Here is a 72,089-nt window from a genome sequence, read left to right as displayed (position 1 = left end):
TGACAACCTCTATTCTTAGACTCTTGATTCAAATGAGGAAAACTTCCTCTCTTGCAAATAACCCAGCACACACTTTTTTCTTTTCCCCCCAAGCTTTCAGCACTGAATATTCCTAAGTCCATGATTTTAAAAAATGAAACACTGTTTCATAAAAAATAATATACGTAAACACATAACAATTTGATAACATACATTTTTGAACTAATGTGCTAATTCTTGACAACCAGTAGTTAATGAAGAGTGTTTCCTGACACAAAGAGCTAATAGGCAACTGAAGCAGTTAGCCGAGAGCTGAATCAATATGACAGAAATATGTAGCGGTCAGACTCAATAAGTCTATTTATTTAACTGAAAATGTCTAACTTATTTTTTAAACTAAGCCAGTCTTACCACAAAACTCTTCTCTACATGATTTGCCATGGCTGATGGGCAAAGCAAGAAAATGGCAGGATGAACACATGTGAACACACTAACAAAAAGTGTTGAAGAAAGCAATGAAAAGATGATGGGAATCACAGGGTGCATAAAAATAAAACAAGACCATCAGAATGAAAGGAAAGAAGAAAGCTGATAAGCCATACTGGTAATGATAGAAGTAGAACGGGAATGAAATGAAGATTTGAGACAGGAAGAGAAACAAATGGCCTCGAGGAATGTTAAGAAGGGTGCGAGAAGATAGAGGAGATGGGTAAGGCCAGAGAAAAGCCTGGAGGGGTAATGAATGGAGGCTCAGGGTGAAGTGAAGCATAATGGAAGGAAGGAAGGAGGGAAGGAAGGAGGTGAATGGAAAATTAACAAAGTTAGAAGACACAAGAAATTAAAAAGTCACAAAGAGAATGCTGTGTAGAATGCGTAAGGAAAGCATGTAGGGTGGAGTGAAGGGGAGGTGGTGTAAGGCGAGAGCAGAGAGGTTTAAGAGTGCTGCTGCAGCCGCAGAGCTGGAGTAAGGGAACATGCGAACATGCTGGCTGTTCTGCCTGGCTGCCCCTGCTCTGTCTTCAGGGAGAGCAGCTGAGGAGGAGGGAAAGAAGGGGATGAGGAAGAGAGGGACGAGGGTAAGCGATTGCTTTGAGACTGAATATAGAGAAAGATAAATAGGTTGCGGAAAGTGTTGATTTTTTTTGAGGGGGTAACAGGTGAAGAAATGGGAGATGAAGATGATGAAATGGCAGTCATGCTGTTCAAACAAAAGTGGCCTTCTGAGAGTCAACAGGGAGAGTGAGTGAAGTGAGAGGGGCTTTAGGGGAAATCAGTACTATGGTAAGATGGGAAGAAATGTAGAAAAGAGAAAAAGTTTTAAAAAAGGAGTGATGGGACCAGAGAATCAGGAGGCATTTAAACCAATGATGGACAGCGACGCAATGAGTAAGAAGGACAGTAGAGACAAGAGAAGAGGCATGAAGGAGGGTGGAAGAGGAAAAAGAAGAAGAAGAAAAAATAAGGAGAAGGAAAGGAATCATGTCAGAGTGATTGTGAGATGGCGAGGCAGTAGCTCTGGGCAGGGTGAGAGGAAGTGATGCGTATGCTAACAGGAAGGAGCAGATCTCGGCGGCATGCGCCAATCAAACACCAGTCCTCCCAGGCGCCCTCTCTGACCGCCAGCACAAACATATACTACCAACACGTGCACACACACAAACACACAAACAAATTACAAAGCATTGGAGCCGATCCTGGGACCACTTTGCTTATACCTACTTGAACAGACATCTAACATACATACACAAAAATTAGGACCGGCAGGAGCTTAATGAAGGGATCAAGCACGAATGCACACACAAGGTTCACCTGGCAAGCTCTCAGTGGCATGAGACAGTGTCCAGGCAACGTCTGACCATTTCATTAAGCACCAGCCAATGCATATTCTAACATGCTATGTATATGGAAAATACTGGAGCCATGACGTGAGATGTGCATCATACAGTAAGAAGCTTTAACTCAAGTGTACACCACACACTCACTCACTCACTCACACACACACACACACACACACACACACACACACACACACACACACACACACACACACACACATCTAATAATTCATTATGCAGGCCCATCAGACTGTGAAATCATGGAGCCCCCAAGCTCATTAAAGATGACTTTTTAAATAGTACTTATTTATATATTTATAATATTTAACACACATATAATTATTTTGTAGCTTAACTGGAGGTTTTCAAGTTTAACAAAACAGGGAAAGTTACAGAAAAACCCTCTAATTATTAACATATGAAAACCTGTGGTATCTTGAATACCCATCAGCTCTGCTAATCATGTTTTTATGCATACAGTTGCCATATAAATCTTTCGTAGTAACCTGAATAAAAATAACTTATGAGAACACTTACATAAAGCAGCATTTTCACTGGTATTAAAATGATAAAATTACAGTGGCATTATTACCCCCCTACAAATCTCAACTTACTTAGCATTTAGCAGGTAAAGCTAAGCTAACATAAAACTCAGTGGGTGCAATTAGCAACATTTTTTATGTTAACATAACAGCGCTAATGTATGTGGGACTAATAGTAAGAACAAAATTTCTCTCTTGATTTGCACTTTTAAAACAAACTAAAAAAAGGGAGAGGTGCTCCAAACACCAAGCTTGCACAGTAAGCTAGCAGGTAGTCCTGTTAGCAAAGTTAATTTAGCTCGTGTTTTAGGAGCAGTAACAGTAACTACAAGATGAACACAGCTGTAGCCATCAGGTTCATGTCAGCCCTTCACACTCACCATTAGAGTTAACATAGTAGCCCCATGGATACGTATCCCAATGTAGCATTGGGAAGCTATCCTGGAATCTGTGAATGTTTTAGATTAGAAGCATTGTTTAATACCAACCACAGACATACTATTCACATACTAGTCACCTAAAGCCAAGGTACACTTAACAGTTCTATTAATCCTTGATAATTTCATGTTGTGATGAATAATTGTCTTGGCCACTGCTGCTTTATTTAGTTTTTTTTCTTTTCAATTTATATAATTTATTTTATTACACTGTTTCCTGTTTATATTCAAACCACCAATGTGTGTTTTTATTAAAATTTGTAAAATTAACTTCAGGATCTTAAAGGTATGGTGTGTAAAATCTCACTATTAGATGTCAGTAGATTGCAGACTGCAGTCTGCTGAGTCATGTTTTCTTACCACTCCCAATTCAAGCACACTAGCTACAGTGACTGCTGTCGGACAAATAAGTGAGTTCCTCATTCATCTGTAGTGAGTGTAGGTCTGATATGAGTCAGTGAAGCTCTTTCCAACGAGGTTTTACTGCTGTTAAATGCTGTTAGCTGGCATTGGTGAAACTTTCTCTGTAGCTAATGTAACATTTAACACTTTAATAAAGTTGAATATGGTCTTTCAGTTATTTGTCAGTAATGTCAGTCAGGTTCTGCTTCCTGTAAACAGAGGCGAGGCTTCTGTGTACATGCACTGAGGCTGAGGTTACAAACCAGGTGAAGAAGATGGCTGGTTAGGAGAAGTTCAGCAAGAAACGACGCTTACTTAGGTGATATGGTTTGTTATGAGTACTGGCTGTCTCCACTGAATCTGGATTTCACCCCAGAAGGTCATTGCAAAGAAAAACTTGTTAAGTTTTTACCTCATCTTTACTCTGCACCTTGCAGAGCATTGCATTTCTAGTTGAAATGGTATCTGGTCTGGTAACACCTAGACTTCCACCTTTACCTTCTTTAAGCTATAGGGCTGACCTATGTTTTATTTGGCATGGGATTGGTTGGGATTGGTGTCACAAGTACATGAGCTGGTCCATGTGCTCTGTCTCTAGAATAACTTTGAGTAGTTCAGTTTGTGGTGGGAGCATTTTATTTTAGAGAAACTTTTCATCTTTCAGGTAATGACTGGAAATGTCTATACATACAGATGCCTGTATAGCTATATCTAGAGGGATATCTGTATATATCCCCCTTCCCCCAAGGCAATGGTAGTATGGTAACATACTTTATAACTTTTGGCTGCTCCCTTAATTAACAAAGGGTCCCCAAAACAGGTAGTTTTGTTTGATTTGGCTAAATTGTTACATTGGATGACCTTTGTATGCAACCCCATAGAGGATTTGTGTCTAATTTTATATTATATTTTAAATGACATTGTAGCCCCACATCCATTTTGGGGAATTTAATGAGGACTAAAAGTGAACGACTGAGGCTTAACTTTTAAGAACAATTCTTTAGGTGAAGACTACAGCTGCTGTATAATCCCAGTCCATGTGCTTGCATAGCAAGCAGTTACAATTTATAGTGTCAGCGCGACACTTTGCTTCAAATTGCTGATTGCTTTTAAATGGTTTGAAATGCATTCAGGTTTGTTTAACTCGTTGAGCAAAGTGGCATTTTGCACTATGAGTTACTCGATCACACATTAGGGGCTTAACTCACCACAGGGGCTCAAGAACCGGAGGAAATCAGAGCCTGTGAGATGGCAGAAAGGATGCCTTTTGTTTTTTTCAGGTTTGGATTTGGAATAGAGAGAAAGACAGAATGACAGTGGTTGTATTTGTACATTTTTACAGCAATTGCCTTTTCTTAATTTGGATTGTTTTTTTTGTTTTTTTTAAGGGCTTAGTGACTCCAGCTCCAGGAAAATGTAAGATGATTACAGCCTGTACAAGGAATAAAAATGATAAGGATAGACATGTGATGGTTCAGAGAAGAAGACCTAAATGCAGCTCGCCACAGGCAAATAAAATCAATTCATTGCACAATTTTGGGCCACGGGCACGGGGAACATAACATGACAATGGCTGAAAAACTGACAGGAAACCCAGACCCCAATAAGACTAAATAAAAATAAAGTTCAGAAAGCAAGCACAAATTATTTAAAATATGACAATATGGACCTGAAATCTGATTAAAAACATAAAAACTTAAAACTATCAGTTTTAACATTTGTGTGGTAAAACTACTTGCTTATTCAGAATGCTACATGTCATTGTGGCATTGGTTGTATTTTTTGTATACTTGGTGCTAAAATTAATATAGACCAGCAAAGCTGATGATGGCTTGCAGACTGGAGGGAATCAACATGTATAGCACATAAATTTACAGGTTATGTTCATTTTAAGCTGTAAATTATGGATGGTCTAATTTATTGACTATCTGCCTGACAGTTATTGCCTAGAGAATGACATGATGTATAACCGAAGCGTGAACAAAACCTTATAGGTGCACTCTAAATGATGGACCCTTAAATAAAACTCTCATCATCATGTTAGATTTTATGGGGTAGTGTGTTACCTCGTCTTTTAACAGTAAAGGTGAAATCTAATCTAGTGCATGTTTGATTTTTTTGTGAACATTTGCATTATTTTGATTAAAGCTTATTTTCTTCCTGTCATGTTGATGTATGTGGTACTTCCAAATGCAGACCAAATGCAGAAAAACTTGAAATGTACTGTTAATATTAATCTGGGGTTATAGTCCAAAAAAACCCTGCCAAAACAAAACAGGAAGTGAAATGGACTAAATGGAGGAACACAGACATGAATGAACCTAATGCAGGGAAACTGACACAAGAGGATGGAGCTAAACTCTACAGACAACCAAAACTAGAAGCAAGAATCAAGGAAAAAGAAAACATAAAGTAAATAACAAGACAAACTAAGAATCACCGGTAGATGTTCAAATAAAACAAAACTAGATGCTGTCAGATCTCTTGACATATCAAAACAAGAGAATCACAGGGGTAGCTAAGATTAATAAAGGCTGCACTTCATATTAAGTGAGCCATGATTTCTTTTTGTGTGAAACTAAGAGGAATTATTTTCTGGCAAGGGACTTTGCTACAGTGGTGAAATTTACTGTCTGCATTGTCCCATATAGATAATAACTAATGCAGCATATTCTCACAAGACTGTGGTATATTTAATCTGAGCATGTCTGGCACTATCGGTCAATCGTAAATAAAAACATCGTTATAGACTTGTGTGCATAGGGCATTTTGAATTCCTGGAACCAGTGAGAAAAAAAGAAAGAAAAAGGCAGCAGCTACGTTGTACTGTGTGATGCTGAATAACACCACACCCTCCCAGAGGTTAATAAGTGCATATCCACTGTGGGATTGTATTCATGTATACATAATAAAGTTGAGAATGGCATGCACAGTTACAAATATTTTATTATGGGGATGTGATAGCAAAGAATTTGTTGGAGAGTGAAGAATAAACTAAAGGAAGTTGTTGCTGGCAGTGACAAACTGTAATAACTTCCAGCAGAATAACAAATAGTCGGCCTGTTTGTCATGGAGCAGGAACCTCAATGTAAACAGAACAATGTGCCAGGAGCCATAAGCCCTTTCAAACAGTGTGAACGCCGCACACCGCTGTGCCCATGGCAACCACGTGACTTTAATAATTGATGCTATCATTCCAGTTTGTTTATTTAAATCTTCAACTTGTAAACTTTATAGCCTGTCACAACATTTACTTTGTATATGAAAGCTTGCATGCACTTGGGTATATTATTATTATCTCATGTGGGCCGGATGATGTCTCATATAGGCTTAACATAGCATGTTGTTATGCTTTGCACAGACATGGCATATTCAGTCTGACACGCCTTTTAAAGCAGCCTGGTTTGACAGTAGCCACTTACTAGCAAACACACTCTTCAAGTCAGGAACATCAAGAATTGCAGTGAGATACAGGTAAAAGAAAAAATTACAATGCTGCTTTGGAACAAAAGGTATTTGATCTATAATTCAGGTTAAAAAAAAGTGAAATTTGAATTTCCCTTGTCCTATGTCCCTGACTTACTTCATCCCTGAATATATCTATGAATTATTGAGCGTATCTTCCTATTGTTTTGGCTGTGATATTTCTACTTTTTAGTGGCTCAATACTCCTGGCGTCATTGAAAAAAATAAAACAGTTCTAATTCGCATTTAACATTAAAATCAGTCCCAAGATCCCATCATTGAAGTAATCATTAAAACCTTCTAATGGAGATTTAAAGCACACGACTAATACAAATTACAGCTTTAACTGCTACATTAAGAAAATCCTTTATAGTAGGCATTTCCACTGCCTTTGATCTCTTTTCTTCCTTCACTGTTGCCAGAGGAGCATTCCCCCAAAACTCACATCCTGTAACGTTACGCTGTGCTCCCAGTTTTATTTTAACTTTTAAAAATTCATACATCAAAAAATGAAAATCAGTGATAATATGGTACATGATATTTAGATATCCCAGTTTTGTTTCTGCAGTTGTTGAAATGACTGCACTGTGAAATGCTGCGTAGAGTCAAGGAGCATGTTTTATAGATGAGTGTTTCCAAATGCCCAGGAACAGGGACAGTGGAGATTAGACAGGAGCTCTTTACAGGACTGGACTGTGTCTGCTGAGCGCTTTCAGGGAAACAGCGTTAGGTCAACTTACACTGACAAACACAAATTTTCAATCAAACACACATACATATATACATACTCTACCAGCCTGCACGTGTTCGCAAACCACAGATATTCCCTATCCATCCATACAACACGCTTTCCTCATATAATCCTCATCACTATGGATCATTACACAGGCTTTGAAGCTCCAATCCGTCACTTTAACTGCATCCCGGACCTCTGACACTTTGTTTATGGTAAGCTGAGGGATGCAGAATATCTTGGAAGCTCTCATCAAGTTACACACATGATGTAGTTTTAGCCACCGTGGTGCAGAGACAGAACAGTGATGATGAAACCTGAAGGGTGATTTCTCATCACTTGACATTTTTAAAGGTAACATACAGATCTGTCTGTAAGAAGTTCTAAATGAGACTGACTGAGAATGAATGAAACCTAATCTTGGTTTGGCAAAATTTTGAAAAAGAACTGAAATTGTTTTTGTTGCATTTGCTGTTTGCAGTAGCTTTAATTATACCTGCACCTTCATTGGTTACCCACAAGATCCCTGTGTGTATCCTCATGCGCACATTTATTAAACAGTTAAGCTGTCACATGCAGAGCGTATAGGAGATTTAGTCCTCAAATTCATCAAAGCTGACAAAAAATATATTTCCTGTCACATTTTCACATTTTTTTCAGATTACATTTAAGTTTAAAGTCAGTGTTTGCAGGATTGAACCCTTTCACATTAATGCGCCCAGGTTTTTTTTTTTTACTATCACTAATGTGACTCTAATCAAAATATGGCCACAGGTAACACTGAAGACACATTTTATGGATTCATATGTCAGTTTGGTTGGAGAAATTATCATTATACATGGACTGAAATTTTAGTGTGTAGAAAATCATGAAAACACGAATGAGCAAATTTTATTTCCAGCGTGTATTATGGTGTTGGCTTCATAGAAGTGACACCTTTGCCCTCAAATACAAGGTGGCACTAAAACTGACTATGTTCTTGCTGGTTGACTGCGCTCATATAATATAAAGTAATGTAATGACAAACAAATATGCTTTCACAATCTGAAATAGCAAATTTTTCTGTCAAGTACCATCGTGCTCTATATAACATCTGCTGGTCTCTTGATGTGTGTCCAGAGGTGCATGACTGGCCGAAGCGAGACCAAAACGATGACATCAGTTTCATTACACGGGGGCACAGGTGCGATGGGGGGTGAGCAGTCAGCATAAAAGCGCACTTATCCTTTTATCTGTAAATTCTTTTTCTGAAAAAAACTGCTATTTTTAAATGAATGTGCAGATCTTTTAGATTTAGATTCTTGTAAATATGTTCCAGAGAACTGTTCCATGAACGTTTGAAACTACGCTGAAGTTTTACTCTCTGAAAATGTTTATGGATTACCAGGAACAAGTTTTATGTAGCTTTGCCACTTTGTAAAAGTATTTGCAGATCGTTTTGGCATCTTTTCAGATTCTTAACTTATATCTTTCACACCTTTTTATAAAATGATGCCTCTGATAAGAGCAAAGAAGGAAAGGGGAAAGGAACATATCTGTAAACCTTGTCATGGTGATCAAACTCATGTGGATATTTTTGATGGTGAAATGGAAACAAGGTCGCCATGCATGTCTCCATTTCTGTATACATTAGTGAATGAGTATACGTTCTATTGCCTGCTTCCTCGTTACCACTTCGAATGCTGTTGCCGTAACTTCTTTTGCTAAAGCAAATGTTAACGTCCTGCTATTGGAACTCAAATTATCTCACCAACTTGACCACATTTGGAACCAGAAACTGGTTCCAAATAAATGCAAAACTTAATTTTCTCCCCACAGATGATAAAACAACAACAATGATAAAACACACCAGATGCACATGCTTATGGACCCATATGATATGTTTAAACCCACAAGCAATATATTTCCCTGCTGAAGTTTTGGAGAGAGGAGATGGGAAATGGATTTAATCGCAGTAGATCTAAAAACTGCAAGAACTCACAAGAAAAACAAAAAGAACTTCTGCAGCTGGGAAACGGCTGCGATTGCCAGACAACCAGTGATGATAACAAAGAAAGAAGCCCACCTTGCACTAGTACTGTGTGCAAGAAATCAATTATCCCCAGTGCCGAGGATCTGCCGCTACAGATCAGTTCTTGTAAAGGAAGGTGCCAAGGTTATTTTAAGACAAGCTGAGATGTCTTCCTGAACAATTTTGTCCACCTCCACGGTTGTTAAAAAGAAGACTTCCAGCCTTGGCTTTATTGCTTGTGGTAAAACTGTTCTACCTGGTGATTCAGAAATTAGAGCTCTCAGCATTCAGAGGATATTGTGTAGGGGGCTGACAGCAAAGGCAATGCAATGCATTGCCTGCGAACATATGAAGAAGTGCACAGTAAACTCTTTTCTTCCTGACAACGCCAGGAAATGTTGCTTGCAGGATGGATGTGGAGCACTGAAACCAAATGACTTGAACTGCATATTTTTTTCTGGAATTAAAGAGCGTAGTTGGCCCATAGCATAAAAGCCATTATGTGATATAATTGCTGTTTTTGAAACTACTGCAACATGGTTTTAGAGACTGCGTAAAACCAACAGGAAGAAGGCTCCACAGCAAAAACTCCAACATAATTTATACCAAATTCATAAATGTTGTATTGTTGAGGCTGCTGAAAACATATGAGAGATGGTTTTAATGGGGCATGGAAATGGCAAATGCATGACAGCAGAGAACAACAGTATTGCATCATTTACTTCTCAAGGACCTCTAAAGTAAATCCATTTGAAGCAGACCGTGTTTTAGAAAGCCTTTGTTTTTTATTCAGTAGCCTATAAGTATTTTCAAGGGCAATGTTATTTTTGAAACAGCCCTTCTTGTACAAATGTTAGACAAGATTTAACACACAGAGGAAATCGATACCTTAAAAACGCTGAGGTTCTCGCCAATCAGATGACTTCTACATAGACTGCTTTTAGTGCTGCATACACATTACATTCTGACAGACTGAAAACTAATCACAGGAGCCTGCTAATGTAACAGATGCAGCTGCTGCAACATTTCAGGATGTAAACATTAGGACAGCATGTCCTTAATATAAAGTTAAATGAAACTTTCTCAAAATAAATTGTGTCTACAATTTGGATTTCACCTTTAGCTGTGTAGCCGTGTTTGAGTTGTCTCCTCCTTTTGGTTGTCTAAAACATAATTGATCCTGTCTGTACTAAATTGGCCACTTTTTTTTTGGGGGGGGGGGGGGGGGGGGGTGTAATCCCTGTTCAACTGTATGTTGCAGCTGATCATGTTGCAGCTATCTGACACATTTAGGGGCATAATCAAGTCGACCTGTTGAATTTCAAACTGGAAATCAGAAGCTGATGATCTGCTGGGATTTTAACACACAACGTCTCTAGTGTTTGTAGAGAGAGAAAAATATCCAGTGAGCAGAAGTTAGCTGGATCTTGTTGATCTTATAGGTCAGAGAAGAATGGCCAGACTGCTTTGAGCTGATAGGAATGCAACAGTAAATCAAATAGCCACACATTACAACTAACAAATGCAGAAGAGCATCTCTGACTGCACACGTCGAACCTTGAAGCAGATGGGCCACAGCAGCAGAAGACCACAGCAGGTTCCACTCATTAAATGACTGTGATAACTGCAGACAGATGCAGGATTCAGGAAACAACGGTAAGCTCAAAAATCAGCTGTTAACTCAAAGGAATACAAAAGTTTGAGTATTTGCAGAGCAAGAAATACAAAAACAAAGATTCTTTAGGAAACCACGGGACAGGAAAGCTCACAATCAAGAGAGACAGCACGACAATGGACAAGAGGAGACTCAGACAGTATAAAAACACACACACAGGATAATAATGGGATTGGTAACAGGGGGGAAACACACACATAAAGGAATTTAAACTAAACACAGAGATTAACAATCACCAAAATAAAACAGCAAGAGATTAGATTAGATTAGATTAGATAGAACTTTATTAATCCCTCGGGTGGGTTCCTCTGGGAAATTCGATTTCCAAAAAAAGCACAGCACCGACAGAAGTTACAGAGTTACAGAATATTATATATATATATATATAATACACACACACACACACACACACATATATATATATATATATAAATACAGAGACAATATAAATAAAATATACGAAGGGGATAAATAGAATAAATAGGAATAAAAATAAAAATACAAGTGAATTGCACATTTCAAGTATTGAGTCTATTGCACCGTTGACTATTTACAAAAGTATTGCACAAAAGGTATTGCACAGTGAGGTGAAGAGGCACTACAGCTTAGTTGTTCCCCCCTCCTTTGTCCTCCTGTTTCCCCTCCCTCTCCCCTCCAGGGAGGAGTTAAACAGTCTGATGGCGTGTGGGACAAAGGAGTTTTTAAGTCTGTTAGTTCTTGTCTTTGGGAGAAGCAACCTGTCACTGAACAGACTCTTCTGGTTGTTTATGGCCGTGTGCAGAGGATGTCTGGCATTGTCCATAATGTCCATCAGTTTCTTTAATGTCCTTTTCTCTGCCACTGTCACCAGAGTGTCCAGCTTCATGCCGACCACAGAGCTAGCCCTCCTGATCAGTTTCTCCAGCCTGGATGAGTCCTTCTTTGCTGTGCTGCTCCCCCAGCACACCACAGCATAGAAAAGTACTCCAGCAACCACCGACTGGTAAAACATCCTCAGGAGCTTCCTGCAGATGTTAAAAGACCTCAGCCTCCTGAGGAAGTACAGTCGGCTTTGGGCTTTTTTATACAGGTGCTCTGTGTTGCATGACCAGTCCAGTTTATTGTCCACCCACAGCCCGAGGTACTTGTACTTGTTGACCACCTCCACCTCCTCCCCCTCTATCTGAACCGGCAGTGGACCTGCTCTAGACCTCCCGAAGTCCACAACCAGTTCCTTAGTCTTTGAGGTGTTGAGTTGCAGGTGGTTTGTGTGACTCCATGCGACAAAGTTCCTCACCAGACTTCTGTACTCCTCTTCCTGATCATCCCAGATACACCCCATGATGGCTGTGTCGTCTGCAAACTTCTGAATGTAGAGGACTGAACTGAATGGGTTCACTGTACTAATATGGCCCCCACAGGCAGTAGATCTCAATCTAATAGATGCTAAAGCTCTTCATGTGATTTCACATCACTGTTACCTACTTCTTTGCTTCTCATGCGCCTTAAATGCCTTGTAAAAAATAAATCGATAAATACAAAATATGTGTGTAGTACTATTTTGAAAACTCTTGTGCTGGTACCTCTGTCCTGATCAGCGCTGTTGTGCAAGTAAATTATGGTGGTTGAGAAAGTGTTATGATCTTCATCCATGTATAATAATTCACTGTACGTAGACGGACCAATCCAGCTCCATGAATTTTTGTATAGCCACATTTTTGTGTAGGTATATTTGTTTCTTCATGTTGAGCGCAAAACAGTTATTACAAAATTATTTCAAACTGAGTTTTGTCTTATGTAGTTATGTCAGAGATTTGCAGAGTTGCGTCAGCCAGATCTAACATTGCTAGTAATTACTTGTAAGATTCTGAGCTGTCACTTCCCCTTTCTGTAATTTCGTAGTAGGTCTGTCAGCATCAGCAGTTAGTCATCTGACTTTGGATGTAGCTATAAGCCAGAGTGCCATCAATAATTCTTCCCCTTTAGGCTGTTAGATGTCGGAAAGGCACGCAGATGGACAGATGAGTCAGCTGCCTCTTCAACAGGAAAAAAGCTGAATGTCAGGAAGAACTGGCAGAACTACTAATTAGATTTGGATGGAGTTGACCTAAACTCTGAGGTGAAGGTGAAAAGAGTCCATCTAAGTCAGTCATTATGACCTCTGTGTAAATTGCACATTCATACTGGTTCGTTTCCCAATGTGTGTTAATCTCTGAAGCAAAAGAAGAGTGGCTCAAAATGTACTGTAGTTATATTACACTAAAACTCTCTCTCTATAGGAGAAATGTGTTAATAGACAGACATGTAGCAATATTAAATGACTACCATATTGCAGTCTGCTCCAGTATATGGAAGCCTCCACACCTCTTCTGAATCATCCTGAATAACTGTGGCCTGTTAGCAGGAGCACTGAAGCTCCACAGTGTGACTAGTCTGTCAGTCGCTGGTGCACAACTCTGGCCTGGCTATGCTCATTGAGCTGGTGGTGTGTGTGGGTGGTGAATGGCTGGAGATGTAGGTTTGCATGCGTGGATGCCTATAACAATATGAGCTGTCGGTATGTATGTGTGCCATGTTTTCTCCTTATTATTATATTATGAGTTTGTCATTAATATTTTAGACATTTACATTCGATTTTAACTTCAACTTTTTCCCCTCATCATGCATTATTAATACAACTCATATTGTTAAAATCCAACCGGGTTCATTTTTAAGCCATAGTATATGTGTTCAAAATGAATATGCAAATGAGTATTTACAAAGTATGTACAAATATATACAAATAAATGAGGTCTATGAAACAGCGTTAACGGTGAACAAGTGGCACCGACTGCTTTGGTATAAGTTTTTCTAATGTTCAGACTGGGTGAACATCTACTAATATTACACTGACAACAGAAAAAGACAATACAATACACACTATCTGCCATCAGAATGTTGAGGAAGATTAAATATTTTTCCATAATTGCATGATCTAGTATGATCAAGGTGGCGGCATCTCCGAAATGGAGTATAGGAACAGTTACAAGTTACAAAGCAGAAAGATCAATAAACAAAAACAGACCCTTAGTAGGGTGATAATGTGCCAAATGAAGGTCCAAAATTTGAGTTTATTATTACAGACTGCAGAAAAGTCTGTATTTTGCTCCGCCTCTGAAAGGAATACAAACAGGATAAATAATAAATCAGTTGACTCTAAACACTTATACAACCCATTATACTGTGTGATCCACTGTGGTTAGAGGAGAGGAAAAATGAAAATACTGGTGGCCACCAGTGTTACCCCTCAGCCTTGTAGCCTTGTGGTATAAATTTGAAAATCCTAGGTGATTTTCAGAAAAGTTGGCCTTTGACCTTGTGATCAAGGTGCAAAAGATTTTTGGTAATTTAATTTATGGGAGGAATTTGAAAATCTCACTTTTCATCGTTCTCAAGACGTTGTGTTCCAAATTCTTTATATTATTTTATTTATTTATAATATTTTCAGAAAACTTGATCTCTAGCCGTGACGTTGAGGTCAAGATCACTGAAATTCGCTGACATCCCAGATTTTTAATGGATGGACCTATTGGATAAATGTTAAAATCCACCTCGTTCTCATGTTATCGCCTGGCTTGGTGACGACAATACCAAAGGAGGTGGTTGGTAAAAGTGATTGTGAAAAAAACCTCTGGCATTATGTGTGGCAAACTGAAACAAAGATATTATTATACTTTCAGAGTGACCATATTGGTCCAGTTTTATTGGAAATACAGGATTTGCAATCAGTAATCGTAATCAGTGTAAGGTTTTCCTGACTTTCAAAGTTGACCCATGACCAACAATGGTCTTCAAAAGGCCAATGATGACATCAGGTAGACCGACTATCCATTCATCCATTTTCTACCACGTATCCAAGCTCATCCAGGGACACCAAGTTGTTCTTAACCCAGCCAAGAGACATAATCTCTCCTGCGAGGGTCTCCCTTGGTCCCTCTCCTAGTAGTATATAACTGAAACACCTGGCCTAGGAGGCATCCAGGAGGCATCCTAATCAGATGCCCAAGCCACCTCAACTAGCTTTTTTCTATGTGGAAGAGCAGCGGCTCTACTCCGAGTCCCTCTTCAATGATGGAGCTCCTCCTCACCCTATCCCTATAACCACCCTTACAAGGAAACTAATTTCTGCTGCTTTCGGTCACTACCCACTACAGTAAGGTCAGATCCCCAGTGGCAACAGTCTAAAGAAATGTACTGCAGACATTCCTCCACAACATTTTCCAGATGTAAAAACTCAAATGGCTCTCTAAAGGAAACTCCAATCTAGTTCAAGCTCCTGTGGGTTAACCCAACACCACCTGATGGAGAAAACACATTTTGGCACTTCTTTTTGTAATCTCAATCTTTCTTTCAATACTTGACGTTCTTGCCAAAAGGTGAAGGCTCGAGCAGAAATCAAATGGCAAACATAATGCTCTGCATTCCTCTTACCCTCACCACACTGTTACAGTACAGTTTTTTGGTTTTGTTTCTTACTGTAGAAACCCTTTCTCCTCTTTCTTCTTACAGTTTAATGTTGATCCTAACAAGATTCAGAAACTTGAACTCTTGATGTAGAAGTAATTCTAAACCTTGATGGAGAAAACCACCATTTTACAGGAATGGACCAAGACGTGGGTGTACCCAGCCACACACATAATGCTGCAAACCACTGCAATGCAGGTTCAATATCATGATTTGATGGCACCAGCAAAACAACCCCTGTTGCACATTTTCTGTCATTTTTATTTTCAAATGTGTTTGTTTTTCACGCTCATCCAGCTCAAATAACTGAGTTTCATCAAAACTCAGTTACTTCTTCAATTTATGGAAATCAGCACCAGCAGGGAAAAGATGCACAGAACTAATTCTACTTTATGAGACAGGCAAGTAAGGAAAGATAGACGGAAGATTATACGACACAGTAGATGAAGATGAGACAGATGAAAAGAGAGGCTGATTGCTGCACTATGTGCTTCCTCTGCTGTCCAGCTCCCGGCTGGTGCTCGCATGACATGACAATCTTGGCTGAGCACGTATTAAGCACGAGCCCCATTAATTAGCTTTCAACCTTCAACGCGATAAAGGACTGTTGGCATGCATGGGTGGAGCAAGGGTGGGATTATGATGATAATGACAGAGGGGGAGAGCGGGAGCGCTGTGCAAAGAGAAAGTGAAGCTGATGAGTGATTTTGAATTCACAAGCGCAGGCCAATTTCTGTCGAAAAATTTTACTTCTTACTACAGCTCATACAGTTGCAGAATTTCGAATGAATCCAGCATCAGTGGTACAAAAGCATGAGAGAGCATGTGTGATGGAGAGACAGGGTGAAGCAGATGATCAAGGCTGAGCTGCATGGATGGATGAGTGCACAGATGGGTGAAGGGTGAGAGATGAAACTGAAGAGATATTGTGGGTACGTCAGAGGAAATAAATGAACGGAGGAAGAAGGAGGAAAGGGCAATGATGAAGCTATGAGGGACAAAGACAGATGAATGGATAATGATGCTGGGGTGTAGGAGATGAAAGTGCGCTGTAGATTATGATTAACTTTGTCGGCACTGTACATGTACATGTCCTACATCATACTGAGTAATGCTGTAATGCATAGTTCGTGGACTGCGCCCATGAAGAACTTGACAGATCTTATGTGCCAATGCCAAACAGCTCATTCTGCAACTGACTCCAGTTTTGAGCACGAACTCTGGATGGACCCTGCTACAGCAGTACATTGGTGCGTGCTCCAAGCATGCCATATTTGACTGATCTGGATGGGGCCCATGCCATAGGGATGATATGGCTGAGATCATAATGCAGGGAATAACGTTCTTGTATTGTGAACTAAAAAAGTGATTATTTTTTTAATGAAATGTTAAAATATTGATGACCAGGATACCATAAGGGCAGGCTCATGGTACATCTTGGCTTTATGGCCAGTGATCTGGTGTTATGATTTACAATTACATCTCACATTTTTCCAGTGTGCAATCCCTGCCCACTCCACTCTGAATGATTCCTTGGATATTATACTGAACTGTTACCCTTAAACATGCATTAGTGTGTAAGTATCATAGATAGGTTTGCTTTAATACAGCATCAATACCAGTAAAAAAATTGATTGGTCAAAAACTCGAGCTGTTTGACTATTAACGTGCTCGACACTTACAGATCCAGACTCCGTGTGCCGAAGGAAAGAAAACACTCAAACTCTCCAACAACTGCAGATAAGTACTACTGAAGTGTTATTTATAAACCTCAAATCACAGGTCTGTCCCACAGCTGCTTTTAATGATGTCACTTCCAGTCTTTTACCAAAGATGTCACTGCTTTTTACAGTTTAGGTATTTTCTAGGGAGCTGATGTGGCACTTCCAGTATGAGTGACAGAAAGATGTGAAGGGCTGCTATGCCCCATGTGGACATCAAACAAGTACAAAATGGTGACTGTTAGACTAACAGCGTTATTGAGCTATGGCTGTACAACAACACAGCTGGTCTTTTATCACATTTTATCACATGTGCATCAACGCTAGCTTTATTTACCTCAAGTGATTAACTGGGTCATGACATATGTCTTATAAAATAAAGACAATATGTAGTTTCTCTTCACAGATTTTTGAGAATTTAGGCAGTAAATACTAATTTCAAGAATGGTGAAAGAAAGCTATCACCTCATTCTGTTCTGATCTTTAGGAATATCGACACATTAAAATGATATCTGGAAAACCCGCAAGCAGAATAATCTTTACTCTGACTTCTGCAGAATCAAGCAGTATTTTAGACGGGGGTCTGGCTCCGCTTCATGAGACCTCCCGCTGCGCCTGTCTGTGACAGGAGGCTGTCATCTTGGTAATCAGCTTATCACCTGAAAGAACATTGGGTCCTGATTTAGGTGAGGGGAAGGGGCTAAGATTGGTTGGTTATGTAATGCCTCACACTCAACCACCTAACAAATCGGATGCAGTTATTAATGTATGACATCAAAGGTATGTTTTAGTAGTAAACTAACACACACACACACACACACACACACACACACACACACACACACACACACACACACACACACAATATGTGCAAAAACTGAAGTCCTTTGATTACATATAAATTTTGTTACATAACTAAATGTACACAGTTACATTTAATGAAATATGATCAAATTAAATTTAATATACTGGTAAATGTTAATTTTATACCAAGCATATTTTCCCTAATGAATCAATATTTGAATAAATAAACTGTTGACTTTATATATTTCAGTTGCATGTTTACTCTAGGTCATTGCTTCATGTTTACGAGGGTCAAGAATCATGTTTTTTAGTGTGTTTCATCTCTCTTCTTTGCAACTTCTGAATCAGTTTTCCTCACCTTCATCTTTTATTGGATTGTTTTCAGCTTCTGCTCAGTCTCCACATCCCTTTTCCCTCTGTTATATTTTAGATTTCTTTATTTTTCTTCATCACTTCATCAGTGCTTTCTGCATCAAGTAGTCCGTAGACTCGCACAGTTTTAATTACATTAGTCAAACATTATGGTCTGCATAATAAATTATTAATAAATTATACAGCTGAAGCAAGACTTGTGTAAAAATAACTTTGAGCCCACTGAGCGGCTCACAACTTCTAAGATTACTTACTGATCTTTCATGTGACGTGTTGCTATTTTCAGCTAAGATTTCTCTTGTCTCTGAACTCTGGTCCATGTTCTGCCTCATGAAAGCAGCTGTACTGACGGCTTAAGAACCAACAGTGCTTTTAATTTTAAATCCTGTGTACCATGAGTGGATGGTTGATAGGTAGTGGCATGGGAACCTGATATTTCAAATGACAATAAAGCAGACAAGCCAAGAATTTGTAGTCGGGACTGAAGGATGGACCCTGGCCTAGTGGTTTCCAGTAAACACCTTCTTAACAATGAAGCACATTTAACACCCAGTGACTCTGGCTGTCAAATGTGCTTCAGGCGAGGTTATTTAATCATAGTTTGAATAGAAGCAGATATTACCTAGATGATATGCAGCCCAGAGTCCATTATGAGATTAATGAAGCTGTAGCGGAGTAAAAAGATTGAGCCGTGATTGATGACGCCGAAAACGAAGAGCCAGAGTCTGAACATGCTTTAAGTTATTCATGATTAGCAGTTCGATCTCACAGTCAATTTGAATCTTTTGTCCCCCCCTTCGTGTTATTCCTTTTGCACTGTGCACAGCATGCACTGTATTTATATGCATGTGCGCATTTGACCTGTAAAGTAGGCGTGCTTATTATGCGCCACGAGCTCAACTCAATATTCTGCTGACAAAAACGGAGGGAAGTAGAGATTAGAGAAGATGGTGAGCAGAAATGATGATGCATGTGCTGAGATTATACATTAAAGACCCGACTGTTTTATGAAAGGAGGACAAGAAAGGCTTTGTGTGCAAAGTTCAACAAGAACGAATGGGAATAAAAAAAGATGAAGAAAATGAGAGGAAAACTGTCAAATGACTGAAATGTATAATACATTATTCCTAATTTAGCATGTTCTAGTTATAGTTTTAATTTGCATGAATATATCCTTCAGAGCAGTGCATTATAATAATTCTTGCAATCTTATCTCATATACTCAGCTTTTCATTTTCTTAAATTAGGTGAAGCTCACCCATCAGCACAACTAACAACAGACACAGCATATAAGCTCTGTCAATTCAACGTGACTGTAGAGGACTGAAGAGGTCCTTCGGGATTTCCGTAGATACGCCACAAGTGAAGCAGGTTTGTGTTGGCATCAGTTTTTTAACTTGCGCAACTGATGTATTATGGCTCATGTAGCTAAAATGTAGAAAAAAGCCCTTTATTCCCTTTGCATTATTCATCTGCTGCTGCTTTGAAAAGTGTCTCCAACCTAATGGGAATACTCAAACAGTATGTACAAAAACAAAAGATACAGGGAAATAGTTTGAAAGTTTTTTTTTTTAAATTTTAACTATAGAGGAGGACTCATATATAGCACATATATTTATATAGGACTTGCTAGATACTAAAGTACCATGACCTCAGCTTATGGACATATACCCCAAACATGCTGTTCTGGATCATTCCAGCACACTTTAACCAATCAATTATACGGTTTTGCTTCTTTCATCTCTTTGTATGTGATAAGTAATAGATATACCTACACTAATAGGATTGTCTTTCATTTGTTTTTGGTAAAGTAACAAGCCTGGTTTGAAAATATAAGTAGTCACAGTTTTTGACTTTGAATTAAATTTTTTGAAAATACCTGTGTGTGTGTGGATCCAGGCTTACATAGACAGGGCAGTGATTATCATCAACTTTATGTACAATACTTACATAGTAAATGTTCTCCTCTCAAAGAAATAGCATCACACAGTCTGAGATCCTGCACAGGAAATCAAGTAAATCTAAAGAATCCACATAATATGTGCATTTCATTTGAAATAAAACAATGAAAATCTTCAGGAGCCAATGAAAATCCTTAAATATCACAGACTGACAGTGAGGTCATTGTTGTGGCAATAATTTGACAACTACATACTTGTGATACTTTCTCAGACTGTCCCGTAACCCTGGAGAAAGGAACCCAATGTAAGACAGAGAGGCAGGTTCAGTAAATAAAAAGCAAATCTTTAACGGCTGATCCAAAACACCAAGGACATACAAAGTCCCGACATAAAAAGAAAAAACAGGAATAAGACAGAACAGGATACGCTGGGCTGTTTAGACACAGATGAAAACAATTAACTGTTAACACAGGTGCAACCAATGAGGGCGGAGCGGGCAGTCACAAAAGAAGGAAAACACAACATGGGAAGTGAGCACAAGGAAAGACAAGGAGCTGCTTTTATTTCTCTCGTTTGTGCCGTCGTCTCCTCTGCCTCCAAGCTGATATGGCCTTAAGAGGCAAAGTTACCAAGTGGATACTTAAGCAGGACCCAGAAGACAGCAATTGGCAGTTCACATACTTTATTAACGCAACAGAGAGCTATATTAGGAAATAACACAAACAGGGAGGGATCTATTGGTTCAGAGAGGAGGCTCAGGGTCAGCAGCTGAAGGGACTGAGGCAGAGTGGCAGTACAGTGGAATCAATGGTATGTTTGAAGGTTTGCAGAACTGCTTTACTTGACAGGACGGTAGCTGCTGGTCTGGTTCCAGGGGTAACTCAAAACCAAAGCAGGGTGGAGTGTGAAAAAATGCATCTGGCGTCTAGGAGAGAGGAGCTGTAATCAAGGATCCACAGGTGATTTTACTTTCAGCAGATAAAAGTGGCACGACACTCGGCCAGAGTACGCAAATCACAGCAGGAGGACTCTTTAAGCAACTCTCAGCTTTACCCACGTGTTGCTTCAGTCACTTAAGATAATCAGACTTTCTGCCCTTAAACTGTTGCTGTTTGCATGTGTCTGTATAACATCTTATCACATTTCACCAAGTCGTGAATTTAATTAAATGTGGCCTTAAATATAGAAAGTGTCATGAACGCTGTCACATCTCAGATCATAGAGTACAGCTGTAGCTGGGCGGTAACAAAAAACAGTTTCTGATACAGTTTTGTCAAATGTCACATTTAATTGGCATCGCTTTAAAACTGAGCTCCGAGGGGAAGCCGTCTCATCAAGTTAGACGCTTGTTGCCTAGCCTCCTCGCTCGCATCTCGGGTGGGAGTACAACATAAAATCTGAACATTTCATGCCTCCTCTGTCAAACAGTATAACAGACACAGATCTAATGTAGCTTTCCTGGTATTCCATACAAATCTTCAGAAGAAAAGATGAAGGTAACGATAAGGGTAAATCACAAAACACACAAAGTGTTGTTGAGTATTCGTTTTTAGAGTACGGATGCTTCCAATCCAAAATAATAGTAATGAAATCTATGAACTCTTTCTTTAGCAGTTTCTTCTCTTAGTGGCCCATAATTGGCATCAACCCTATCTTCTATCAATTGTCCCACCTCATTAAACTGAGCTACTTCAGACAATGGGTTCCTTGTTTTCCATTTCTGTATGACATTTTAAAAGGTTATACTGGAATTTCTGTAATTTAATAATAGACTGTATTAAAATGGCTATAAGCACATAACTGCCACAACTAACATCTGCTAACTTTAGCCATAGAGTGCAACAATAATTGACTTGATCACAGGCGTTTTGTTAGTGTTTCAGCCACATGTCTTATGACACAATGAGTCAGCATGTTCAAAGGTTTAGAGAACAAAAACAGATTATTTTATTTCTGATGTGAATTCTCAAAGAAAGATCCAACCCAAGCCTTGATCCAGTTTTTTAAACCCTCCACGCTGGAGATGCACACTTGGGGCTGCCCACCCCAGGAGAGAGTACTGAGCTCCAAACTGCAGCATTTGATGGTGTTTGCATCCTTGCCTTACACGTGCACAAGCCAGATTTGAAGTCAGCGCAGCACGGTGAGCCTGCGTGTGTGCACGACACACCATCTCACGAAAGTCAGTGAATACTGGTAATTTTAGGTGTATCAGCATTTTCCAAAGCTCAATACAGCTTCAATCTAATGACATGCTCTGCTCGGCTTATGCTATTCTTGGTAGATGTGCTATTCCGAGTGAAGTCTCCCAGACAAGATAATGGTGCTGTGTGTAATTGGGCAGCATTTATAAGTGTGGGTTGGGTCGGCGTGCTGTTCATCACCATGTAAATTAATTCTGCCAATGGAAATTAGTACAAATGTGTGGAAAGGAAAGATAACAAGATGATGATTATGTTCTCTGGTGCACGGACACACACACAACATGCTAAGGTGTTTGAATAGTGAGTGAATGTACAAAAGATCAGGAGACACACATCACATTAACAGCCCAGTGATTTAATGCAAACTTAATTATAGAAGATGTGTTTGCGCTTCAGGAAAGGAAAATTGGTTCATCCATGACAACAGTGCACTTATTTTACCAGTTAAACTCTCCAGCTTTTTGTCTGGAAGATACAAACATCTGTGCTTTTCAGAATTTTAAGCACAAATGCCCCTTTTGCCCCTCCAAATTGACTGTCCTTCAAAGACAGCATTAAACAAACTGGCCCAGTATGACCGCCCACTAATTGCTTTCCTGCCAGGACAGCAGAGATTTACAGACTCCGCTGGCCTTATGGGACCTGGTCAAAACAAAACAACTCTGACAGCCTCTAACGGTCTCGAGAATTGGTGCAGTGGTTTGTGTTTGTGTGTGCGTGTATGCATGGTGAACGTGTGTGTTTTTACTAGATCTCTCCAGAAACTGGGAAAAGCAGCAAGAGAGAAAGAACAAAAGAGACCATGAGCGGCTAATGGCTTTCCCACAGGGCCATCACTTACTCTAACTCACAGTAAAAAGTGGCAAGCCATAGGGGAGCAGGAACTGGGAAATTTCATTTTCTAACAAAACTGGTAGCAGTGTTTTCTCTTCCAGAATGAGAAACAGTCCCAGTGATGAACGTCTGACAAATGTGGGTGAAAATGAAATTTGCGTTCTTATAATCGTGGTAGTTTTCTTCAAGCATGCTCTAATGCTGCCTGAAGAGCATGAATTGCTTTGAACTCAATGACAGTCTGCCAGGCAAGCAGAAGGAATATTGGATTTACATCAGGTCGAGTGAGCAGAGAAGCATGTATAATTAGTAAATATGACGATTAGAGTCATGTGAAAAAGAGAGTACACCCTCTGTTAGCTGTAAGGAAATAGTAAAAAAAATGATCTGGTCCTTAGCAGTGCTTAAAATGAGGTAAACGCCTCAGCTCTGTACCATTTAGACATTTGTGTGAGTTAATAGATGGTTGAAATAAGGTTAAATTAACCACTTATAACAGCCTCAAAATATATCTTTTCAACTTTAATTTTTCAACCAATTTAGATGTAATGTCTCTTTTAAAAAGGCTATAGACTGGCCAACCAAAACTGAAAACAGTGTCATTTTTTTCTGGGGAAATGATAATAAAATTAAAGATTCTCTGTAATGTCATCAGAATTTTGTAAGCCTGCAGTCTCAGACTCAACATTATTACATACGTTAAACCATCCTGATTCCAACCTCTGCTTGGCATCACTGTTGTCTGGAGCAACCCTGTCAGTAGCTGAGAAGGTAAAAAAAGAAGTGCAGGGCAAATTGTTGACATCAGGTTGATTGACAGCAGAAAATTATTCATAAAAATAGTCCTCTTAAAAGCCCAGCAGGCAACCAGAACATGTTGTATGTAAGGATTCATTGATTTTATTGATTTTCCCGCTGCCACAGAGGACAAAAGAACACCAGAGAGCTCAGAGTGACAGTAAAACAGTATGATCACTCATTACTATTAAAAACACCCTACAGTGTATAAATACAAGATGTCTGTGTTGGTGTGCTTCACAAACACTAAAAAAGGATGTCAAGACAAAGAATATTACGTCTTGGGATCAGTGCATCTTGAAGACAGGATTTTGTGATTTTTATAAAAGAACTGTAGAAAGAAAAGTAGCTGCCAGTGCAACTCCTGAGCCTCCTGGCAGAAGAAATTTTTACCACTTAATCTTAATTCCTCCAGAATTAACATGGAAAAGCTTTCATTGCTCCTCCTATCAAATTGTGCCCTGGCCTGAAAATCCATACAGTCTGACAGTCTGAAAATCCGACAACAGAAGGGTGACTATCATTGTGAAATTTCACTGAATGCAAACTGTGGAAAAAGCTTTAAATGTCATTTTGTCAAAAGACTGAAACAGTGGTGACATCATAGCTACATATTATAGTGCAACATAGAGAAACCTGCATATAAAAAAATGCATGAATTTTATGAATTTTGCAGAATTCCAGACTGTCAAAGATTGTCTGTCGATGCAACTAAGATACCAGTATGAGAGGCATATATTATATCCTTCCTAAATAAATGCACTATGGCACTATGTACACTCTGGCTCTCTTCCACAGCATGTCTTTTGTCCTGTCTTGCTTCTGCTGGATGGCCCCGCCCCTCCCTGAGCCTAGTTCTGACGGAGGTTTCTTCCTGTTACAGTTTTTTCTGAATGCTTAAACCCTAACTGTGATTCCTGTAGCACAATCTCTAAAACTATTCAGACTTATAGCAAAACCACTCACTGAGTTTGCAAAACTAAAAGCACAAAAACTGCTTTGCACTCAGTTTGCAATTTTGTAACACACACTTTGCAAAACTGTAGGCACAATTCACTGCACAACACTCAATTATCAAATTTCCAACACACTCCTAGCAAAAGTATACACATGTATGGCTATCATTAACACTAATTTGCCAACTGTCTGGCACACTTTCACATGTCAAAACTTTCTTAGATAATTAGTTCACTTTGCAATCAGCCTAAGCACTATAATACAGGTAAGCTGTGTGTGCGGAGTACAATGGAGGGAGCAGAAAGAGTGAGAAGTAGAGGAGGCCGAGGAAGAGGACGTGGAGGTGAAGAAGTAGGACGAAGAGGACGACAAGGACAAGGAGGAGCAAGAGGAAGACGAGGAGGGGGGAGAGGAAGATGAGGAGGGGGGAGAGGAAGGGTAGGAAGAGTAAGAAATAGAATTGCTGATGACATCAGAGCTACAATAGTGGACCATGTCATCAACCGTGGAATGACCCTGAGGGTAGCTGGCCAACGGGTCCAGCCTAACTCGAGCCGCTACACTGTAGCAAGTACCATAAGGACATCTTGAAATGAGAATCGGTGAGTACAGTCACTTCGCACAAAGATTTGTAGCACTGCCATATGCCAATGAGAAACACACCAATACCATTGATGTAAAAATACTGAAATTGTTACTTTACAGAATTGCTAGATGACCAGATGCTGGGGGCAGAGGAAGCATGTTCACTGCAGACCAAGTAACCCATATAGTCATTATGGCGATTGCAAATAATCCTATACTTGGAAATAAACACTTGTGTTTGTTTTGATGTGTTTGAATAAACACCAGTACTTGAAGTTTGGATCCCTCTATGCTTATGGATCTATGACAGAAGTATGAGCTCAAACTGACATAGCCTACCTTGTGCACAGAGAAAGCAAAAGCCAGATGTGTTTTGTATTCATACCATCAGTGTGCAGTTGGCGCATTGTGTGCTTAGTAGATGATGGCTTGTGTGTACTGTTTGATACGGAAACACCATTTTTACGAAGGTGTGGAGAGTTAATCTAGCTGTGTTTGCTTTTGCAAGAGAACTACAGTGTTTTGATGATTGGGTGACAGGTTTTCTTATTTGTGTGAAGAGTTTTGCAAAATTAGCCAATAGTTACAAAAAATGTGCTTAAGCAATCAGAAAAAACTGTAAAAGGGAGTTTTTCCTTCCCACTGTTGCCAAAGTGCTTGCTCATAGAGGATCATATGATTATTGGGTTTTTCTCTGTGTCTATTATTGTAGGGTCTGTTTTACAATATAAAGCACCTTGAAGTGACTATTGTTGTGATTTGGCGCTGTATAAAATTTAAATACACACACACACACACACACACACACACACACACACACACACACACACACACACACACACACACACACACACACACACACACACACACACACACATATATATAATTGAAATTGAAATTGAAACTGAATTGAAATTTCAGAAATCCTGTTGTCCTCCTTTGGCTATTATGTTTGCCAAATTTTCAATATCAAAATTTTTCGTAGAGGCATGTATCGTATCAGTTTGTTCTCACATTATTGTGTTCACAAAGTTGTCCATGCAGCGCCCACCCCAAGCCTTTCAAGCTGACGGGTAAATATATTTAAACTGTTTCGTGTAGCCAGTGGAATGTTATACAAGCATATTTTGTAATTAGGAGCACGAATAATGTATTTCCTTGTCTTCTTGTGTTTTGATTGTCTTTAATTAATGTCTTTATGCTACCCTGTAACAACAACAATAACAACAACAACAGGAAGGACATTTTATGGGTCAATAAATCTATTAATTAATGTTACTGGTTACCTGATTGTGACTTCACTGTAAAAAATGAAAATCACTCATGCACAAAATGCAGTCATGCATTCACACAAGTCAAAGTCACGTGAGTAATCCTAATTGGCCAGTTTTTGGGGAAGTAGATGGCAGCTTTTGTTGATATGACCCTCCTCTGCTCTTTTCCCGAAAAGCAGGCGACCATCACTGTTGGGCACAAGCTCAGGTTTTATATACCTGGTAACTGATCTAGCACCACTATTCTTGGCCGTTCACACTTTATGTGTTATTTAAGAATCTAATGCTACCTCTCCAAAGCATTTGCTGACATTTTTATGGCATAGACTAGCAACATGTGCAGTATAACTGTGGTCTCACTTTTTGTTGACTCCACACTTGAAGTGAACACCCGGTCCTTTAAGGCATATATGAACAGAATGCATCAAACTTTATGTGAATTATGGGAAAAAAGCCCATCAGTAACGCAGCGAGGTGCACGGAAAAGCTTCTGGTGATTTGTTTCTGGGTGTTTCCGAGCAGAGCTGCATGCAGAATACTTATTTACTGAATATCTCAAACTGATCAGAATCTATGATCATCAGTCGCTCTGACAGTTAACTCTGAGTCAAACCACTTCCACACATGAGCACTTTAACCATGGAGGGAAAAAACAGAAGCGTTGTCTAACAACCTCTGATAAAGCATTAAAATTCTGCTCTAGTAAGCAGCGCATCTATTCTGTGCACCAATCAATTCACTCATTACCTCTGCCAGTCACTTCGTTTACCTCATTGGTCCATATGTTCATTCAGCCATTCCTTCAACAGTGTGAGTTGCTTGCACTCCACAGAGACTCTTACTTTGTCACTAACTTCTCTTCCTCCTGCCATGTTTCCATTGTATGAATCGTGTGATACATGTGCAAAATATTCTGGCAGGGTGTTTTATTCATGCTGATTACTGCTGCATTGCATGGACTACCGACACAGCTTTAAGCACTAACATCAGCATCACCATCACACCAAAGAGATCTTTTTTCAACTGTGGCTTCTTTTCTCTGCCTGTCATTTGCAAACACTCAGGAAAAGTGCTAGCCATGATCTCATTTGCTAATTGTGTGCGCCTCCAGCAGGTGCGAGCCGCCCGTCACTTCATACTGATGGCCTACGTAGGGAGGTGTGTGCGTGCGTGGAAAAGGGAGTGTGGCATTGGCTTGTTTTTCAGCAGTAAATCTGTCTGATGAGAGACATTTCACACTCTCCCTTATCTCCCTGTGGTGTCAAAGAGAAAAAACACTCAGTGCTTGCAGAGAAGTTCTATAAAGAAGTGATACTGACATAGAGATGTATGCCTTGAGGTGAATGATTCAGAAGCATACTGACTGACATGTCAGAAGCAGACAGCTATTTGTATGGTCTGAATAATTAAGAGGCGACACAGGAGAATACAAACAGCAGCAGATTCATAAAATGACTTCAGTATCATTGGCAGTGGTGTATCACTGCCTCCTCTACCTCAGTGTAGAGGAGGCTAGACTACAGTCTATCTGCAGATTAAATTAAATCTCATTCACCTCCTTTTTACTGAAGGTTTTGGAAGCTGTAAAGATTTAGATACAGACATGATTTGCATGTGATGTTGTGATGACTGCTGTCTTTAGGGGTCACCACAGCTGCACACACAACTGCATCCATGGATCTTCTCTGTCGTCTTCCTCTTCAGCATCTTTTTTCCAGTATATCCCTTCTCTGCACATGTATAAACCATCTCAGCCTTGCCTAACCTTGTCTCCAAAAAGCTCCATCCTGGTCACCCCCAATAAAAATATTCACTTCTTCAGTTCTGACAGATTTTTGTCAGTGCTACCGTCCCCAAACTATACACTACAGCATGTCTCACTACCATCTTGTAAACTTCTCTTTCACTCCTACTGCTGTCCTGTCACAAATCTACCTAACCATGCCACAACTCCTCCTGGGAGATGACACCCACAGCAAACTCTGCAACTAACTGTCTGCAGGCAGGGCTGGAAATCTTAACACTTCAACCCCAAAACATAAATATCGTATCTGTTTGATTATTTCTTGGATTTCTGTGTGGAGGTGTGCAGCCTGACTAACCCAAGCTGGGAGAACTAGTGACCCCTGACACTCTGAGGTTTGCAGCATCAGTGGATTAGACGTGATTCTTCACTGTACAACCAAACACACAGCTCTTAAAAGGTTGTGAAAACTTTGCTTCAACATTTACCACAGCACTTCTGTACAGCTGAAATGCCAATGAGCTGAGATGTTTGTAAATGTCTTTGTTCTGGCATAATGGAAGCTTCGGGGGGCCTGTACTGAGAGCAAAGTCCAGCATTCCCAGGATACATTGTCCTTATCTGGCTTCATTTACACATGTTGTCAGAAATCAGGCTAAGCGGTCACAGCAAGCTGGTTATCAACTCAAAAAGTCAGGATTTCCCCATTCAGCTATGAGCATGTTTATAATGAAAAGGCAGTGCACATGTACACTGGCAGCTACTGCACCAGAATGGCATATTTTACAAACAAAGGTTAAGTTATAATAGAAAAATCCAAAAAGGTTAAACACATACTGCTGACTTAAGCAACAATGCTGAAGCAACAAAGCAGCAGTCTGGGAATGTGTGTGAGGAAAACCTCATAGACCACATTATGTAGGATATTCCATAATATGGACTATAATTGCATGTACTGGGAGAGTACTACCAGCTAAGAAAAGCTTCCCATGTCAGCCTAGCTCTAACAAGCATTTTAAGAAAATGGAAAATAACTGAAAAATGTTTTCTGACTACACAGGACGAATAACTTTATGGCTAAAACCTTAATCACAGGAGACTGCAATTAAAAGTTTTGGTTACCTGAAAATGAGCCAGTGATATCCTCTTTATGTTCACTTCAAATCTAGTCAGATCCTATTCCATGAGAATCTAAATAAAATCCCTCAAAATAGTCAGACACCTGGGAGACAATCAGGGACTGAAGCAGTTTTTCCTTTGTCCCAACTGGCCTGGTACTATGAGGGATTTGTGTCCAAACAAGCAAATAAACGGTTGATTGACCTTTAAACGTTTTTTTGTTTTTATGCTTTGCACCTCGGAGCCACAAAACCTACACAGCTGTTCTGACTCTGCCAGACAGAATCCCATTTGAAGGATGAATAACTGGTAACTGATTTTTACAATCAATTTAAAAATCGATGTTGGTATTCTCTTTGGATATCTAATTGTATAATTGAATTTGGACTATTTTTTGAGAGCCTTAGTCTGCAGTGATTTAAAGGTTGTGTTTAATGATACAGAAACACACTCAATTTGAATTGCAGCATCACATCAGCTGTGTTCTTGCATGAAAAGCAGAGTGAAGATGGAACAGGATTAACACTATCCCCGCTAATAATGCGTGTGTTATTCTTGAATATTTAGTTCACTGCACATATAAGCATCATACTCTTCTGCACTCTTTTGTGTTTGCCTGGTTATAAACGTAAGAGTGTAACGTGTTGACAGCTCTTTCTGATGTCAGGATGGGGGGACAGTAACCTGCTTAGTGTGCATATGCAAATTCAATTATACGCTCCTGGTGTTTTAAAACGATTTTGAAGGAGTCGTTCTTAATAACAAGAAGATAAGACAGCAGTGCTTTAAAATGAGTTAGCACACTGGCAAAAACACTTCCAAATGTGACTTTCGTTGAGCTTAAAATGTTCCTTTTTGATAAAGCAGATAGTTAGTTAGGGCTGGATCATGTGACCCTGAAGCCTAGGTTGCTGGGGATTTTCCATGATGCCCTGAGTGTTTCTTTTTCACTCACAACATGCTGAAACAGCAATCGTTTAATCATTAGTTATTATTAAGCTCTGGATCTCTTCCACAGCTTCTCTTTGTCCTGCTTCTCTCAACTCACCCCCAACCGGTCTCAGCAGATGGCTACCCCTCCCTGAGCCTGGTTCTGTTGGTGGTTTCTTCCTGTTAAAAGAGAGTTTTTCCTTTCCACTGCTGCCAAGTGCTTGCTCACAGGGGGTCAGTCTAAACTGTTGGGGTTTTCTCTGTATTTTTGTGGGGCCTTGCAGTACAAAGTGCCTTAAGGCACTGTTGTTATTTAGCGCTATATAAATAAAACTGAAATTGTACTCTTTTCATAACAGTGTCATGTATATACATTTGGTAATCAAAGACATTGAATGCTTGTTAGACCATGTTTTTTTCTCACTGCCTCACGATTTGCCTAGTTGTAAGTCCGTCTGGACTTTATGAGGGAAGAACTCCACTCAGGAGCTTCTAATCTGGACTAGACACGTGGATTGAGCGACACCTTGCGGTGAACACGAAAAACAACAACAAACTGACACCAGCAAGAAGCGGAAGCGTGCGGTTTGTCCTTTCCGACTTTCTGTAGAGCGGCGTCAACATGTCGGCCCCCTTGACAGTAAGTTACCCTTCAAATTTCGACTTATTACTGCATTAAGCTGACTAAATTACATGTTGTACGTAAGGCAGGCCCGGCAGGCTTAAAGCGCATGGTGTTGTTAGGATTTTGCAAGGTAGCTGAACCATATACGATAAGAGTAACGTTAGCTAATGTTAGAAAAGACCTGTGGTTGAATTTGTGTGAGACACGTTTTTACATAACCTAACTGTAAGATACGTAATTATGGCAAAATCTCCGTGTCTGAATGGAAAACAAAAACCACACTGTTAACAGACATGTGCTGTCATTGATTCTCTACTTAGGTTTAACCTGACAGTAGTCACCGTTCATATCCTCCATCCCATTTCCTGTCTCTGTGCACAGTATCTACACAGATGTTGCCAGCGATCAGTTCTCCTCGTTGTTGCTAGGCGACAGTGGAGCACCAACTCAGCATCTCCTCCTCCTCTGCACAGGAGACTCCTCCTGTTCCTCACCCAGCGTTTCTATGATGTAGAGATGCTCCTCAGGTGGAGGTATCAGGCACAAAGGAGCCAGCTTCAAAAGAAAAATGTGTAGGACTCATTTTGGGACTTTGTAACATGATGATGCACCTGTTCCTGCTCCTGCTGCTCTCTGTTGTTTGGTGTAAATCACTGACTTTTCTGCTACTTTTACTTTCTTCCAGCTACTATAGCTACACACAAAGGTTTTATGGGCCAGACATAGCATCAGCGTATTACATCTTGAGTCTGAAGGGAGGATTTAGGTAAGTGCCTTGTTCCCTTGTGCCTGCACTGTAGCTATAGAAGGATTGTTTACATATTTAATAACTGTCCACCAAACATTTTCAGGTTTAATAATGGTCAGTTTTTTCTTGAAATCTTGAAAAATAGTTCCAGGATGAAATTTGAACCGTGTTGCAAACATTTCTTGCACAGAAACAGTTTATTGAAGGGAGAAAAAGAGAAAAGGTTCAGATATGCCAAATTACTCAGCTGGCCTGAATATCATTGGTAATAAGATAAGATAAGATAAGATAGAACTTTATTAATCCCTCGGGTGGGTTCCTCTGGGAAATTCGACTTCCAAAAAAAGCACAGCAACGACCGAAGTTACAGTTACAGAATTGTTATTGTTACGTTTCGGTGTTGTCAGTGTGTTGTTTTTGGCGTGACTGTTATGTGTTTCCTGTTTTACTTTGAAAGTCTGTGTTATCTTAGTCTTTTCAGTTTACGTTTCCCTGTCTCGTCAGTTCTGAGTTGCCCCAGCTGTGTTTCCCTCTTGTTGTCCATTTTCCTGATTGCTCCCTCTAGGTATTTAAACCCTGTGTTTCAGTGTGTCATGGTCGCGATCTCCCCCGTGTTGTAAATAAATAGTCTGTTGTAAATAGTTGTGAATGTTTTTGTTAATACTTTCGTCATGGGATATTTTCGTTTTGGGATTTTGGTGGAGAGCCTTCGTGGTTTTATTTTCCTTATCTTTGTTTTTCTACGTTGCACCCCGGTTGCCTAGGCCGGGGTGTAACATATGGGGGCTCGTCCGGGATTGCCTTCGCTGGGGGGTCCGGGGACCGCCCCAGCCTTTGTCGTCGCTGGAGGGTCCGTGGGACCGCTCCAGCCTTCATCCGCCTTCGCTGGAGGGTCCGTGGGACTGCTCCAGCCTTCATCCGCCTTCGCTGGAGGGTCCGAGGGACCGCTCCAGCCTTCGTCGTCTGCTGGAGGGTCAGTGGGACCGCTCCAGCCTTCATCATCTTTGTCTGCCTTCGCTTCAGCTGTCCGTCTCCGCTGGAGGGTCCGAGGGACCGCTCCAGCCTTCATCCGCCTTCGCTGGAGGGTCCGAGGGACCGCTCCAGCCTTCGTCGTCTGCTGGAGGGTCAGTGGGACCGCTCCAGCCTTCATCATCTTCGTCTGCCTTCGCTTCAGCTGTCCGTCTCCGCTGGAGGGTCCGAGGGACCGCTCCAGCCTTCGTCGTCTGCTGGAGGGTCAGTGGGACCGCTCCAGCCTTCATCATCTTCGTCTGCCTTCGCTTCAGCTGTCCGTCTCCGCTGGAGGGTCCGTGGGACCGCTCCAGCCTTCATCAGCCTTCGCTGGAGGGTCCGAGGGACCGCTCCAGCCTTCGTCGTCTGCTGGAGGGTCAGTGGGACCGCTCCAGCCTTCATCAGCTTCGTCTGCCTTCGCTGAGGGGAGGGTCCGTGGGACCGCCCCAGCCTTTGTCGTCGCTGGAGGGTCCGTGGGACCGCTCCAGCCTTCATCCGCCTTCGCTGGAGGGTCCGTGGGACCGCTCCAGCCTTCGTCGTCTGCTGGAGGGTCAGTGGGACCGCTCCAGCCTTCATCGGCTTCGTCTGTCTGGATCAAACTTTTCACTTGGTGTTAAATGTTTGATTTTTGGGTGGGGGGAACTGTTACGTTTCGGTGTTGTCAGTGTGTTGTTTTTGGCGTGACTGTTATGTGTTTCCTGTTTTACTTTGAAAGTCTGTGTTATCTTAGTCTTTTCAGTTTACGTTTCCCTGTCTCGTCAGTTCTGAGTTGCCCCAGCTGTGTTTCCCTCTTGTTGTCCATTTTCCTGATTGCTCCCTCTAGGTATTTAAACCCTGTGTTTCAGTGTGTCATGGTCGCGATCTCCCCCGTGTTGTAAATAAATAGTCTGTTGTAAATAGTTGTGAATGTTTTTGTTAATACTTTCGTCATGGGATATTTTCGTTTTGGGATTTTGGTGGAGAGCCTTCGTGGTTTTATTTTCCTTATCTTTGTTTTTCTACGTTGCACCCCGGTTGCCTAGGCCGGGGTGTAACATTATATATATATATATATACACACACACACACACACACACACACACACACACACACACACACACACACACACACACACACACACACACATATAAATACAGAGACAAATATAAATAAAATATACAAAGGGGATAAATAGGAATAAAAAATAAAAATACAAGTGAATTGCACATTTCAAGTATTGAGTCTATTGCACTGTTGACTATTTACAAAAAGTATTGCACAAGGTATTGCACAGTGAGGTGAAGAGGCACTACAGCTTAGTTGTTCCCCCCTCCTTTGTCCTCCTGTTTCCCCTCCCTCTCCCCTCCAGAGAGGAGTTAAACAGTTTGATGGCGTGTGGGACAAAGGAGTTTTTAAGTCTGTTAGTTCTTGTCTTGGGGAGAAGCAACCTGTCACTGAACAGACTCTTCTGATTGTTTATGGCCGTGTGCAGAGGATGCCCAGCATTGTTCATAATGTCCAGCAGTTTTTTTTAGTGTCCTTTTCTCTGCCACTGTCACCAGAGTGTCCAGCTTCATGCCGACCACAGAGCTAGCCTTCCTGATCAGTTTCTCCAGCCTGGATGAGTCCTTCTTTGCTGTGCTGCTCCCCCAGCACACCACAGCATAGAAAAGTACTCCAGCAACCACCGACTGGTAAAACATCCTCAGGAGCTTCCTGCAGATGTTAAAAGACCTCAGCCTCCTGAGGAAGTACAGTCGGCTTTGGGCTTTTTTATACAGGTGCTCTGTGTTGCATGACCAGTCCAGTTTGTTGTCCACCCACAGCCCGAGGCTCTTATGGAGTAATTATTCCAAATTTGAAATTTGTGGTTCAAATTATTGAACACAAACATCTTCACTGTGAGATGGGGATCACAGTGAGTGTCTAAAGCCAACAGTAAAACATAGTGGAGGCTCTGTCATGGTTTGTGGCTGCATTCCCAGTGGTGTTGGGTCAAAGCTGATTGGCTGCATCAGATTTTGATTCAACATGCAATACCATGTTGAAAGTGTCTGATTGGCAACAGCTTCATTTTTCAGCATAAGAATGATCCCAAAACACTGGCAATGCAGTAAAAACTCACAGTGAAACACTGATAGTGTTATGGATTGGCCTCTCCAGAGCCCAGACCTCAACATTAGTTAAGCAGATCAGTGAGACAAAGAACAGAACAAAATGCAAAACATCGAAAGAAGAACTTTTAAGAAGCCTGGAGCACTATTCCTGAAGAAAGCTTGACCAAGAGAGTTCAGGCTGTGCTGAAGAATAAAGATGATGAGCAGATGAGTCTCATGACAAAAGCACTAGAGTTGGATACTTTTAAACTTTTTAGTTTTTTCTTTTCTCTTGCTATTGCTGTTTCGGGGATGTGTATATATATATATGTATGTATATGTGTGTATATATATATATATATATATATATATATATATATGTATGTATATGTGTGTATATATATATATATATATGTGTGTGTGTGTGTGTGTGTGTGTATACGTGTGTGTGTGAAGTGTTTGAGTTAAGTTCTTGTCTTTGTGCTGCTGTGATCCATGATTCTCAGGTATGTCGGCCAGTCTGAGTGGTTTCGTACAAACCAGAGGGGCAAATTCAGCTGGGACTTCTTAAATCACAAAAACACGCCTATAGAAGAAGCAGACATGAGTTATACCATCATCAACTACACAGGACTGGAAAATTTGGGTACTGAGTTCAAACTTAATTTTTTCACTTGCTGATAATTAATTTCTTTAATATTCAGCAAGCAAGTCTAGTTTCTGATCTGATTTATGTCACCACAGAGAGGCAGCGATCTTTGCGGACTCTAAAATTAAAAGGCTGTCCTGAAGTGGACGACTGGTTCCTGGCCAGGCTCCATTTGTTCCAGGACTCTCTGGAGGAGCTAGACATCTCACATTGTCCACGCATCACCACAGGCGGCCTGGCTGCGCTCAGGAATCTCAAGTAAATGAGCCAAAATGCATCAAAATACTAGTTAATATCACTAGTGATATTTGTTATAATACAGTTTTTTCTGATTGCTTAAGCACATTTTTTGTAACTATTGGCTAATTTTGCAAAACTCTTCACACAAATAAGAAAACCTGTCACCCAATAATCAAAACATTGTAGTTCTCTTGCAAAAGCAAACACAGCTAGATTAACTCTTCACACCTTCGTAAAAATGGTGTTTCCGTATCAAACAGTACACACAAGCCATCATCTACTAAGCACACAATGCGCCAACTGCACACTGATGGTATGAATACAAAACACATCTGGCTTTTGCTTTCTCTGTGCACAAGGTAGGCTATGTCAGTTTGAGCTCATACTTCTGTCATAGATCCATAAGCATAGAGGGATCCAAACTTCAAGTACTGGTGTTTATTCAAACACATCAAAACAAACACAAGTGTTTATTTCCAAGTATAGGATTATTTGCAATCGCCATAATGACTATATGGGTTACTTGGTCTGCAGTGAACATGCTTCCTCTGCCCCAGCATCTGGTCATCTAGCAATTCTGTAAAGTAACAATTTCAGTATTTTTACATCAATGGTATTGGTGTGTTTCTCATTGGCATATGGCAGTGCTACAAATCTTTGTGCGAAGTGACTGTACTAACCGATTCTCATTTCAAGATGTCCTTATGATGCTTGCTACAGTGTAGCGGCTCGAGTTAGGCTGGACCCGTTGGCCAGCTACCCTCAGGGTCATTCCACGGTTGATTACATGGTCCACTATTGTAGCTCTGATGTCATCAGCAATTCTATTTCTTACTCTTCCTACCCTTCCTCTCCCCCCTCCTCATCTTCCTCTCCCCCCTCCTCGTCTTCCTCTTGCTCCTCCTTGTCCTTGTCGTCCTCTTCGTCCTACTTCTTCACCTCCACGTCCTCTTCTTCGGCCTCCTCTACTTCTCACTCTTTCTGCTCCCTCCATTGTACTCCGCACACACAGCTTACCTGTATTATAGTGCTTAGGCTGATTGCAAAGTGAACTAATTATCTAAAAAAGTTTTCACATGTGAAAGTGTGCCAGACAGTTGGCAAATTAGTGTTAATGATAGCCATACATGTGTATACTTTTGCTAGGAGTGTGTTGGAAATTTGGTAATTGAGTGTTGTGCAGTGAATTGTGCCTACAGCTTTGCAAAGTGTGTGTTACAAAATTGCAAACTGAGTGCAAAGCAGTTTTTGTGCTTTTAGTTTTGCAAACTCAGTGAGTGGTTTTGCTATAAGTCTGAATAGTTTTAGAGATTGTGCTACAGGAATCACAGTTAGTGTTTAAGCATTCAGAAAAAACTGTAAGTACTTCTTTATTTCTTTTACTGTCTCTGCCTGCTGCAGGGGACTGAAGCATCTGAATGTCTCATCCCTACCTGGGATTTCAAATCCCGGCCTGGTCATCATCCTGCTGGAGGAAATGCTACCACAGTGCCAGATCACAGCTAATGGCTACGACCACAATCTGAGGAAGGTGGAAGAAGAAGAAGAGGAGCAAATGCAAAGACAGAGGTAGCATGTGGATTGGGATGGAAATCAGAGAGGAAACGGGCAATCTCTTCTGTCTGTTCATGTGCCATCTCACTCGATACAGCCTGTGAGACATCAGAGAAATGCAGCATGGAGAAGGGCAGCAGATACAACAGCAAGAAAAAATTAGCAGAGCCAATATATCTGACTTATGCAGCAGTTCACAAATCCCAGAATACACATTTTTCCTTAGAAACAGGTGGTTGCCGGGGGTCACTGACTGGTCTTTAGGCCTGCATGACTGGGATTTTGGAAATCATTTTTCTCAGTGTCTGCCATCAACCTCCAGCAACCATTTGCAACTGGTCAGGGAATGCAAATTTTTCTCTCATAACTGGTTGCCAGATGGTTGCAGATCTGCTGTTCGGGCCAACATTGTCACCATGGTTGTCACATTGACCTCAATATCAGACTTATAGTTTATGAAGTCAAATGTGATTAAACAATCACAAACCCAACAAACTGGGTTGCTTTAAACCAGAATCAGTTTATAGGTATGTACACATATGTGATGTAAATTTATATGCCACCTAAACCGTTTCTGTCTCAATTGTTGCTGAATGTAAATATAAGTGTAAATATAATAAAGACTGACAAAGAATAAAGAGTGTGACAATTATTGTTAGCTTTACTGCCAACTCTGAGTTGGCAGTTCGTCTTGTAACCGGAAGGTTGCCGGTTTGAGCACTGGCTCGGACAGTCTCGGTCGTTGTGTCCTTGGGCAAGACACTTCACCCGTTGCCTACTGGTGGTGGTCAGAGGGCCCGGTGGCGCCAGTGTCCAGCAGCCTCGCCTCTGTCAGTGCGCCCCAGGGCATCTGTGGCTACAATGTAGCTTGCCATCACCAGTAGTGTAAAGCGCTTTGGGGTCCTTAGGGACTAAATAAAGTGCTGTACAAATACAGGCCATTTACCATTTACTCTTGTCACATGTTTTAAAGATAGTGCAAGCGATGTCGTCACACATCACAGCGTGTCTGTATGTATTTGTAATCTGCACTGCAGGAGCTTATGTGAGGAAACTAAAGCCCATAATCCAGTGTGAGCCTTGTTCTGCAGCAGTGTCAATGGACTGATGAAGACACCTATGAGAGAAGAGTGAATGTGGGTGAAGAAACTGCTGCTACTTTTGTATGTAAATATACCATCTCAAGTCATTTGGTAGCATTTATTTTGTTATGTTGGATAGTACTGGAAGCTATATTAAAGTACAAAATGTATAATAATTTCAAATGTTAAGTAACAGTTTACTGACTACATGCATTTTTGGTGATATTTAATATAATATCAAGTATTGGGATCAGCTGTAGTGGCTTTGTGAGAGACTGAAACGCTGGAAGGAGTTGTGCCAGAATTAAAATGAGGTTTTGAACCAATCTGACACCCGCAGCCTTCTACTGACACCTACTGGCCACTTTTTCCTATTATCACATGTATTGAAAATGCTATTTTGTGAAGCAACACCAAAACAAATTAATTTATAAAACAAAATATATGGAGAAAAGGCTGCTGTGTTTATTGTAATATCCACACAGGTTGTGAGGATTTGAATGTCGTCCACTTTGTAGGTGAGCTCAGTGTAAACCAATGGATTTTGTGGAACATGATTCGTCTATGGTAGAATGAAGTGTGAATGAATGCAGCTAATTATTTCATGGGACATGAAAATAAATAAGAGAAAGTCGAAATGGTCCTCAATTAGTAATTTGTGGGTGGAAACTTCCTTACCCTGAGGATTGTTTGAGGTTTTAGTTTGCGAGCAAAGTAATTGTCACATTTATGGCCAGTTTTCTGACCTTAAATTGTGTGTTAGTAAATCAGATTCACTGATAAGGGATGTCTGTTCGTGTTTCCATGGGAGTGACCAGTCGAACAGTGACCATTAAAAATTTGAATAATAATTATATATATGTATATATATATATTTATTTATTTATTTATTTATTTATTTCAAACAAATTCTCCAGTGAACATCACACTCACGGTGAATTAAGTAAAAAAAAACAAAAAAACAAAATCTGATATGAAAGAAAAAAGGAGCACGTGATCTGTCAGCCTGAGATCTGAGATGAGAAACTAGAAATTACACTCTAAATGATTACATCACCCAAGGAATGCGGGAAAAGGTATTTTGTGGTATAGACTGTAAGTAAATATCAAAATGTATTATTATTATTATTATTTACCTGGAGGCAATTTTTGTATTCAAAAATATATCATAATTATATAATAATATAAATTAATTTTAAAGCTGTTTTAGGGTTAAAACCAAGAAGCAGCAGTTAAGAACTTTCCAAATGCTGGTATTGGCATTGGATAGATGCTAGCATGACAGGATTGATGATACTTTGTTTCTGTCCTCGAAGTTCAGTATGTAGTCCACTGCATTTTTGGAAGTGAAGAAGAAGAAGAAGAACATCAAAAATGCACTCTGAAAAATGTCTGAGCCTTTATGTTTGACTTTGGTATCTTATTTTTTTAATTATTAAAAAAACTAAACATTTTTTTTTATAGCTAATAGCACATTTAAACAACAGAAGTTGATCAATAAAACCTTAAAGACAGCCACATTTACATTAAAAGAAGAAAAAAAAAACAGTTTCAAAATAAAAAGTTGAAAGGTGTGTTTTGTTGTGTTCATTAATTATTGTGGAAAGCAAAAATGACAGTGATTTATTGGTCATTAAAATGTGTTCAGAATTTCGAAATTGATTATGATTCATCTCACAAGTCATAACACACTGCTCCCGCTACATAAGCTGGCTTTATGGAGTAAAGGTCTCAGTATCGGTATTGGTATGGGCAATACTGACCGCGTCTTTACTTGGTGTTACATCAATACGTAACTTTGCAGCATGGTACAGCACTACCCACCTGTCGAAACTTGTGTGAAACACATCAAACTGTAAATTAGCATTGGCCACATGATGTGGGTGCTTTGGTTGGAACCACACCACCGAGCAGTGTTTCGGAGTAACTGGAGTCAAATAGTCTTATCGAAAGTCCCAAACTGAAGGTAGGAACAGACTTTTCTTGTGAAGCTGAACAAAAGAGTAAGCACGGACCGCGTTTGTGACGGACAACAACAGAACAGCTAGCTGTGTGTTAGATACCTCTCATAACTTCTTAAAATTCGGCATTTAAATCGATTGTCATCAGAACCCTTGTGGTGTAAGATCCTCAGCAGACGGATAAATGTCTGATTCGTCAGGTAGGACGGATGTATGATAGTTAAATTTCGGTTAAACTTCGAGAATGTGTCGCTGTTTCTGCGTGCTAGTGTAGCTAGCTTCAAAGCTAGGTGCATTCGTTTTACGTGAAACTGTGCGGTGAGTTTGACGTGCTGTTTTATTTTTACATTTGTAGAACTTCCTAAATCAGAAAAAGAGGAGGAGGTCACTCCCGAACCAGAGGTGAGAATAGTAGTGTGTGTGAAGCAGTGAATGCTAGCAGCGAGGTGTGGTTAAATCCGTCAGATTGACATAATCCAAACAAAACCCTCATTTGTCAGTGTCTGAGACAGGAAGAGGTGATAAAGCTGTTCAGCAATATTTCAGTGCAGTGTAGATAAATGTGATATGCTTGTAAATGTTAGTATTGTTTCCTATGCAGGAACAATCCGACGACAGCAGTGAAGACGAGGCTGCAGGAGACGTAGACAGTACGTGAACACATAGACACGGGATTTATAACTTCTGTATTTTCATTTTCACTCTTACTTTACTGCTTACATCCAGTGATTGGACTGGTTCCCAGTTGTATATATTTCTGCTGTTAGTTTGACCATTGTGCCAACCCAGCAGTATAATGTACTTCTTAGTAGCTAAATCCCAAGATATACTTTACTACTTGTGACTAAACAGTGTCAGTGTCCTCTGCATTTTCCTGCTAATGCAGTGGCTGTGCTGAGACATGTTTTATCAGACTAGGAGCTGCCTCTTGACTTGGCTGAATGTATCGATTTCTGCCTTTATCTGATTTTCCCTGTGTTCCCATCAGTGGATTTCATGCGCAACCTCTTCTCCAGCGCGCTGGGCCTCAGTTCAGCTGAGAAAGTCCTGGATGAGCTGACTCTGGATGGAGTGGCACGATACATAAACAGCGGCAAATGTGAGTCTTTGCCCGCCTTCACTCTGCCCCCCACCGGAGTGGATCGATTTACCGCTTACGAGCCTGTTTCCACAATGCAGTTATTATTGATTGAGCCGCAAGCTTCTCTGCTTTCATGCAGGTAAAAACATCATCTGCATGGTTGGAGCAGGAATATCCACATGTGAGTATCTCTCTTTTATATCACAGAATAAGCACTTAAACTGCTTAAAGATCACCTCTTTTATTAATTACTATTATTATAATAATCATTATTATTCTTAATGAGTAACTGAACATCATTTCTCTCTACAGCTGCTGGAATCCCAGATTTTCGCTCTCCAGAAACTGGCCTGTATGCAAACCTGCAAAAATACAACTTGCCTTACCCAGAGGCTATTTTCCAGATAGATTACTTTAAGGTTTGTGAGAGATTGTTTTGGACATGCTTGAGGGGAGATAGTGGCTATAAAACTTTGCCCATTTATTACTCACTTCTTAAACAACTTTGTATTCGCTAATATTGACACAAAAAACAACATATTAATTACTGTCGGCCTCGAATTCAACACATTAAACCATAACTCATATTTCAGTCAAAAAACTACTTTTTTATGTTCATTTTCAGCTCAATTTGTTTTATTCTTGGACTCTCCCAGAGTAGGTTCCCATGATTCACAGCTCAAAATAAACCCCTCAGATCATCCACTATCTGAAACATATCTCTTGTAGCTTTCTTTGCCCTCCCTTTAAACCATGTTTCTTGTGAATGGCTTTGGCCATGTTTAGTATGAACACGCACCATTGTAACAGGATAAAGTAAGTAAACACATAAAAGGTCAACTTCAAGGCTTTGGCTTTAACTCATCTACATTTATCTTGTAACTTTTTTGAAATTGTTATTTTAGAAAAAAAATTATCTTTTTCTCCGTCTCGTATTTCAGAAACATCCAGAGCCATTCTTTGCCTTGGCAAGGGAGCTTTACCCGGGACAATTTAAGGTACAACACGCACACTTGCGGATTATTTGTCACATGTGTTGTTATATAGAAAACTACAAATGGCCTCACACTGTGTTCATTCTCTCATGTTGGACCTTTGCGGGTGTTTAGCCAACAATCTGTCACTATTTCATGAAGATGTTGAAAGACAAGGGCATCCTGAGACGCTGCTACACACAGGTAGGAGGAACACTCGCTTTTCACAAATGAAGTCACTATTGCTGCATTTACATTCCCGCCTGTGTTCATTCAGAATATCGACACGCTGGAGCGAGTAGCCGGGCTCGAAGGAGACGACCTAATCGAAGCTCACGGGACGTTCTACACGTCACACTGTGTCAGCTTCTGCTGCCGCAAAGAGTACAGCCTGGAGTGGATGAAAGGTGTGGTGTTTTTGTTTTCTTGCTTTGGATTGTTGCTTTAGTCTGATCAAGAGACACTTGGAATCTTAACTTTCTCCTGCTGTCTTGTAGAGAAAATCTTTTCTGACGACATTCCCAAATGTGACAAGTGCAGCAGTTTGGTTAAACCAGGTCAGTAGATGTTCATTTGTTTAAATGTTAGTAATGTTGAGTTTCAACCATGACTTTTAGAAAGTCTCTCTCTTCTGCTTTTTCTTACACAGATATTGTCTTCTTTGGAGAGAACCTACCTGCCCGATTCTTCACTTCAATGAAGATGGTGAGTGGACACCAGCGGCTTGTGAACATTCTGGCATATTTTGAGGAAATGTGATGCAGCTACTTAGTAACAGTAAATGTTGTTTTTGGGTTTGGTTTTTTTTTTTGGTAAACCTTTCAGGATTTTCCTCGTTGCGACCTTCTCATTGTTATGGGGACATCCCTTCAGGTTCAACCATTTGCGAGTCTAGTCAGCAGGTACTGCAGCTCAACTTTCACATTCCTGTCTGAGCACAGAGACCGCCACAGTAATTGTCTGGTAGTAGACCACAGACCTGCAGGAGAGTTTGTTTGAGAGCTTTTGCACTCAACCACATTTTATAATTTCATGTAGATCTGGTGAAAACTTTATTTTGTGTGTTTCTTTTTCATTTAGGGTTTCAAAAAATTGCCCCAGACTGCTCATTAACATGGAGAAATCAGGGCAGGTAAGCACTCACCACTTCCTTTTCCTTCTTTCTTGGATTCTTTGTGCAGGCTTGTGTTGATGTGCGTCTCTGTGCAGGTTAAGCCCATGATGAGTTTGTTTGGTTTCGGCGAAGGGATGGACTTTGACTCAGACAAGGCTTACAGGTGATAATGAGACACAGCTACTCCTCTCCATAGCTTTACTCTGCATTTGCCGTTTACTACAAACTAATATAAACAAAAGATCTTAATGAGTGCAGTGTACTGTAGCCGTACCTTTACATTAAGCTGCACAATATATGTGTCAAATACAGTTTAACAGATACTCAGGAAAAGGTTTTTTGTTTTATGATTTAGTTATTTTTATGTGAAATGTATGCTGTAAGTTCAGACTGATGCACAGAGTAATGAACACACATCACGCAGGCCACCATTTTACAACCAGAGGGCACCAAAGACTTATCTCTGTCCCAAATGGAATTGGTAGATACTTTGAATATACTACATTTTTTTTCATACTACTCACTACATTAATGATTGAACTAATTTATAACTACGTTGCTCAGTATCTGACTTGCTAAAAAGTTTCTATGAAACTGAAAAGTCATCGAAAGTTATCAGATTCCCTTTAAATCAGCGGTCCCCAACTTTTTTTGCGCCACAGACCGGTTTAATGTCAGACAATAATTTCACGGATCGGCCTCTGCGGTTTTGCGGATAAATACAACAAAATAAGATTTCACGACCAAGACAAAAACTGTGATATTTTGTAAATATAATAATAAACGGTTATTCACTGTGTAGTTGTGTAACTTTATTAGCAGCGTCCTCCTAAAATCCGCCAACAACATGAGATTAACAGCCTTCTCTCTGCCCCTTAGCTTTCTGGTCGCTATGGTAACATGTAAATATTTCTTTCAAAATAAGACGCACAACTACAACACGGGAAAAGACCTAGGGAAACCAAGTTAACAATAAAAACCCTGAAACCATCAATTTCACACCCGAGCCTCAAATCTTGCAGCCCGGTACTAAACGCCTCACAGACTGGTACCGGCCCGGGGGTTGGGGACCGCTGCCTTAAATGACCAAGAAAGCTTTAGTGGAAGCAGTGAGTTTAATTTATTAGCATCTTGTGCCAAAACAAACAAAAAGCAAATTAATTAAAATGATGGTTATTTTTAAACTGCTTTCTTCAGTAAGGTGTCCATTGCTGCCTTATTTGCAGCTCAGTTTATGCTGTAAAAGATAAGCGGTGCTGGTGTTGTCAGTGAAATAAAAAGTTGTTTTGCACTAACACGTTGCTATTTATTTGCCTCTCTCTCCAGAGATGTAGCTCACATTAGTACTTGTGATGATGGATGTTTGGCTCTAGCTGATCTTCTGGGATGGAAGGTAAGTTACATGTCCCCTTTCAAGGATGCTGTCCTATGTTATGTTTTTGCTATGTTTTTAGGCCTATCATGTGTAAGGTTAAAACAAGTAAACACTGCTCAGAAAGTGATGGGAACACTTGATCATCAAAATATAACATAAAGTAATTTTAACTTCAGGGTATCAGTCTGTCTGGTTGGGAAGCAGAAACCACTGTGAGTCCATTTCACCTGCTTTGGTGCAAATGAGAGTGACAACAGTTGTACTGTAGAGGTGACAACCACTAAAAAAATTTTTGCGTGTGGACCATTTCTTACCTTTTTCTTTTTTTGGCTGTTAACTTTTTTTGATCTAGTTCTGCATTTTGCTGGTGTCCTTGTCACTGCTGTTAGGATGACACAGTGCCTGCAGTCAATTCAGATTGTAGAGATAGTTCAGCTCATAGGCACAGCCATAAGTGCTGTCACACAGATGTTTGCTGTGCCTCGCAGCACAGGGCAGTAGAAGCAGTAGAAGCCGGCCTAGCAGGAGGGTCAGTGTCTGCTTCTTTGTGGGAGGTGGAACAAGAGCGCATACTCATACATATTTAACACAACTGTCAGAATCAGACTACATTAGGGTAGCACGAGGGCCTCATGTCCTTCAGTGGGACCTTTGCTGATAGTGCAGCACCATGCAGCTCGATTAACCTTTGCAAGAGAGGAAGTGGTGGGTCTGTCACTCCAGACCTGCTAGCTGAGAACCTCTGGGATGTCTTATATTAGTGGTGACCCATTTTCCTTGCAGATGAGAGCAGGATCAGACGGATCACATGTGACAGGCATGAAAGAGTCTGGAGACGTTGTGGTGAATGATATGTGATATGACCAGCTTGGCAGAGGATCAATGATGTTCTGTGGAGGCATATCCTTAGACAGTGTTAGCCAACAGTGCTTACTACTGTTAGGTACTGAGATGAAAGTTTCATTATGCCAGCGAAGATCCTGTGTTCCTCCTGGTGTAGGACAGTAATAATAATAATGGATTGGATTTATATAGCGCTTTTCAAGGCACCCAAAGCGCTTTACAATGCCACTATTCATTCACTCTCACATTAACACACTGGTGGAGGCAAGCTACAGTTGTAGCCACAGCTGCCCTGGGGCAGACTGACAGAAGCGAGGCTGCCATATCGCGCCATCGGCCCCTCTGGCCAACACCAGTAGGCGGTAGGGTAAAGTGTCTTGCCCAAGGACACAACGACCAGGACAGAGAGCCCGGGGATCGAACCGGCGACCTTCCGGTTACAGATACGCTTCCCAACCCCCTGAGCCATGGTCGCCGTGCACAGTAGCCGTGCTCATGTGGCCAGAGTGCATAGGCTGTTCTTAGATGATGCTGGCATTGATGGCATTAACTGGTCCTCACATGCCCCAAAACTGAATCCAACTGAGAACCTTTGGGGCATCCTATCGGTGCATCTGAAGCAGCCAAACAGCAGCAGGGAGACCCTGTTGGACATCATTCACCATCTCATGAGGCCTTTAGAATGTTGTGTACATGCATGTGGAGGCCATAAACATTACTGAGCTGATCGGATTTAAATTTTGAACTTTAGATTTTTTGTGCGATTATGTAGCCCACAACGTGTTGATTACTTTGATGATTTTGTTTAGGAAAAAAACAATGTGTCTAAAGATTTTTAACTGCTCTTATTTATTTTGTTTGTTTTTGAGCAGCAAAAACATCCTAGTGTCAAGGTAGCCTATTGTAGATCGTTGTGAAGTTGTGGTTTTCCTGATGGAAGAGGTGTCGCAGTACAAAAAAAAAAAAAAAGCTTGAGCTGTTTGTCTTGTAGCTTTTCTTGTTGCCACCACTTTGGGCTCCATATCTCAGTGACTCAGCTGCATTAAAGCTCTTGTTTGTTACGTCTCTCCAGGCAGAGCTGGAAGAGCTGGTGAAGAAGGAGCACGCCAAGATCGACAGTCAGGATGCAAAAGAGAAGGCCAGTGAAAACAAAGGAGCGACAGCCAAGGCGAGCTCTGCATCAGCGCCACCAGAACCCAAAGCTGAGGAGTAACCAATAAAAAGCTCCCTGATTAAATGAAGCTCCTGTGGTGATGTCACAGATTGAAGTGGCATCGGGGGGTTACCTGGAAGCGAGGCTGTGGTGGACTTTCTGACATCTGTTTATATCAGTCATTTGCATTTTTTTTTTTTTTTTTTTTTTTTTTAACTCAGTCTAAACTGTTTATCACTTTCTCTGTGGCTCGGCAGATTTTATGTTGCAACAGAACCTATTGTTCATTTATCTGTATTGCAGTAGCACATAGCGTGCCCATGTGCGTTGTGGTTAATGTCTCTAAAACAGGCGCCATTGCACTTCACAGCGGCTCAGACGAATATGCAAACCAGCAATTGAACATGTGATATTTTGTTTAATCAAAAATGATCTTTTCTGTGAAGATAAGCGGGCTATTTTAGGTGCTGTGTTATTTCCCTCAAGCCAAAACCTGCTGTGCTGATAACTTTCCTACTAACAAAATTAACTTCCTGATAGGTGACTGCAGTTGGGCACATGGCTCTTCTAAAATGTCTCAATTTGTAATTTACCGTGTTTTTCATGTTCCTCTCATGTTTAATTTTTTTTAATGATGTTTAAAAAAAAAAAAAAAAGCAATGTAAAAAATGCAAAAGAAAGTCTACACCTAAGTTGATTTGGGGCATGGGGGACATGAGAAGATCTGGTTTTATTGTAAACTTGTGTGATCATGAATTGATTTGTGGGTTTAAAAATACTCGGGTGGATGCAATAACATTAACATCTGTACAATGTCACAGGAACCAGTGCAACCCCCTGCAATAAATTTTACCTTTTCAAAGCTGATCATTTTCACTTCTGTTAAGTCTTTCATAGAGGAGTTGGTTACACTGTGGTTATGTATGCTACATGGACAAAGTATAGGACCACATGCACAACACACCTACAGGAGCTGCTCAGAAACCACTGCCATGACGCTCCTGCTTACGTTAAAGCCAGGGGGGGTCTGCAGATGTTGGGTCTTGGTGACTTTTACACACCATCACCTCACCTCGGCAACACCGCTTTGTATACTTCATACCTGAGTTGCTGTGATTCCTAAATCGTTACCGTGGCACTCTTGAATTAAGTGAGATTTTTAGAACGACTCTTTCTGTCATGAATGTTTGTGGCTTAACTTTGTACGCCGGTACCAATGAGACCAATCAATGCTAATATTGTTTCTTTATTATGTGTTCTGCTATAACAATGTATCACACCTCAGTGTAATGGATCTCCTAAACTTCATCCTGATGACAGCATCCTTCCAGGGCCTTGAGGTTTCTCTCTCTCCACTGCTGCCCTTGTCACACAGGAAAATATCGCTTTAGCCCTGCAGCCTCAGTCTACCCCATATGGTGTAGATTGTTTTTTGGAGCATCTACCTGCATAAATCTGCATAAGAATGAATGCTGTTTTCCCCAAAAAGGCTGTTATTTTTCAACATTTTCCAACTTCTCGCAGGCTCTGCAGGCATTTCATTATAGCAAATGAATGAACTTAGATTAATTAGAAGAAAACAGATTTTACAGGAGAGCTCAGAAACACTACAGTGGGGCAAAAAAAGTATTTAGTCAGCCACCGATTGTGCAAGTTCCCCCACTTAAAATGATGACAGAGGTCAGTAATTTGCACCAGAGGTACACTTCAACTGTGAGAGACAGAATGTGAAAAAAAAATCCATGAATCCACATGGTAGGATTTGTAAAGAATTTATTCGTAAATCAGGGTGGAAAATAAGTATTTGGTCAATAACAAAAATACAACTCAATACTTTGTAACATAACCTTTGTTGGCAATAACAGAGGTCAAACGTTTACTATAGGTCTTTACCAGGTTTGCACACACAGTAGCTGGTATTTTGGCCCATTCCTCCATGCAGATCTTCTCGAGAGCAGTGATGTTTTGGGGCTGTCGCCGAGCACCACGGACTTTCAACTCCCGCCACAGATTTTCTATGGGGTTGAGGTCTGGAGACTGGCTAGGCCACTCCAGGACTTTCAAATGCTTCTTACGGAGCCACTCCTTTGTTGCCCGGGCGGTGTGTTTTGGATCATTGTCATGTTGGAAGACCCAGCCTCGTTTCATCTTCAAAGTTCTCACTGATGGAAGGAGGTTTTGGCTCAAAATCTCACGATACATGGCCCCATTCATTCTGTCCTTAACACGGATCAGTCGTCCTGTCCCCTTGGCAGAAAAACAGCCCCATAGCATGATGTTTCCACCCCCATGCTTCACAGTAGGTATGGTGTTCTTGGGATGCAACTCAGTATTCTTCTTCCTCCAAACACGACGAGTTGAGTTTATACCAAAAAGTTCTACTTTGGTTTCATCTGACCACATGACATTCTCCCAATCCTCTGCTGTATCATCCATGTGCTCTCTGGCAAACTTCAGACGGGCCTGGACATGCACTGGCTTCAGCAGCGGAACACGTCTGGCACTGCGGGATTAGATTCCCTGCTGTTGTAGTGTGTTACTGATGGTGACCTTTGTTACTTTGGTCCCAGCTCTCTGCAGGTCATTCACCAGGTCCCCCCGTGTGGTTCTGGGATCTTTGCTCACCGTTCTCATGATCATTTTGACCCCACGGGATGAGATCTTGCATGGAGCCCCAGATCGAGGGAGATTATCAGTGGTCTTGTATGTCTTCCATTTTCTGATGATTGCTCCCACAGTTGATTTTTTTCACACCAAGCTGCTTGCCTATTGTAGATTCACTCTTCCCAGTCTGGTGCAGGTCTACAATACTTTTCCTGGTGTCCTTCGAAAGCTCTTTGGTCTTGGCCATGGCGGAGTTTGGAGTCTGACTGTTTGAGGCTGTGGACAGGTGTCTTTTATACAGATGATGAGTTCAAACAGGTGCCATTCATACAGGTAACGAGTGGGGGACAGAAAAGCTTCTTACAGAAGACGTTACAGGTCTGTGAGAGCCAGAGATTTTCCATGTTTGAGGTGACCAAATACTTATTTTCCACCCTAATTTACGAATAAATTCTTTACAAATCCTACCATGTGAATTCATGGATTTTTTTTTCACATTCTGTCTCTCACAGTTGAAGTGTACCTCTGGTGCAAATTACTGACCTCTGTCATCATTTTAAGTGGGGGAACTTGCACAATCGGTGGCTGACTAAATACTTTTTTGCCCCACTGTATATTTACACCAAATACACCACACAGAGTAACCTAGGTAACGTGGTAAGATACAGTCTGCCTCATGTGCCTAATTTTGTCATGCTTCAAAATATTAAAAAATCTTGTTGAGAAACTTTAAAAAAAGTGCACACATTATATAAACATGAAATATATGGTCTTGCCCTGTTTCTGTCACTACTACAGTGATGGGTGTTTTCTAACAGTTTTTTCCTGGCTCTGTATGATGTCAGAGAAAGGAGCTTATTAGGGTCACATCAGGCACACAGCGTTGGCTGTGAACATCGAAGGTCCACCTTCATATTGCTTAAGCCTCCTGTTTACACGAAGAAGTCAATGACAAGAAAGGTGGGTTTAAAGGAAGAGGAGGAGCCAAAGCAGATCATAGACCAGGGATGTCAAACTCATTTTACAGTATAGGCCACATTCAGTCTCGGTGTAAAGAAGTGTAATGGCATATTTAATCCCTGGAATATCTTAATATATAATTGCCCAGACTGTCCTGTAATAATAAAACAAATTTCTATAGTAGTTAACTACATTGGTGTAGTGTGAATGGTCCTGGGGGACCTCTTCACTAAGAGGCAAAGATGTAAAACCTATGAAAAGTGTAAGTCTTATGTTTCAGCTTAGGGCGTAATATCTGACACCCCTGCCATAGACAGTACACAAGGTGACTGTAGCTACCATGTTATGATCATAGATAATTCTACATTTTTAAATAATGTATGACAAAGACAACAAAACAAGCGACTGAGCCCATAAACTCACCAATAAAGTGTTCACAGAGGTCAAGTCAGAACGCTGTTTTACCACACACCTCTACAGGACTGAAAGTCTTTTTGCAACCACAGCTGTTGCTATCGAGTGGCCTTCAGATGGGACGCAGGTTTAAGTCACTTCCACACCTTCATGTTTTTGAGCCGGAAGCTACCTCTATGCTTCATAATGCTGTATAAATATACTTAACACATTTAACTCAACCCTGAAAAATTGTCTCTTAATGCCCCCGCATTTTTGTCAAGTGTATGTTGTTGTCATGTACTGTCATACAGGTAAATCGCAAAGGCACGTAAATATGCAATATAATGAAAGTTAATTTACTATATGGGTGCATATTAAAGTGAAAGAAATCATTCATACCAATTTGTCATTAAGTATATGAATTTGCCCAAAGCATGACCAGGTTAAATAATACTTAAACATTTGCATACGGTTGTAAGATTAATAAAGATTCATGGAAACCTTTTTTAGAGTCTGAGAATAAAATATGGAACTGGAAATTATCATTATAGGTCTATTTTTAAGGTGGCCTCATGTCAGTGCACATTAAATTACCCCAATGTATTGCCAGATATAGTTTGTTATGATGTAAACTGAATGAAATTCTGCTACCGTGCTTTCAAGGCTTTACTTTGCACACTGGTATTTTCAGGTGAATACTAACACAAGCTAACGTGTGCAGTTTATTTTTAGCCTTGTAGATGTGTTAACATGCAAGCATTCAATAAGAACAAAATACTTTTGCATGACCCATTTCAGACCCGATGACAGCAGTAGATAGACATCAAGGATCTCCCAAAGTCGCTTTTATTTATGATTGCATGCATTGATCTGAAAGTATCAGAATGTGCATAATCTCTGGTTCTGTAGTTTTTTACAAACTAAGCAACATCGACAATGGGGAGGAAGTTTTAACCTGGTTTTAAACTGATGGTTACAGTGTCATGGTGTTGGCAGGATATGCAATGCTGCTTCTAAAACTAAAACTAGAAGTCTGCTTGCCACGGAAATGGTGACCAAACAGCAACACCTCAGTCTGTGGTTTCTTCGTAAGGCTGAGATGAGGTACCATGACAGAAAATAGCCTCAGACATGTTCAGCCCAGTCTTTACTTCCAATACTTCTATTTTTCTAAATAAAGTTGCAAGAAAAAGTGCAACTGATTTTGAATTACCAGTATTTATACACTGGTTATTTAAAATGCAATTAGCCGTAAGGTGCAAATATGGACAAAGTGACTAAATTAATCCATTCAGATCTTGAACATGTTATATAATCACTCACGTAACAGGCTGGCAAAAGTGAGTAAACTACACTAGGTTTGCTTACTTGCACCTCCTTTAGCAGCAAAACCTCCATCGGATGTGTCTTGTAGATGCTTATGTGACCCACAAAGAGGTGAAGAGGAAATATTAACCACAAATGTATACTCAATCATTCAGGTAAGGAAATCCCAAAAGATTCTGTTGATCTGGACGTACCAAATGAACAAAATCAACGTTTTGGAATTTAATTTAATTGATAATGGTTTATAAAATACTGTGGGGTTAGTGTGTATGGCGAGTGAACTATTTTCAGTGTCTAAAGTAGGGCACGCCAGACAAACTTTGAGAACCGCTGGGCTGAGGTCAGGTCTGTGCTGGAAATGCCAAAACACTTTTTTTCTTTATCAGCCATACTGTGGTTGGTCCACTTTTCATGCTTTGGGTTATTGTCACCAAAACTCTCCACAGCTTCATACTTTGTTCACATTCTTCTGAAGAATTCTTAATGCAATTAAAATTCATTGTTGCCTCGATGAATGCACGATTTCCATCAACCTGGGGCAACAAAGCAGCCACAAACCATGATGCTCCCTCCACCGTGCTTCACAGCTAGAGTGAGGTTTTCATGTTGGTGTGCTGTGCTATCTTCCTCTGAACACAGCGTTCCTTATCGCTCGTCTACCCACAGAACAGCGTCCCGTAGCTGCGGTGGAACATTCAGACATGTCGGTAATTTTTGTACAGCATTTTATCCTTCACCTGATATTTGCAGGTGTATTGCTTTTACCATTGGATTGTTTTAGGGTAGCTTGTTGCGCTCTTGTTGTGATCACTGTGAAGAACTAGTGGAGAGGAGCTCTGCCAGAGAGGAAATACAGAGTTAACAGCAGTTCAGAAGAGGCATAGTATTGACAGAGAATTTGTAAAATGTAAATGTAGCTACAACACTTGTACTGTACATGAATGGAGTCATGGAGGGCGTCTGTGGGTGGCAGGTGGCAAGCCAAAAGCTAGCAACAGGCAGAGGGTGGGGCAGGCTGGTGATCAGGTGAGTCCTCCTTCTTCTTCACACGTTACAGAGAGTGGGTGATGAGCTGGAGGTTTCCACAGGCAGCTGACAAGTGTGTTTCCAAGGAGGCAAGATTTCCAAGAGAGCTGGGAGCAGGGAGAGAGACAGGATTACTACAGACAGATGATCATAAACAACAATAATAGTTACAAAAGTGACCTAAAGTTCACCATATTGGCAATGACGACCTGGCAAAGAATTGGCGCAGATATAATAATGATTAATAATCTTAAACAGGTAGGAAGGAGGAAACCAGGTGAAACTTCATCCAGGGGTGGATCCAGAGGGATCAGCCAGCCCAGGAACTCCAAGAAAATCAGGCTTTAAAGGCCGCACTCTGACAAGAAGTAGAGTAGCTTTAAATTCATTTGTGTACATTTTTCTTATTGTATATTTGTTATAATCTGGTCTTTAAAAAAAACCCCAAAAAAATGTTTATATCACTAATCAATCTTTCAGACTTTTTCAATAATTTCACTGTGCATGCTTTTATTTATTTATCCATTTACTCTTCCCACACTCAGCATTTCTCACCAGTTGTTGGAACTGAATCTCAATGACTTTGTCCATCCTCCGCTGTGAGCGAGTTCTCACACATGAAAAGTAAAACCATCCGTGTGATCTTACTTTAATCAGATGATGTTTGTCTATAATTGTCACAGAGATGAAGACATGGTGAAGTAAGTAAGAAAGTAAGTAAGAAAATAGGCACATAGCTCTTTAGAGAACATGCAGTGTTTTCTCTCTCTCCACGCTGTAGTCAGAGCTGGGTTAACCACAGGCAGACTTGGAGGGGGGAGGGAAGGGTGAAGAAGGTGTCGTGAACATTCACATGAAAATTGAAACTACATTAAATGCCAGCGTGAGCAGGAGGCAGAAGCAGGCGAGCATGAGAGCCGTACATCAAATACCTGAATTTGAGAAACTTAAGAAAATTTTGCCGCGAAACCTTTTGACGACGTGTTAGTGAGAAAGATGACAGCTTCCTATTTCAGCTATTCTGAACTCTTAAGCAACACTTTGCACTGTGCAGAAAGAAAGAGTTCAAGAGTGGGAAGATTGCAATATGTGTAGAAACTGCTAACAGTGTAAAGGAGGGAAGATACGCCAACTAACCGAGCCAGCCTGACACATGTGAGTATCAGCTATTTCTATACCACTAATGTGCTTGTGTTTAATTCTCTGTCTAACATTGTCTTGAGTTTGATGTCTAGTTATTAAAAATGATTGTCCCAGAAGCCAAATCTTAGAGGAAACTTTCTTAGTTTTGTATACTTTTTTTTGCTGAATTATGCACTGTTAACTACCCAGATTGTCTTTTTTACTGAATGGACCTTCTGTTTTATCTACAGCTGATGTCCATAGATGTAGACAAAAATATGTCAATGTGTTTGTGTCCAGGGCTGTTCACAGTTCAGTTAATGGGACAACAGCCATCCCATGGAGGAGCAGCAGGAGGAAACTGTCACTGCTGGATCAGCTGAAAGGCTGCCAGGAGGCCTGGTGCCCTGGGGGAGCCTGGGACAGAGAGGGGGCTCACGCTGCTATCTGTGGGACACCTGCTGGGGTAGGAGCAGACATCACTGAATGACTCTCGCTGTTATTATGTGACATCAAGCGTCCAGTGTGTGTCAAATGAAGTCCAGATGATTGATCAAATCATTCAAGGATCTCCCTGTAAAGCTTCCCACTAACACTAAATAATGACTCTGTTTCCTCACACGTCCTTGATCTTAGTCATTGCCTGCTACTCAGTTTTTTTTCTTTCCCCTTGTCCTATTTGGCAGTGTGGCGATCAGAATCGTTGTCCGACGGCCAAAAAACGCCCAACAGATTCACTTTCCCAATTGGACCATTACGGCATTTGCTATAACAGCCCACTTGATAGTCATATTTTATTAGAATTTGACCAGTTTAATCAACTGCTACTCAGTCGATTCAATTTTGACAACTCTTATGCAATAAAACAACTTTACATTTAATGACTTACTTACTTTGCATTTACTTTTAGACTATTTTTAAAAAAAGAAATCTTAGTTCTTTATTTTTTTCTCAGTTTCCCGCCAGTGTCTCCCACTTCCCAGTGTGTCCTCTCTTCTGCTTCCTCTCCCAGTTTCGCTGCTTTTTGCGTTCCCAAGCTCGAAGTCGCGGGCATCATTTAAATTTTCTCTAGCAACCAAGTGTTTTTTGTGGGTCTGAATGTTGACATGCACTCGTCACTTAAATGTAGTTCCTTCTTTTTTTTCTATTTGAGGTCTGATAACACAACGAACGGTTTTAAATGCAGAAGTAGTGCTGAATAAAAGCGAGTTCATGTCAGGGAAATGACATTTCATGGTGGGTTTGGCTGCTGCACTCGCAGGGAATGTAAGTAACAAAGTAACAACGTATGATGCTTTACGTATTCATTGTTCTCGGTTATTATAAAGCGTGACATGGAGACAATTACACTGAAATGCAAAACTCTGACTGGCAGCAACAAGTCGTTGAACCGTGACAAATGTGTTATGGAGGAGGAGTGTGCTTTTTTTGTTTTGTATTAAGTGTTAAGAGACAAGTTTACTGGCATAATGTGATAAGCAGAATGCTGTGGAGGTTGTAGTCGACTTTTGTTCAATCAGATGTTGGAAGGGAGGGTTGATTGACTCATTTCTTCTTGTTTTTATGAATGGCAAACAGTAAGATGGCTGTTATGAATCAGTGGAAGATATATTTTTCCTAATTGCCGCTGTTTTTGCTGTCTTTCGGTGTGTTTCTGTGCTCAGAGTTTGGTGACTTCAAGTAAGCTTGTCAGTCTTTATTTTTGTACACACAGAGCCTGAAAACCACTTCCTCTGTACATGTTTGTAAATGTGTGCTGGTCTAAAGAGCACCTTTGAATTTGGCTGTGATGATGTAACTACTTGACAGAGCCGTTGCCTGGGATTACATGCGTTTTGCTTTACTCAAGTTAATTGTGTCTCAACTGGCCGTTTTATTGTCTTTGCTTCCAAAAAAGGTGTCGTGATCGATGCAAGTCTCTGTGCAGACAAAGCAAAGCTCTGTGTATAAAAGGAGACATGAAGAAGTGAAAGGGCCTCTTGAGATATTCACACCAGAAACAGAAACACTTCACATTTTTTTCTAAAGTGGACAAATACCAGGAACAAGATTAGTCTTTTACCATCACTGACGAGGCTAGAGTCAGCAGTACAACGTTTTAGCCTCATCACTGACTGTAACTGATCCTGTTTCTTGTACATTTTTATGCCATCTAAGTTAAAATACATGAATCACGTTAGCCCGCTCGAGTTACAGCAGTGCCTGATTCAATGAGGCCTTTACAAAAGCTAGTCACAAGGCACGTTTAAAGACAGAATGAGTTTGATATGATCTGAGAGTAAGAACCTAAAAATAAATGCCCTAACTGCAAGACCCTATTCACAGTAATGCGAAAAAGAAAGCGCAGCCACTTTCACTGCTAAGGTTTTGCATGTCAGCACATATAAAGATCATCTGCTCTTTAGAAGGTCTTCAAATTATTCAAATGCAACCTCACATGAACGACAACAAATGTCATACTGTCATTGTTTATCAGCTCTATAACATCAAGTAGAAAGTACATCCTCTGATTCATTAGCTTGTAAACCCACCTTTAGCAGAAGTATTTCTTCAAACTAATAAAGTCACACAGAGAGTGGGCAGTTTGACTGGGCCATTCCGATGCCTTCATTTTCTTCTTTTTCAGCCATTCTGTCATAGATTCACTGCTGTGTTTGGGATCATTGTCCTGTTGCATGACCCACTCTGGGTCAAGCTTTAGTTGTCAGACAGATGGCCTCACATTTGACTCTAAAATACTTGCAGAGGAGTTCAGTAATGCAAAGTATCCAGTTCTCAAGCCCGAATCATCACCCTTCCTCCAGCGTGCCTGACAGCTGGTATGAGGTTTCTGTACTAAAAAAGCTGTGTTTGGTTTTTGCCAAACGTGGCGATGTGCATTACGGCCAATCACCTTCACTTTGGTCTCATCTGTCCAGAGAACATTGTTCCAGAAGTCTTGTGGTTTGTTCACATCCAACTTTGCAAAATTAAGCTCTGGTTTCTCCTGGCAACTGTTCCATACAAGCCATTCAGTCCTTTTATAATCGTACTGTATCATTTAGTGCTAACTGAGGTGTCGGTATTAGATGTAGCTCTTGGGTTTTCTGCAGTTTCTCTGAGCATTGCACGGTCTTCAGGTGAATTTAATAGGATGCCACACCGGAGAAGACTGTCATAAATGATCTCTACTTGTTAATAATCCCTATTACTGTATAATAACCCTGTACTTCTACAGTAATAAATTACCCTGAACTTACAGTCTATTTCTGCACGACATATTTCTTTGCTGCAGATATCCCTGAGTGCCAGTTTAAGGAGTCAGCACATGGTTGAAAGCTGGGCAGGAAACTACACACGTAAAACTCTTTTAGTTATCGTTATGATTATGGTTGTTCGGAAGATGGTGGCATTTTGTGTTAGCATTTGTGTTTATTTACTTTAGTCCACTCTTGTACTGGTTTATAGTTTTTCCACCATGAGTTAAGACAGTTTAGTCGGCTCTGATGGCTAAAACAGAAGCTAGAAAAGAAACAACATCTTTGGGGTCGTGGTGTGTGCTGCTGTATCACACATGTGGTGTGAACTGTGAGTGAATAAAATGCACAGTAGAGAGCTCTCTCTTCTTGTCAGACTCAAGGGCTGCATGAAATATGAACGAGTCCTGCCACCGGCCTGTGGGCCACTCTTTGAAACCCTCGGTTTTCAAGGTTTTCTTGTATAGGATTTGATTGGTTTTAATGAAGATGGATTTGCGCACTAACAGTGTTGTGGGGCTCAGTTTCAGGTTTTAGTTTTGATGCATGCGCAAAATAAAACATGAAGAATAGAACATGGTTAAAGAAAATCATGTGATGTGAGCGGTCCTAAGCCACACTGGTTCGTCACTCAGAGTTAACCATCATCTACAGATTCATATCAGCATCTCTGAGTGGGCAAACAAACACTTATCAGCACTTAATGCATGAGCCCTTAGACATTTGCAGTGTGCATGACGCTCTGTCACGTCGAGATCAAATCAATTGACTCTTGTCACAGAAATTCTGACACATTTCTTTGTAAACCACACGCTAAAATAGTTTTTTTTCTCTCTGTGTCCATCCATCACTCAGTTGTTCTCTTACTGCTGCCTGCTTACCATCTGGCCATGCCTTGTAGCCTGCCAGCGTGAACATTTAACCCTCTCGAGGCAGGCGTTGCCGATTTGCAACAGTTAAAAACTAACAACCTGATTACCCCACATACATATTTTATGAGTTTTTTTTACTCAGAAGTACCACTGCAGGACTTGGTTGTGCATTAGCAACAAAAAGTTTAATTTGAGCCTGAGAGGGTTAAAAGTAAACGTTCTCCTGCTTAACAGGTTTCTGTGACAGTTGAAATCTTTAAATGAGTCACACGTGTGTTTCCCTGCAGAGTTTCCTGGTTGTGCGGGACTCTGTGACGTCTCAGCCAAGCCTGCTGTGTGTGTCTGCCGGAGCGCAGAATGAGGAAGTCTTTGATTATAATATCAAATGCACAGGAGCAGGTAGGATCCCGCCACATGCAAACATCTGTGCGTGTGTGTGTGTGTGTGTGCGCTCGGGCGTGCATGTATGTGCTTGTGCTTGTGTGTGTGTCTGTGTGACCAAGCTACCAATTTCCCTGCGTCATTTTTAGTGGTTATTTTATGAGTCAGTACTTCTGTCAAACATGTCAAACTGAACCGATAAATAGAAAATAACCTAGTAACGTCATGGTTGCACTTTCTCTTCTCAGGTTTGTGTACCTGCAGACATGGCAGTTATTGTAGATTGATGCAGATTAAAAAATAAAACTCTGGTCCTATTTTATTTATTTACCAAACTTTTCCACTTACTGATCTACATGATGTATCTAAAAGATTAAAAAAAATCAAACACTAAAGGGTCATCTGACTCCTCTAGCCTGCAACACCCTCTTCAGGCTTTATAAACCACACACTGCCAGGAAATAATCAAGCTGTAAAGCTACTGTGGAAATATGTGAAACCCTAACGCTGGCTTATCTTAAGTTCCCTTTTAGTTTTTTTCTGGTATAAACTTTGGTGCATTTCCAGGAAAGTATTTTTCACCAGAGCATTTCAGAATGAGACTAAAGCTGCCCACTCTTTCTGTTTCTCTCTGACAGTTTTCCAACTGTCTGAGTCTCATCTGTCTTTCTCTGACTTGACTCAGCTGGTGCTCTTCTACTCTCTGACCAGGTAAGAATCTCCTGTCTCAGCTACATAAAAAACTCTCCATGCTTGGTTATTGGTGGAACTGTGGACATTGTGAAAGACTGTTCGAACCTGTGTTTAACCAAATCCTGTCTGTTTATCTCTTGGATCTCTCTCCCTCTGTGTTTCAGGGATGTGCTGGATGTTTGTCTCCACATTCCTCGCTGGATCTACAGCGTAACAGACACAAAAAAAGAGCGTCTTTCACAGCTTGAACCTAGTGCGTCCGGGCCTTCCTGAGCTTTTGCCTTTCATAATCTTCAACAAAACAATACAAAACTGTGTTGAGGAGCCTTGTCAGCTAATTTCACTGATATCTCTGTTGCAGAAACTTGGCTTTCCACACCGCCTGATCAACAGACTGATCAAATGTCCCAAAGGGAACCAAGCAGCATGATGTGCTCCATACAGGTATGTTGCTTATCTACGTGTGTGTAGATTTTTGTGAGGGAGGGGGAGGGACTTAAGGGGAAATGGTGTCTTTACTTCCTTCAGTGGGTAAATCAATAGCCTGGTAATTGTCTCAGAAACAGAACATTCATCATGCAACCAGAAGCACCACTCCAAAATAATGTTCAGGTGCCCACAAGAATATTTAAATTAAGAATAATTTAACTTTCTAAAGTGGTTATATGTGTCTATTATGTAACCAATGTTGCGTTCTATCCTGTTAACACTGTATGTATGTGTTTTTTTTCACTAGCTGACGTCCACAAACGGGGCCCTGTGTATCATCAATCCCCTCTACCTCCGTGAACACGGAGACGAGTGGCTGACCCACAGGCCAGCTGCCGCACAGCCGTCAAATTTCAGACGCCTCAGCACCACCCGGCAATGGGCAGGCGCAGGGTTACAAAGTAAACGAGCCATCTCTTTGGAGCAAGAAACCCCTGCTCCCAATACAGAGAGCTCAGGTCAGTGCACCAACTTCAGATTTCACCCAATATAAAAAAAAGCTTCCTCAGTTCTGAACAGCAATGTTAGACAGTGTAGTTTCATTTCCCCTCACAGTTTTGGAAAACAATGCTTCTATCTATCCAGATCAGGAGATGCTTTGAACTTAAAGTTCCTCTCCTTGCACTGTTTAAACCCCTAAAAACCTTTTCTTCCCTTTATAAAAAATAAGCCTACCAATAAACTCGTAACTGTGTTTTCCATACATTTTGTACATGCAGTCCTGGTCAGTTCTGCTGAAGTGTGTGAGAGGCAAAAACACAGGAGTTTCTAAATCAGGAAGTCCTGGGCCACAGAGAGTATGCTGTTCCTGCAGGTCAGGGGGAGAAAAAAATCCACTGTGTCTGGTGCAAACAGGAAGTGGCTTTGTGCGAGCTTTTAAAACTAAATGGAAATATCACCACAAAAAGCATTCATGTGGGTTAGCACTTATTAAAATACTTTAATCATTGTCAGCTGTTCTGTCGTCTTGCTCCACACTTGCACATGGCTTGACCACACTGTTAATTGCTAGCTCTGACAAGTTAGCCCTGCGTAGCAAGTGGACAAAACTAATTCCTATGGTTGTTTTTGAGACTGTCAGAGGTACATCATATTTCAGAAATAGTTAAAATGCCAGTCCTGTCTTTCTGTTTATGTCACTTGTGATATCAGTAAGTGGGATCAGTTAAATTCATTGCAAAAAACTGTGATGTTATTCAGGTTTAATCAGAGCCTGTTCCGCTGATTCTGCACCAACTGAGCAAACACCAGCAGGGGTGGTCCTCCGGCGGCCCAGTCGGGATTTAGTAATCGCCCAGCCTCAGAGGGTGAGCACGGGGAGCCTACCTTCATCCACTTCCTCCACCCCCAGAAATGGAACACCTGAGTTGCAGCGCCACAGCAGCCCCGTGCCTCAGTCTCCTCACAGGGTGTCCTGGATTGAGGATGGCGTCTGGCTGCCTCCACCCAGGCCTTCTTCCTTGCTCCAGCCTCCATCACTCGAGCTTGACTCGCTTTCAATCAGCAGCATAGAGGAAGAGATGGAGCCCCAGATGCTAAGCTCGTCACATCACCACGCTTCAGCACACCGTTTGGCTGATAAGGTCCTACATCGCCTTTCTGCCGTGGGCCAGGCGCTGGGTGGGCTGGTAAGCCAGAGAAAAAGACTGTCCAATCGTGTGCAAGAGCTGAGTGAGAAGAAAGGTGCTGCATTTGCAGAGGCTGTGAAGGGATTTGTGGAGATGACATCGAAGAGAGGGACTGATTCTAGCGGTGTCACAGGGTCGGAGTTCTTACAGGAAGTGAGATTATCACTCACATCACTGAGGGAGACACTGCTGGAATATGCAGAAATCCAGATGTTACTGGAAAGCATAACTGACTTAAACGACTCAGAGATTGGTGAGTGGGCTGTGACATAACACAGAAATGATTTTAGGTTTTTGTTGTCAGCATAAATGACAGAATATATATTTTGCATTCTTAAAACCTTGTGGTTGAACGCTTAGTGCTCCAATAATTATCCCTCTGCTATCTTTTGATCCTGGTGTAGACACCCTGGTGGAGCTCTCCATCCACAAAGTGGCTCTGAAGCCTGTCTCCAGCCACCTCTACTCCTGCATAGAAACCTCCCGAACCAATGATGGCACCTTCGAGCGTCTCCAGAGCAACCTGCGCTTGCTGGAAAAGAACGAGGTGACTGAACTAGGAGGTTCAGCAGGAGTTGGAGTTCCTGACTCCGTCACGCTTGATCGTATCCAGCAGAAATGGAATAATATGCACGATGTCTACTCTCCAAACAAGAAAGTGGAGATCATGCTCAAAGTCTGCAAGAGCATCTATCACAGCATGAGTGCCAATGCTAGCTCAGGTAGCCTGGCAGTGTTTCGTAAATACCACTCTTCTACTTTGAGTCGCTTGGTTGCTATATCCACTTAAAGTCATGTTCTCCTCACAGCAGGTAAAGTGTATGGAGCAGATGATTTCCTGCCCTGCCTGACGTGGGTGCTGCTCCGTAGCAACCTGGTCACCTTGCAGGTAGACACAGATTACATGATGGAACTGCTGGATCCCACACAGCTACAAGGAGAGGGTAAGCCAGTTATAATTCAAGGACAATGTAGAGGAAGTGTGATGCTCCATTTGAGTAAATCATGTTTGAAACTAAATAGAAGTTTTTCTGACTTTACTCAGAAACTTAGTAAGTGACTTGCTAACACACTCTGACAGTAATGCCTATGTTTGCCTGGTCAACAACTATCTGGAAATCATCAGATGTGAGAGGAAAGTGTGTATTCCCCGACTGGTTGTGAGTGGATGCTGGAAGTTGCTAGGATGAATTGGTCAAAGGGATTGCTTTGGTGGCTAGCAGATTGCTGCAGTCACCAGTAGTTTACATGTGTGTTTACTCCTCGATAAATGTAAATAAACTGTGCAAAGTAAGAAACTGGGCTAAAATGTGTTTACTCAGGGAGTGAACAGCAAATGTTTGCACACAGGTCCGCATTTTTCATGGAACTCTAACAATCTGCTAGTAATGGCTTTGCACATTTTTCCCTAATGATGGCTGCTCACTGGTCTCCAGGCCCACGTGACTAAGGGCTTATTCTTTTAAGTGAAGCCTTTTTTATAGTCCTGCAAATGTGTTCATCTGCATACCGGTTTAAATTTTGATGGAGGAGTGGCTCTTGTGTAGTCCTCCAAGATCCTGACTGCACATGATTGGATGTACATGAACTTAAAAAGTATGGCCTTTTAAAGTCTAAAGATGACTATAGACTATAGAGGGCCTTACCCTTATAATTTTATTCTTGCACTACTAATATGGCATTGCATACTTAAAATAATCCTTACGTTTTCTTAATTTTGTCCTTGGTGCAGCCCTTTAGTTTTTCAGCTGTCTGAAAAAAACAGTTTTAGCTCCCCTTTGTTTTAGTGATCTTTCTTTTGATTGGCTGCCCCTCGCACACAGGAAACAGCAAGTGGATGGTGTTTCTGTTCTCGCAGCCTCAGAGCTGTATGCCTGGGATGTCACACAGCGCAAAGAACAAACAAATATGAGCATTTAGTGTACTCCCAAGGGCTAAGCTTTGGGTTTAATCAGTCCCCCTACATGTGTGGAACTTTATGATGACACTTTGTAGTTGTAGTTTTGTAGTTTCCCCCCTGCTTATAGGTTGTCTCACTCAATGTCACCTTTTTCTATATCCCCATATCAACAGGTGGCTACTACCTTACAACTCTATATGCCTCTCTCTACTACATCAGCAGTTTCCGCCCACGACTGGCTGCCCGTCAGCTCAGTGTGGAAGCCCAACAGTCTCTCAATCAGTGGCATCGCAGACGCACACTGCACTGTAACCAGTCGCGTCGCAGCAAGCACAGACGGACTATTCGGAGGCAGGTTTGTCGGGACGGGAGTAAAGATGAAAGCAAAAATGAAAATGCATCTGTTAGTATGGAGGGGTCACAAGAACAGAAAGAACGCAACACAGAGGCTCTGCAGACACTGAGCGAGGAGACAGGGAGGGAACAAGGAGCCAATGACCAATCACAGCCTACTAGTCCAACTTCAGACTCTCAACCTGTGACACAGGAAGAGGAAACAGCAAGCAAACAGGAAGATAGCCAGACTTCTGGTGAAGGAAAAGAGGAGGACCACAGAGCATTATAATGAGATGCACGTCGTCAGGAGAAGGTCAAAGACCCTCAAAATGTTCTTACTGGTCAAAGCTATTTCACACCTGTTGAAATTCTTGCAAAGAGGTAAATTAACCTTTTAGCATGTGTCACTAATACCATGGTGTCAGTTAAGGTGAACGTGTGCCTGACTCAGCCTGAGGATTGGGGCTCCTCTTGGGTCTCATTATAAAGCTGGAGGGTCACAAGTTGAGAGGATGAATGAGATACTAAAGTGACATTTCTTAAATTTGAGCTGTTTTCTTCTAAAGTGTAACAAGGGGTGTCACACATGGATACCGCTCTCTTGTCACACTCCAAAAAGATTCAAAGCACTGGTCTAAATGACAACAAGTTCAATGTCATAAGTGAGCTGTAAAGACAACACTTGTTACTAGAGACTTGCTTAATGGGAGCTTATTTGGCCACCATCATCAGTGTAAATGTGTGACATAGATCTAGTAATTGATCACATTGATCAATTAACAGTATATATTAAACATAAGCGATGTATTTGATACAGTTGCTTTATCACATTTCCTAAACCCCCCTGACCAGGAAGCGGTTGCATTTTGTAAGCTGTGCCCTGGGTTGGAATCCTTCATGCTGATTAATTTAAACTTGTATCATTCGACATTTTTAAATGTGGTCATATTAAAGCAGTAGCCTGCCAAAAGAGTGAAGTCATTAAGGTCTAAAAAAGTCTGCTTAGGTTGTACAGTTTATTCTGCTCTTTTTAGCACCGCCTACAACAGACGGCTATTTTCAGGTAAATGCAGTCCCACTTTGTGTTGCTCGTAGAGTTTATTATTATTATTATTATTATTATTATTATTATTATTATTATTATTATTATTATTATTATTATTATTATTATTATTGTTATTATTATTATTATTATTATTATTATTATTGCAGAAGCTTGCTCCAGGATGAAATGCTAAAATCTACTTGGACTTGTTGCTAACTTTATTAATTTTGTTAATAGCGTTAAATGGTGTTAACAGTAACATTTTGACAATGCTATGGGCATGTCTTTTCCTTTCGTCCTAAAGTGGCAATAAATTAAACTAATCAATAAATAAAACTGAATCATTTGATTTTCTCAATTCTGTCTCAGGCTCTTTTCTAACAGCATTTTGCTGCAAAGGCATGTGCTATGTTGTTTCTGGTCTCCACAGTAATGCACAAACACTTTAAATCCACAGACTCCCCACAAAAAGCAATTACAGTAGCACCATTATCACTTATCTCTACACTACAGTAAAGTTCATCCGCAGTTTGGGCCACTAGAGGGCAGCATTCAACCTTCTCTGTTATGAACAGCTTTTAGCCCCTTGATTGGTGGGTGGCTTTGGAGCTTTCTTGAAGAGGAAGCTGAAACTAAACTAAGTTACATAAGTTAAAATCACTGTGCTACCACTACTAGTACTAGTGATAGTGTGCCTCTTTTGGCACAGTATAATCTTTAGCAGAAGCAGAAGCTATAGCACCAAACAGGTAAGTAAGGAATAAATCATTGGTCATGAGACAAAGCTGAAAATGACAACTGAAATTACAAGACTGAAAGGAAGGAGTCAAAACCAAATTTGCATATATGTAAGGGAGATGGCATGTCTGTAAAAGTTGCAGTTGAAGTGATAATGAAAAGATACTTGCAAAAGGAGGTACGTTAGGCTAGTCATTGACATTAAATGTGTAAGTCAAGTTAAAGCACCTGTAAAAACAGAGTGACAGGTGACGGTTCAGCACTGGGCATGGGGGGTTGGGGGTAAGCTGTCAGCTAATGCTAACTTGGTTTGTAAGGTGCATCCATAGACAGGATTAATGCATTACACAGAAACTGCTCGTGAGTGCTAAGACGTATACACATAAGATACTAGAACCAAATTTACCAAATTTGCGTCACTGCTGTTAAAGTCAATTCATTTGTTAAACTGTTGCACTGAAAAGTGCAAAGACTTTATTGACTTAAATAAGTTGAGGTGAGCCCAGTCAGGAAGTGGCCACAGGCCTAATATCGCACAATTTAAAGTAAGTAAGTAAGTAAGTTAGAGCCTCTACAGTCTACTTCTAAAATGCAGCTTCTGAAACCCATACAGCTGAAAACACATTAAATCTGCTGTATAAAGTTTGGCATTTCACATGGCAGTTTGTGGTTCACTTTTGGAGCCACCCTCAAGTGGTCATTCAAAAATCTAGTTTTTGGTACATCAGCTATTTTTTAGTCTTCGGGGTTGTCAATTGGTTAAGACTTTAAGAAGTGGCTATTAATAAACTAAAAATTAAGGCTGAAGCATCTCACTTAAAGTAGACTTAGTGGAAAAATAGCACAGTTAAAAATTAAAATAAAAGGAGTCATCGGCTCAGGAGGCCTCGGCTCCTAGGGGTTTCCCATGATTTCTTCTTCGCTCATCTTTTTTTGCTTTCTATGTTTATACACCACTCTGTATTTAATCATTAGTTATTATTAAACTCTGGCTTTTTCTCCCATAGTTTACCTTTCATCCTGTCTTCCTCTGCTCTCTTCTTGTTCCCCTTACCACGAACTGGTTGCGGCTAATGGCTGCACCTCCCTGAGCCAGAGTCTCCTGCAGGTTTGTTCCTGTTAAAAGGAAGTTTTTCTTTCCCACTGTTGCCAAGTGCTTGCTTATAGGGGGTCATATGATGGTTGTGGTTTCTTTCACTTATTGTAGGAACTTTACAATATAAAGTGCTTTGAATTGATGCTGTATAAATAAAACTTAATAAAAATGCTAAATCAAAAAAAAAGGTGGAAAAGACAGTTGAATTCTTGTAAGAACTGAAGTAGAATTTAAATTCATTATTGTAATTTAATCTACAGTCTGTAGCTATTGTTCTTGTACATTTTCCTATGATTCATGATACATTTATGCTATTACATTGCTATTTTTGTTGTTATAATATAATTAACAGCTTGTAAATTCAAATGTTACCACAATACTTAATAAATGCACATACATTGAGCGTGTACACATGTGAATAGTTATGCAGAGGGCCTCTCATGTAAATGTACACACACAGCTCCATGTACATGCACATATGGAACCCTCTCATTGCTGCATTCTAAATGACCGAGCCAATCAAATTTGCCTAATGAGACATCTGGCATTCTGCCTGCATGTGGATGGCAAGCCCAGAAACAGCTGGGCCTTTACACACACACACACACACACACACACACACACACACACACACACACACACACACACACACACACACTTTTTCTTTACACATACTATCAGTATGTGATAGTTGGTGGACAGAGCAAGAAATGCTGCGATACACACTGAATCACATTTGTAGTGATTCTCTATATCACACACACATGCATACATACACGTACACACATGGGCAATATTTTAAGAAGTGCTGAAGATAGAGTTGTGGTCCAAACCATACATGGCCAGTACGTGTCATTCTCCCACACATAGTCCTTTCACATATGTGATATATTATGCATACATGAGTGTGTGTAACTCACTCACCACTGCCATAAATTAGATATATGGCAGTGGCAGAGGTGGTGGTGGTGGTGTGTGTGTGTGTGTGTGTGTGTGTGTGTGTGTGTGTGTGTGTGTGTGTGTGTGTGTGAAATGAAGAGCGTAAGGCAGGGATGTGGGAGGGGGCACAGATGGCTGTGGCCTGAGGCGTTTGAGATACTGCAGCTAAACACGGAAACTGCAACACACACACACACACACACACACACACACACACACACACACATGCTCACATATAAAGAAACAAGGACGGGAAAACAAAGTTTGATTTATTAATGTTCCCTCAAATATCTGCATTATATATTACTTCACACAACTACTTAGTAACTCAGTTACTCAGTTAAATATTGTAGTTTTTCTTCACTATATTAACACGATAGTAGTACAGTAAGTTGATTTAATGTGATACATTACATAGACAGGGAGTGCAGACAGTAAATAAGAATAATTCACCGTCTTACCCCAGCTGGTTGCAGCAGATGGCCGCCCCTCCCTGAGTCTGGTTCTGCTGGAGGTTCCTTCCTGTCAAAAGGGGAGTTTTTCCTTCCCACTGTCGCCAAAGTGCTCGCTCATAGGGGGTCATATGATTGTTGGGATTTGCTCTGTCTACCTTGCAGTATAAAGCGCCTTGAGGTGACTGTTGCTGCGATTTGGTGCTGTATAAATAAAATTGAATTGAATTATTAATAACGATATACTTCTTTCCCCCTCCTTTGCTTTTCATAACTCCCACAGTGCACCTTGTAATGTCTCACTTTGACCAAAGCAATCCCGTTGAACAGCAGAGCATCTTTACTGCCGTGCTCTTCCTTGTCCTCACATGTCTCTTGTCCCTCTATGATGCGCGTGAGGGTCCTTTGTCTTTACTGCAGCCTCTGACTAACCATCACCGTACAACAGCTTTCCTCTGTCACAGCTCATTCACACGCCCACAATAAAACTTTCTCCTTTTCTCTTTTTAACCCTCGTGGAGATTTTACATTCTCCCTTGTCATTCAGTCCCCCCCCCCCCCCCCCCCCCCCGCATTCCTCCATTCCTTTCTCTTTCTCTACCCCTCTCTCTGTTACTCCCTCCCCCTCCCCATCTCTCCTACTTGTCTGAACTCTGACAGGTGTGTAATTGAATGATTAATGACCACCACAGTAACCCTCCTCCTCTCTCTCTCTTTCTCTCTCTCCTGCTCAACCACGCAGACTTTATATTAAAATGGAACTGTGCAATGTTTATGCACACACACACGCACATTTATGCACACAGGTGTGCACATTTCCACACGTGTTCATTTTGCTTCAATAACCTGAATCGTCAAATTCAAGAAGATGAGTCTTGAAACGATGGAGATGTAAGGAGTGTAGTGATATGTATATGAAGGGCCAACACTGCACCAGTGCTGCAATAAAAATTGGAATAGCTTGATCTTATGTGAATTTAATAAATAAATAATAAATGTTTCCCACAAAGTGAGCTTTAATGCATTAAGAAAATAAAAGTAAAAATCTGATTTGTGACGCTGTATGGCTCAAATCTACTGTAATGCCAAACTACACACCTCTACGGGCTACAGCAGATTTTCTGTCAATAAGTCCCGTGCACTGACAGGTGTGATTATTTCTGGTTATTATTATTAATATTATTTTCTGATGCTGAGGGGGAAAATTAATGATAATGTGTGTGTGTTTTTTTGTACAGATTATAAAAACAGCGTGTCATTTGAAAACCAATCATCTGTTTCAAAGGTCAGAGGAGTGAATATTGATATTACAGCCTTTTTCTTGTTTAAACATACATGTTTACACACTTAGGTTATATGGATTGAGAATGTAAAGGCCTCAGGCTTAAACTTCAGTGGTAAGGAGACATTTCTTTGCATTTCTTCATCTTTTCCCATGTTGATGCTGGAGGTTCTCAAATATTTAAAACCATGCCCTTCACTCCGTGATATGCTAAATGTCAGATACGGCACCATCAAGATGTTATTTTTCATAGACAAACCATATTCATTCATTCCCCTGGTTATCCACATCCCCTGGAGAGACTCTGTGCTTCACCAGGGAGAGACATTTATATAAAATTATATAAAATGTCTCACTGAAAAACTTCCTGTTATCCCTTTTTGACTTTTGTGCCCTCCTTTTGGTCTGACTAAACAGTGGCAGTGTGATGGACAGTGTGTTTGCTGTAGGCTTTAGTATCTACTTTGGTGCAGAGCTCAGTTTCAAAACCAGTATAAAAAATAATGGTACATTTTCACAGATCATACTGAAACAAAAGTTGCTGAACTATTTGCATGACAGTGTTGTGAAAAAAAAAAGGGATTACCAGGCATACAGGGCTGCATGGGGGGGTGGGGGGGATTAGAGAGTAAAAGTGAGGGGCCCGTCCTGACCAGCATGGCTGAGGAGCGAGTGCGTGAAGGGACAAAGAGAAACGAAAAGTGGAGGAGTGCTGAGGTCAGGACCTGCGTGCTAAGGGAGAACGACCATTTCCTGTTGACCCCTGTCTGAACTCTGGCCTCTGACCTCCCCTGCAAGTCCCCATCCTCCTGCAGGCCAAATGGGGGTAGGGCGAGGATGGGGTATTACGTGTTTGTTGTGTCCTTTGGGTGCTGTGAGTGGATGTAAGGCAGCAAACGGTGTAATTATGTGTGGATGTTTGGGGCCTAAAGTAGAAGAGAGGTGAAGGTTATGAATAGGATTGGTGTCTACCAGGCTTTAAGGGGGGAAAGTGAGGCGACAGGCTGCTCAAGTTTTAAGTGTTTGTGCTTCTAAATATGGCATAAACAGACAGGAAAGAAGAATGTGAGCTCTTGTCTGCGCTATAAAACATTTAAGAATTCTGACTCTTTTTTCCTCCCTGTGATAATCCAGCCTGCGTGACAGATCACTGCAGCTGCAGCCTGAGGCCTCCATCAGATAAACAGATAGTCAGAGGACACCGACGTGACTTATGAGTGGAAAATAGAGAAAGATCGCACCATTTTTCAAAAAATGGTTCTTAGAAAAGCCAGCGGCTGCGATGTTTGTTATGAATGTTTGAATGTCTCTGGAGTTCCACATTTTCTAAGTGGAACGGATTGTTGTAAATCTCACGAGCTGTTTTTATTTCTCGGTGCTGTTTTGCATTAGCTTTGCTGTCCCATTGCCATATGTGTATATATCTACCAATAAGAGAAAAGGTTTATAGTTGAGGAGAATAGATGCATTTAAGGAACTCCAAACTTTTAAATGACTGTTTCTGCAAAATGAGCCGTGTGTTTACTCATAAGTGGCTGTGTTTTCATCAAAAAGCCTGCACTCTGAATATATGGCTCTTTACAGCATACGATAGAAATGCAATGCAAAGCTGAGTTCATAATTTGACATTTGTCTGGGTTATCCTTTATGTACATCAGACGTATTATCACTCAGCTTTTGCACAGGCTTGTGTATGTGCCAAATAAAACCAGATGCACACATTTCTCCGTTTTTTATTCACATCACCTCAGTAGATGTGAAATGGAGCATTCATAAAGCATTAGAAGTTTGAGCTTCCAGCTTTAATTTAAGGAGTTTAACAACACTATTTTATTTACAGTTGAAGAATTTCATTTTAAGGTCATTTGATTTAACCACTGTCTCGTTTAAATCTAAGAAACACAAGCAGTTTACAACACATTTGAGTGCCAGATCATTTTTAAAGGGGTGACCAGGTTGAGAACACTCACAGACAATGAGGTGAAAATCAGCTTATATCAGTATCATGTCATATCATCGATACCTTTCAATGTGTCCAGCTGGCAGATCTTTAGGGTGCTTTCTGCTTCATTTATGGTACTGTGGTTGTGACCATTTGCTTATGTATTTGCTTTTCAACCAATGCAATGCAATGCTTTGCAATCCACTCCCCGATACCTGCTTCTCCTTTCATGCTGCATGACTTAATCAGTGTTAGGCCTGTTGTTATTGCTCAGCGATGTGTTGCTCTCCCCTCCTCAAGAGTGGAGAGATCCCAGAACAGATCCATGCCAGAATATGAA

General features: G+C 40.8%; 3 protein-coding genes across 5 annotated transcripts; all 3 read left to right on the top strand.

Moving 5' to 3' along the window:
- The first annotated feature begins 31,291 nt into the window (after positions 1-31,291).
- On the top strand, positions 31,292-38,373 carry dmac2 (distal membrane arm assembly component 2). Its single transcript, XM_086260828.1, has 6 exons — positions 31,292-31,444; positions 31,811-32,001; positions 32,115-32,195; positions 35,767-35,906; positions 36,005-36,167; positions 37,551-38,373. Exons 1-6 carry the CDS (start codon positions 31,427-31,429, stop codon positions 37,720-37,722), a joined length of 765 nt encoding a protein of 254 aa, XP_086116954.1. The 5' UTR covers positions 31,292-31,426; the 3' UTR covers positions 37,723-38,373.
- Positions 38,374-38,767: 394 nt separating this feature from the next.
- sirt2 (sirtuin 2 (silent mating type information regulation 2, homolog) 2 (S. cerevisiae)) lies at positions 38,768-48,153 on the top strand. 3 transcript variants are annotated; one of them, XM_086260826.1, is made up of 16 exons: positions 38,768-38,866; positions 41,102-41,148; positions 41,348-41,396; positions 41,735-41,845; positions 41,967-42,008; positions 42,140-42,246; positions 42,769-42,825; positions 42,937-43,005; positions 43,079-43,208; positions 43,299-43,358; positions 43,451-43,506; positions 43,627-43,703; positions 43,882-43,933; positions 44,011-44,078; positions 45,242-45,308; positions 47,206-48,153. In XM_086260826.1, coding segments are annotated over exons 3-16 (1,038 nt in total). In that variant the 5' UTR covers positions 38,768-38,866; positions 41,102-41,148; positions 41,348-41,395; the 3' UTR covers positions 47,347-48,153. The 3 variants fall into 3 exon arrangements, with proteins under 3 accessions (XP_086116952.1, XP_086116953.1, XP_086116951.1); XM_086260827.1 differs by lacking the exon at positions 38,768-38,866 and adding an exon at positions 39,709-40,751; XM_086260825.1 differs by lacking the exon at positions 38,768-38,866 and adding an exon at positions 40,774-40,946.
- Positions 48,154-54,493: 6,340 nt separating this feature from the next.
- rinl (Ras and Rab interactor-like) lies at positions 54,494-65,619 on the top strand. Its single transcript, XM_086262761.1, has 11 exons — positions 54,494-54,753; positions 55,021-55,186; positions 59,116-59,227; positions 59,848-59,920; positions 60,067-60,155; positions 60,264-60,346; positions 60,639-60,849; positions 61,592-62,272; positions 62,424-62,741; positions 62,829-62,963; positions 64,093-65,619. Coding segments are annotated over exons 1-11 (2,322 nt in total). The 5' UTR covers positions 54,494-54,751; the 3' UTR covers positions 64,545-65,619.
- Positions 65,620-72,089: the final 6,470 nt, after the last annotated feature.

Source organism: Aulonocara sp. 'chitande type north' Nkhata Bay, linkage group LG14 (genome assembly GCF_057382095.1).
Source record: "Aulonocara sp. 'chitande type north' Nkhata Bay isolate Kocher_YH1m ecotype deep benthic linkage group LG14, A_spYH_male_GT1.1, whole genome shotgun sequence".
Lineage (NCBI taxonomy): Eukaryota > Metazoa > Chordata > Actinopteri > Cichliformes > Cichlidae > Aulonocara > Aulonocara sp. 'chitande type north' Nkhata Bay.
Note: the sequence above shows the minus strand (reverse complement) of the source record. Positions and strands in the feature narration are given on the sequence as shown.

What these genes read in the sequence shown, in the direction of transcription:
- dmac2 (XM_086260828.1), top strand. An exon ending in CAGCTTCAAAAGAAAAATGT is followed by an intron (nt 32,002 to 32,114) that starts GTAGGACTCATT and finishes ACTTTCTTCCAG; the next exon opens with CTACTATAGCTACACACAAA. An exon ending in CACAGGACTGGAAAATTTGG is followed by an intron (nt 35,907 to 36,004) that starts GTACTGAGTTCA and finishes ATGTCACCACAG; the next exon opens with AGAGGCAGCGATCTTTGCGG.
- rinl (XM_086262761.1), top strand. An exon ending in TATCAAATGCACAGGAGCAG is followed by an intron (nt 59,228 to 59,847) that starts GTAGGATCCCGC and finishes TCTCTCTGACAG; the next exon opens with TTTTCCAACTGTCTGAGTCT. An exon ending in TCCCAATACAGAGAGCTCAG is followed by an intron (nt 60,850 to 61,591) that starts GTCAGTGCACCA and finishes GATGTTATTCAG; the next exon opens with GTTTAATCAGAGCCTGTTCC.
- sirt2 (XM_086260825.1), top strand. An exon ending in TGGAGCAGGAATATCCACAT is followed by an intron (nt 42,009 to 42,139) that starts GTGAGTATCTCT and finishes TTCTCTCTACAG; the next exon opens with CTGCTGGAATCCCAGATTTT. An exon ending in ACATGGAGAAATCAGGGCAG is followed by an intron (nt 43,934 to 44,010) that starts GTAAGCACTCAC and finishes GTCTCTGTGCAG; the next exon opens with GTTAAGCCCATGATGAGTTT.